We start from the raw sequence: 70,811 nt of genomic DNA on the forward strand, positions 1-70,811 counted from the left end.
AGAGATTTTGTAAAAATGTTAACAATTTGGTTGGTGGAAGGAATATGAAGAAGCTTGATGAGACCTTCAATAATATTCTAGTGATAATTAATTTCTATATATTTTGTTTTATAAATTTTTATATATTTTGTTCTCTTATAAAATGAAGGATTTCTTTGCAAAAGTGAATGGCAGTTATTCTCACAAAAAGATAAAATAAGGGGTAGAAACATGAACATGCAGATGCTTGAACAAATATTGAAGTCTTGTATCTCACAAGAAGCTAGAGATTTATTCAGCTTCAGATGATAATCTGGACATAATAGTTTGCTTCTTTGACTTCTAGGCAACAAGGATTTTCCCAATAGAAACACAAAACTCAGACACTGAATGTCTTGTGGTGGCTTAAGTTGCCCAATTTGAATCAAAGTAAATATAAACTCTAAGGGAATTGTTAGCAACATATAAAAGGTTGGAGCACTTTTCAAGTATTTTATAATTCTCATAGCTTGTCACATACGAGGTTGTCGAGGAGATGAAACAAATAAGCTAAGTTGTTGCACGACAAAAGTAATATTTGACCTTGTGTTGGTAAGGCATACTAATCTCTCAATTAAATGACGATCAAGGATTTAGGAAAATATATTTTGTATCAATATGTATTTTATTTTTAGTTAGTTTATTATTATTCGTTATTTATATTTTGGGTTTAATTCATATTTTTTTATTATAAACATAGTAGTATCCTATATGTATATTCAACAAAATCGTATATTAGTGTCATACATAGTTTTTTTACGATATTGAACACGATATCAAATTCATTTATATTAACGGCAAATTGTTCCATCCAGACATATTGTTTCACCCTCTATCGAACCATCCATTAATGTCTAATCACACGCTCGTGATGATTATACCTCGGCATGAGGGAGGTGTGTTGGAAATCACACATCGACTAGTAATAAGACCAATTTATAGTATATAAGTGGATACAAATATCATTTTTAAGTTAATTTTGTAGGGTTGAGTTAGCCTTAAAGCCCACTTATTAACATGATTGCAAACTTAGATATTTCTTGAGTACTGAAGTGACACAATTCAACAATATAGAAAACTAGTTGAAAAATTTAATTATCTTAAGTGTGATAAGCCAATTTCTTAAGTTCTCCTTTCTATTCAATTTGGTTCTTATATTTGTTATTTTGTTCAATTCAGACCCATTTTTTTAATGGAACAATTTTATCTCTTTCCAACTTGAAACCAAATTTAATTTTTATATAAATGTTATATTGATTTTTAGGTTAAACTATTTAATTGATTTTTAACCTAAAAATCACATAAACTATTTAATACTTTATGTGATTTTTAACCTCTTAAAATTTTAAACTAAGGTGTGTTAGTTTCCTATTTCTAAAATTTTCATTCTAATTTTAAACCAACTTTAATCATAAATTAGAAATATTTAATAAAAATGTGAATTTTAATAAAAATATCAATATAACATTTATATATAAAAAAATTTAGTCTCAATTTAAAAATGAAGAAAATTATTCTAATTTAAAAAAAAAATGAGACTGAATTAAATAAAATAACAAATATAAAGATAAAATTGAATACAAAACACTAACACTTAACATTGATACTGACATGTGTTATTGACCATGACATATGTCACTATTATCATCACGTTGACACGATATTGATTTGTTTAGTAGAAATTTATTTTTTAAATTAATTTTTTTTTAAAAAAAGTTAAAAAGTAAAAAAATTACAAACTAACACATGACATACAAAATTCCTTTGATTATTTAAATTGTGATACCATAAAAGATTAAATTAAACCATATTGATGAAAATTAAGGTCTTATTAAATAAAAAAATTAAGATTGAATTCACAAAATCAAATGAAAATAAAGAGTAAATTATTATTTTAAAGAAAGCAAAGCAACCAAAATGTGAAAAATGTGTTTATATGTACTAAAAAAATAATGATATCCTCTCCATTGAATAGTTCACCGTCATAAAATTATGAACAATATTATTCTTAATATAAAATTTAAAATTAATTTTTTAAAATTTAGGAAACAATGAATAGTGGAATAGTTCAATTATTTGGAGTTAGAGTAAAAAATTGTCTGAGACTTCCTAAACAACTTAATAGCTTAAAAAAAATTATTTTCTTAGCCTTTTCTCTCTTAAGGGCTGGATTAGGAAATGAATTTGAGGAGAGAGTACAAAAAAATAAGAAAAAATAATAAAAAGTTAAGATTGTTTTGATTAAGAAAAAGTAAATTTACGTAATTTAGATTGATGTGATAAAATAAATTTTATTGTATATTAACATATTTAGAAATAATTTATAAAATATTTTTAAAAAAAAGTTAATGTAAAAATGAATTTTAAAAAATTTAAAGTTAAAATCAAATTTAAGTTAAAATAAAAAATTATTACAAAATTTTAATTAATAAAATAACCATGTTTTATAATAAAAGTATATTGAAATAAATTATCAAAATTTAAATTATTTTATTTATTATGTTAATATATTTATTTTAATTATTTACTTGTTTTAATATATATGTATATTAGTTATAATTTTTTTTTTATTTCTGAAAACTGTCTTTCCATAATTGATTATTGAATTTGATTATGGGTGGTTTTAATAAATTTCTTCACACGATATTATAGAAAGTTACAGAAAAGAAAAACTTTTACCTTGTTTTTCTTGTATTTGACCTTAGATAAATAAAGCAGTTCTATAATCATAAATTAATGAATTAAATTAAGATTAATCATTTCATATTCATTCATTATAAATTTATTGAAGTCCTAATTTTCAATAAAAATAAAATCACTAACACAAGCAAAAGCGGAACAATTTACCTTCATCTCTAATATTAGCAAATAGAGTGTGTTCTCCAAGGAATAGTTTATGAATATAGTTTTAATAGGAAAGAGTTTTCTTTAATTTTGTGCATTTTATGATCACTTTCATCTTTATATAACTCAGTGATTGTTGATTGGAGACTTGCCTTTTCAAGTATGTCTGTTGACTTAATTTGGAAAGGAACATGAATTTTGAGTTGCTACAATGTCTAAGAATTTTGTATAGTCAATCCTATTTTTGGGAGTAGTTTAGTAAAGTCAATGTTTATATTGCTTACATATATTCTCTTACATGCTTTAAATAAAAAACTTTATTTTAACAAAAAAAAATAACATATAATTATATTAAAAAATGGTATGTATTAATTTTATCTTACTGGAACAGTGATAATAACGTGTTTTTCCTCTCTCTTCCGATAGAAAAGGGTAAGAAATGATAGATTCCGTTAAGATTGGGAATCGGAAGGGTTTATGATCGGGCCGTATAATGACCCATTTTGTGTAAGAGAATGGGCCCTAAATAAAAGGTCAAAATCCAACATGACTTAATGTTGGAAAAGTTGACAAGAGAAGAGACAAAGGAAAATGGCGTTGCGATGACTCGTGATGTGAGAAGATCGAGAACGTGAACATCTGAGGTTTGTTGTGTAGCAGATCAGAGTGCAGAGTGATCATCATTCTGTTTGAAGAAATGACAATGGGTGAGAGTCCCCCACCTGCACCTCCAACTGGGTTGCTTATGAAGCGCTGCAAGTTCATTTGGCGCCTTTTGCTGCTCTCTAACCTTGCTCTTGGAGGTCTCTTTGTGTCCCTTTCTGCATCCATTATTATGCTTCATTCCTTCATTTACTTATTACCGATAGTCGGTTCTTGCTTCTTATTCTTATCGTCGGTTAGATTGTCCTCTTCAGTGTTTGCCTTTCAGGTGTTCGACACATTGCTTAACAAGATTGACTTGCTTTCTTTTTTTTTTATTTCGAACAAGATTCCTTCATGTCTTGTGCACTTGAACTTCCACGTGCACGTGCTTCACTTCATTGAATTCTATGCTTTTTTTATACTCGAAAGGGAAAGTTTTTTTCACCCGTAATAATCTTACCTGATCAAGCAGAACTATCTGATTGAGGATTAGGGTAATAACTAACATTGAAACAGTAAGAAAGACATATTTGATTGAGGTGTTTTTGTTGACTGGCTTGATTACTGTAGATATCAATTTAAGTATGTTGTTCATGTGGAGATGACGACATTCACGATAAACTGCTTTACTATGCTGAAAATTTTATGTATTTTTACTTTGGTTTATCATAATTTTGTTCTTATTGGTTATGATGGATGTCCGTACTGGGAAATGCTACTGATTGTCTTTGGTTTTATCACTGATATCAAGGTGTGAATGTAATGCGGGGATTTTTTTCTTTTTGTATTTGAATGGCATTTAAGAAAGGAGCTCCTTAAATCCAAAATTAGAGTCTATTTGGGTGTTTTGGGGGGGCATTGGAGGGAGGGTTTAAGTGCAATAATTGGCGCATCTTAATGGTTATCATTGCTGGTGGGTTTTGGATTTTAATCACTTTTATTGGTAAATGAACGCTTTTATTACGTAACTGCATGTTGTGACGGGAGAACTGGTACTTTTTGGATTTGTGTAACATGATTTTTCTGTTAGTACAGTACAACTTGCTCAAAAAGCATGTAAAATTAGGATCACGGTGGTTCAGGTTGTAAGACGTATGTCTAAAAATGAGTGGTACTGATCTCTTTTTCTCTTTTCGTTTCTTGGTTATATTGATGGAAATGTGAGAAAATGACAGTTTAGTGATTGATACCTTTTATTTTTTAAATAGCACCTTTGTATTTTGCAGTTTGATGAAATTTCTATGGTCAATAGTTCTACCATACTAAGCTATTGGCCACTTGAGTTATGTCAATTACAAACTTAAGGCATACATGTCATTACTAATTATTTATTCCCTTGATGAAATATTTAATGTATTTAGGACATTCTTTTCAATAAGATCGTGTTTTATAATTTAAAAATTATGATACGTAAATAATCAGTTTGACATATAGTATTCATGGCTATTCTTATATTTGTCACTTGATGTTGCATATAGGTAAAAAATCGCTTGTGTTTGATATTAAGAAGAAAAAAAATTAGATGTATGCCTTAGCTTTGGAATTTAACTCCTTTTAAAGGATAAAGTGTTATAATTTAATTATAGATTTTATTAAATATATTTTTATTTTACCAAAATTTTAAACTGTTGGATTTCTAATCAACAATTGTAATTGAGCTTTATCCTCTAAGGTGCATTCTCCCAATTTAGTAGAGTCGAATCCTAGCATGCGCCTGTTGGCTTTCAGTTAGAGGATCATTTAAAATATACTGATCGGTATTTGTTTCTTTTCTTTTCTATGACATTTGATTGCAGCTTTTCTATTTGCAAGTGCAAAACGAAGAGATTCAGGGGAGATTACTAGAAGAACAGCACAAAAATCTCACAAGGGAAAAGCTAGTGTTGAAGTTCCTCCTGAACCCGTCACAAGTTCAATTGATTTAAATTACGATGATTGCATTTTGCCTGTCACGACACCTGAGCAAATGCAGGCTCCTATCCCTGAAGAACTACAACGTGAAATTTTCCAGTGGATGCTGGAAGAGAAAAGAAAACAGAAACCTAAGAACCCTGTAGAGAAAAAACAAATTGATGAAGAAAAGGCCATTCTTAAGCAGTTCCTGCGAGCAAAGTCAATACCAAAGTTTTAACTTTAACTCTCGTGCTCTAACATCACATCACTGACTGATTAAATAGTTTCAATGCAACGGATAGGCGTGTGAATTTGACAGACTCTTCTCTTCCCAATTCCATTTTTTTTGGTGGATAATGAGTTAATAGCATTACATTAGTTTTAGAAAAATTGGTATCCTGTCAGCTGTGCATGGCAGCTGGGCAGTTGGTATGGGATAGCTGTATCCTTCGTCTCGTTTACATCAAACAAAGGATATTATGCAAGAATATTATTGAGTTGGTACATCAACAAATATCATTGAAAAAGGGGAACTGTTATACCCTACTACCGGATCTCTACTTGTCAATTGTATTCGTTCTCTTAAATGTGATATCTCTAATGGTTATGATATTGACCTGTATGAAAGGGCTACATGCCAGTTATTACTCTAATGAATAAATTCTTCGAAATGTGGGGGACGAAAAGAGTATATGGAAAAGAGGACAGAAGAGATGATAGTGATTTTAGCAGCAGATTGTGACTATACATATGGCCTTGTTCTCCATTTAAGTTGCTTGTGCGACAAACTTGTCACATAAAAATGGTAAATCACCGATGTCCTTCAAGTGGGACTGTGTGCATAATCAATTGAGTGTGTGTCGTTTTGGGATCTACTTGCTTCAGGTGGCCATAATGGTCTCCAATGTATTGCTGCCACTTCGGTTTATAGCCAGCCGTTGATGATGCATGTTCTGAGTGATCAATTTTTCATATTACTATTAATTTTATGGTTGACACTTGCAGTTGTTAACTGACCATGAAATGCTTTTAGATATATCGTATTGAAAATAAATACGCATGCTTATGGCAGCATGACACCTTCATGGTAGCGGACGATGGTAGAATTAATTGGTGCCTCTTGACCTGGCCATTGGCTTCATGAATGTTGGATTTGGCCAAAAGTAAGTGAAGGACTTTTTCCTTCTTTATTTAGCAACTCATGTAGTAACGTAAAAGCCACCCATGGTTCTTTATCCTTCTCTATTTAGCAATTTGGTTGAAAATCCGAACTGTTAAGCCACTGTTTAACCAATAGTATACAGGACTTTGCATTATGCTAGTTTTTGCTTGAGCCCTCATCCAAAACGGAAATCTAGAGAAGAGGGTTTGTCTCATTTGGCTCAGTTTTGGCCACCATATGCAGTTCTTGTCTCATTGAATTTTCTCTTTACAGTGCCTGGACCATATTGATCTTACGTACTAATTGTCATGTAGCAGTAATTCAAATATCAAAGCCTGTCAGTCACCACATGGTTTTTCTTCTGTTCACACATTATTCCAATAATACATGGATCGTTTGAATTTACCCTTACTTTCCCCACTGCATGACCATAAAATGTTAATTGTAAAACAATCAATGTGCTACATTCGTGCGAGATTTCCGAAGGAAAAAGAAATTAAAATCAATGACAAAAGAAGCATTCTTTGTAGGTTTAACTTGGGACCAGAATTCATTAGGATTGGTCTAGTGATGGAAGATTAGAATGGTATGTATCAAGTAATAGGTTCTAACTTTGGGCGATTAAATTGCACACAAAAAAATGGATTATTCCTTGTTTTTGTGATGTCTGATTATCACAATCTGAATAGAATGAAGAAAAATGTGAATGACAAGTAGCTTAAAATTAAAATGATGTAATTTATATTATAAAAGCAAAATCGCTACAGTTTTATACTAATGACATCCTCTATAATCAAATTCTAATTAAAAAACCATATATTTCAACAGCTAGTTAAATCTTGTAGTAAAAACCGGAAAAAATGTTACGAAAATTTCTAAAATTGTTTTTGTTCTTTTTACTTTTTATGATAATAGTATCTAGGGATGGTTTGATAAAGAGATGTTGATTTACTTTTTTTTACTCATGTTCAAACTGTGTTGTGAGGTCTTTTAAGATGTGTCGAAAAAAGTTCTTATGTTAAAAAATTTAATTATGATGCATAAAAAAAAGTGTTGGGAACGTATTTAAGAGGTATCAAAAAATGATCTGTTTGTTCATATATTCATGAATTAAATTTAAAATTCATTACGTGCTTTCCTCACCTCCATTAAGAAATTATATTATCTGTTCAATGGTGGCACTGATAAGTTCGTGCGTGTAAAATTGCCTCATTCACACAACCAACTTCGAATATATCACTCTAAGAAATGTTATAGTGTTGGAACCGTCTAATGTAAAACTATCTGAATGACCTTCTTTTCACCTAAAGTCTGTACCTTCTCTACATTTCAGGATTTATTAATAATTAAGGGATTAAATTTCTAATGCAAATTTTCCTAAAAATAATCTCACCCTTTTTTTAGTTAAAATTTAAGAGGAAGACATCATTTTATTATCAGTTTCGGTAGAACATAGTCATCAAAAAGTTATTTGTAAAAATAATTTTGAAGGAAATTGTATAAAAATAATTAAATTCGATTAAATTTTACAAAGTTTTTACTTTAAAAACAATTTAATAATATAACTTAACTTTATTTAACAATATATTAATTTATTTCAATTAAAAAACCACTTTTGCACACGAAATAAATATTAGACCTGTAAAAATGTATATAATGATTTATATTTGAAGTTCACTAATTATCTTAAAATGTAAAACTAATCCAATATTATTGGTAAATAATTTATTCAATATAAAGTTCAAAAAAATATTATTAAAATGAATATTTTTTTTCCACTGTTCTAGAATTTTTATAGATGCATTTTGGAATGAACATTCCGAAAGATAAATCCGGATCTGGATATACTCTCTGAAATATATCTTAAAAAACTTAATTTTGAAGCGGTGTACTTAGGAAAAAAAACATCCATTTCGGATTGAATATTTCAAAACATACTTTTTAAATCTGAAAATATTTTCCAAAACATATTTTTATATTTCTAGAGATATTTTAAAATTTAAAAATAATTTTCAAAACATTTAATCTAGAATATAGATCGAGTATTCCAAAAGATAATTTTCAGATTTAAAAATATTTTTCAAACACTTAATCCGAAAAATATTAGAAAAGAGATTAAAAAAATTTATTATAATTTTAATGACAGAAAGTTTGAGAATGGCAGGTTTATACGGTGCAGGAAAAAAGAAAGTGGGTGGTTGTATGTGGTGCACCAAGAAATGCCCTATAACCTGATAGTCTGGACGGCTCAAATTCTTTTAAATATTTGGTTAGATAAAATTTTTTTATGTATTGAATATAATTATTTTGTTAATATAATATATTTAATATATACTTTATTACTTGATTTACTTTTTGTTTTCAGTATGTTTCTTCATTAACTTATAATAAATAATAAGTTATTAATATTTATTTTTTTAATTATTTTACTTGTAGAATTTCTTTAATTTTATAAGATATTTAAATTTAAAATTAAACAATTAAAAAAGAGAGGCTTTGTTGACTCTTTTCTTTTTTAACTTTTTCAAAATTTATGGGTGCCAGTTTGCTAGCCCAAAGGTAAATACAGGTTATTCTATCCCAACCAAATATGAAATAAGCCAAATCGGAACGGATGAGCTCACATTGCTAGCCCTAATACAAAAACTGCCAGAAAAAATATTATCGTAATATCTTCGATCAATTGCAACAAGATCATGGTATGCTTTTATCAGTGGATCACACGAATCACGACTTCAATGTCTGATAATATATCTCTGGGATCTTCGACACAAAACTAGTTTTTTGTTACAGTAGGAAAAAGAATTCGAGTATCATCCAACACATACAGCTGCAACACTTCGAAAATATCTCGACGTTTTCAGAAAACAGAGAAGATATTGGGACATTAAGACAAAAAATAACCAGCAGCAGCTTTAACGAAGAATTTATCAGTGATGATTAGGCAGAGTAGAAAGCAAACACACATGATAGATCACAATTTTGTATGTCCAGCATCGACAGATCCATAACCCCAGGACAAAAGGTTAGGTTATTGCAACTAGGTCAGCATCTTCAACAGTTTATTTCCACCGATAGCATCTTTGCAGCAAACAAGTGGAAGCTAAACTACAATACAATGTGTGGTAGTTATCATCGTCTAAACAAAATAATGATGAATTTGCTTTGAAAGCGAAGCAGCGCTGTGATATTTTGATGACCAAATGTTTGGGATAATTCTCAAGCATTCAATACAATAGCTTACGGTTGAAAAAACTGTCACAAAGTCACCCAGTCATTAGCATGCTTCTCACCCCCTCTGAATTTTAGTCATGAATGAATGACATTGTCCCTAAGAATTGACAGGTTTTCCATTTAATTTAGGGAAAGGATCTTGCTTGCTCAATACAACCACTTTGCTTTTGTGGGCAAAGTAACCTTTCATAAGATTCTTAAATATCAGTATGGCCATTATACACTCTACCTGCAAAAGCATCACATACCATAAAACAAAATATTACTAAAAACATATCTTCCCTCATTTATATTTGAAAGAACAATTTGTAAGTATTATAAAGCACGGAGGAACTTTTAAAAAGTTACCTCATCCACGTCCATATCAATTTCAAGCCATTTCAACGCTTTAACAATAACATCTAACTTCACCTGGTGAGCTCTGTTTGGGTCCTTCTGCTTTTGAATGATGTAACTGCCATATAACAACCCAGTAATAATAAAATGAAAATAGTGATTTCAGTAAATAGCCAAATCATTTATCAATCCTGATATACTTTGGAATAAGAGGGTGAAAAGGTGATACTGGATTCTTACATCTTCTTTACTAATCTCTGGTAAACTTGAAGTTCTAACTTCTCCAGGACAAGATAAACGCCTGATCTCAAGAACCTACAAGAAGTGAATTCTATTATGCCCTCTTGATTAAACATAGAAACAACGAATCACAGTAATGAAAGAATGATGGGCAATTATACCGATCTTCATGATCTTGGAGTGCACGTCGAAGAAGCCGAAGGTCACCCCTTCTTAGAGCTTGTACAATATTAATATACTGTCCAAAGTAAAAACGAATACTAAAATTAACATTTCAAGGCACATAAAGATGTAAATACTGTAAATGTCAACTACCAAATGCAATAACGCCGATGCATTTCTTCTCAGGAAAATTATTCTGCAACATAAACAGGCACTACACATTTTTCCCAGAGCTTGATGATAACGAAATGTTTTTCAAAAATTTTCCTTTGAATAAAATGACCAAATTTCCTAGAAAAGTAACCATTCTGAAAATAGGTATCATGATTCATGAAATTCTAACAAACGGGTATATACCATATCACATTACTAATTGTAGCAGAAGCGTAAACATAATAACCATCATCAGTACCAGGATGATCATATTTTGAACATCAATTATTCTATTACAAAGTATCTTTATTAAAAAAATCTTGTAAAAAGATGAGTTCCAATCAGGAACTTCAAGGGGTATATGGCCAGCTAACTTACACTTGAATCATAATCAGTTTCATTTATTTCATTCTGACTTGTCTAAGGTAGTTCAGTCACTAATTCATAAATTTATTGAGAAGCAAAAATAAAAGAAGAAAATATGGAAAATGAAAAAAAAAAAAATCTGTGAGCTCAAATTTGGTTGTGGATAAGTTAAAAATCAGCTTTTGGGAAAGTTAATATAAGAAATTTTTTGCAAAGTAATTTATGTAGAAACTAATTTTAACTTATTTTTCTTTCTTATTTTCTTCTACTACAAGTGTTAATGAAAGAGTTATATTCAAACAAGCCCTAAGGGTTATGGCTTGTAAGGAAAATAACAGATTTGACACCTATCGCATCTAAAAGGTTTACAATTAATAAAAATAAGACAAAAGTATTTATAGTAACACAGAGAAAGATGAAAAGTAAAAATTCTCAAGAAAGAACCTAACATACCTCAAGTAAATTGTACTTCTCCAAGAGACTGCTTTTAGGTAATATACCTATCGAAAGCTTCACTGGAATTAGATGTTTAAGTATCATCCTATGCCCAAAAACACATTAAGTCATACACCTTATACTCGAAAAGATAGTTTATATGGCTTTCTTTTATTACATTCCTTTAACTATGAGATGAAAAATCTTATCGACCAAAGCTATTCAACCCCTAACAGGTACCCATTCATTTAACTTACTCAGATATTTCTTTTATTGGCTTAGTAAAAATAACAGTATTTAACAGATAAATATATGAAAAAGATTGAGTTAAAGCTTGGTCATAGATGTGTCCGCAAAAATAGACATATTTATAGTGTATGTATAAGTATAATTGCAAGTAAAATATATACATACAACCAACTCATTAATCATTTCATGCAAATGCAATGTACACAGTTGGCACACCTGAACCAAACCTTATATTGGCTGTACTTTGAGGATTGCAATACTTCAGGGCATACGATAATTTATAATCAGCCTGTCAAATTAGAAATATAAACTGTATAAATAATTTAATAAAATTCCAAAGGTTATATTTTCAATGTTATTTGCTGTTGCTGGATAAATACAATTCAGGTAAAATTGGAGATGAAACACCCATGAGAGAATAACAACAACAATCAGCATACAAGAAAGTCGCATTCACTTTTAACTTTTTTTATGAAAGAAAATGTGTTCATTATAGTGCTTAGTTCTTCAACTCTTTTATTAAATTGCCTAAAGAGTTATTTTCAATCATCCAAAGGTTAATAACTTAAAAATAGTGACAATGTGGTTATTTTACTATTTTGTCCCCTTTTTTCTTTAAAAGGCTGATACAAGACTGGGGTAATATCCTTCAAAAAATTAGTAATGATAATATACTTAAAACAAGAAGTAATATTTCAATTCAGTTTTGCTTGCAACCATATAGGAAACAGTTCTCTATTGAAAGTAGATCAACTAAAAAGGAATTTGAACAAGGTACTGTTACCCAAAATTACAGAATGTGTCCAAACATAGTACAGAAGCAGGTCATAAGTTCAATTATGAGAAATAATGATTACTTACAGCAGAAAAATTTTCATTGAATACTTCGAGACGACCTGTATAGTACATGTAAGTAACCTGAAATACATCACAAAGATAGATAATCCAGAAAATATGTGTATAATAAATTGAATTTAATAAAAATACACTAAGTGTATAAAATTTTACAAGTTCATCCAATCATAGGTTGTCAGTGCATGGTAGAGTTATTGACTTGAGTTTTACCCAACTATTTTGAATTACGTACCTAAAATAATTTTTTAATTGGTTGGTAGTACAAAAATCTTCAAATTAACACAGCATAAAAATTAAACTCATACAAATTAATTCATTTCTAACCTTGTCTCTTTTGGGAAATTCCTCAAAATCAAATATACGTGCAGTTTCAATGCTTCTTATCACGCTACGACAAAGGTGAACTGTGCCAAGCTGAAAGACATTCATAGAATAAAAATCAAACTCTAATTTCAATTTTCAACCACAAATGCCATGCCATCCCTGTCCGAGCCAACCTTCCCTGATCCCAATGGACATGTCACACATACGATTACTCCAATATACAAGTTCATATTAGTGCCATTGCATATCAACAAATGAGATCATAAAGTATGAACCGTTAAAAAGGGAAGAAAAAACAGCAACAAATACCTTAAAGTAAATCTTAAATAATTGACAAGTTACATATAACGCTCCAACACGCTTAGAGCCTTTTCCCTGGAACGGAATTGAGTTATGATTTAGTATAATACCTCTGAAAGAAAAATTCTACACTGTCACTTGAAGCAGTTAGCAATCAATCAGCATAGAAGTATAAGTTGCGCAAAGAAAACACAAAGCATGGACAATTTGTTTTCCTTCGAAGAATTCGTTTTGTGAGTGCTACACGAACAATTAGGTTCTAAGATGGCCAAATATAATACTATAATAAAGTGGAAATATATAACAAACATTTTTTATGTTTAATTTAAATGTTATCAACGGCTAAATTTCACGTGTTTGATGAGTGTTAATCCCATTATCTCCTCTTCCACCTAGTTCTAATAGACAAGAAATTGAATTATGACAAATTATCAGCAACAAGCATACTAATGTTTTACGAAAACATGTATATTGGTAATGGCTAGTGTTTATCTTCTATATCTAAGTTTCCCGGAAGATATAAAATCAACAGCACTATTTATGGGCTTCGCAGCCAGAAAAATAAATAAATTAAGAGAGAGAGAGAGAGAGCAAAATACTAAACCTAGCTACAATAATCGTCTGCGAGAGTTTAATAAAGGCTTCAATGACACAAACTTGGATTTCAAATTATCGGTACCAAACTAAATTTGAAAATATAACTTGATTTTAAATGAAAACGAGTTGACGAAAACAATCACATACCGCAAGGGTGCCAAAAACTTTCATAAGGACGGAACCAGCGCCTTTCAGCTTCTCAGGAGACTTCCCATTGGAAGCCAATTCTTTATCAGCCTAAAATTAAAAAAAAAAAATCACACAACCCAACCAAAGTTCCAGAAAAAGAGAAAATATCATAGCGAAGTACAAAAATTACCTTCTCCGCAAGAACCCTAATATCGTAAACAATGACGTACAAAGCTTCCAGAGCCCACGCGGATTCCCAATTGCGAAACTCCTGGATAAACGCACTGAACTCCGAGGTTCCAATTTAAATACAGGAAAGAATTAAACTCAATTGAAACAATTCAAATAACAATAAGAAGAAGAAGTAGAAAAAAAAAGGGGGGGGGGGGGGGGGGGGGGGGGGGGGGGGGGGGGGGGCGGAAGTAAAGTTACTTGGCGGTTTTTTCGAAAGCGTTATAGGCCTCGAGCAAGTTGTTCTGGCGGTAGTTTTGGAGGGATCGGAAGAGGGGAACGAGGATGTCGGCGAACTGAGAATAGTTTTCCGATTGTTTGATGAGTCTGTTGGCGTCTTGGAAGAGGTTGAGAGCGTCGGCGAGAGAGAGAAGGTAAGGGGAATTGGAGGAGAGAGCAAAGAGAGACTTGAACGAACTTCCATCTTGCGACGAAACGGCGTCGGAAAAGCGATTCAGATATTCTGTCATCCTTCTGTGAGCTTCTCCCATGCTCATGTACGCCATCGCTAATTGCTACTACTTCCTTCCACTCTTCCTCCACCTCCGAATGACAACACTCGTTCCCAGGTGGTACTGAAAAAAATGCTTTCGTGGGAGACCAATTTTGGGCTTTTTCCTCACTCCTTAGGCCCATTTCCGGATCGGCCCACTATCCCAAGAACTAAGGGTGTTGCTCCCTCCACCTCCATAGCCTTCTCCCTCCACCTCCCCAATTATCTTTAATTCCAATTATATCCTTAAAGTTAAAACTTTTTATTTTTATTATTTTATTATTTTAATATTTTAATATTTAAATATAAACTAATATAAATATACATTATTAAAATACATTAAAAAGATATTCAAAAATAATAAATCAAAATATTAAAATATCTAATAAAATAATAACAGAAACATAAAATTAAAACAAAGCGTAAACGGATGACATCCTTCAACGGATGTCAACATCCGTTTAAGGCGAAACGGATGTCGACATCCGTTTTGCCTTAAACGGATATTGACATCCGTTGAAGGATGTCATCAGTTTAGGCTTCGTTTTCATTTTACGTTTTAGGGTTAAAGGATTATTGGAAAGATTATTGGAAGGATTATTGGAAGGGTTTAGGGTTTAGGATTATTGGAAGGATTATGACTACGTACCTGGAGAGGAACCACGACAAGCACACTACACCACAAACGCACTGCACCACGTACTGCACCGAAAGCAAGAGGAAGATTGCTTGATAATTCTTTTCACAATCACTGAGCTTTGCAGAAAAATATTTTACTCATACAAGGAACTACGTAGGTTATCAGTGAAATATGTTATAAATGAGTAAAATTAAAAAACAATAATTCTAAAAATAAAATTTTACTGAGGGGCAAAATAGTAAAGGGGAGGTGGAGGGAGAAGGCTGTGGTGGTGGAGGGAGCTAACACCAAGAACTAAACTTAGACGTAGTTTGAATAATGATTTTAAGAAACTCTTGGTTTGCTTATGATTGTTTATGATCTTAACTTGACTTCTGTAATAAATAAATAGATCAAACCAGACCAAAGACTCCTTACATGCCACACAACCTATAGGTAGTTTATTACATGGGGGTTACTCCCTACACCACCACACATTGTTCCCTACACCACCACATTTTTTTTAAATTCCAAAACTATCCTTTATATTTTAAAATATCCTACACCTCCTCCTTTTCTCTTGCACGGATGTCGACATCCGTTGAAGAAAAAAATTCTTCAACGGATGTGCCACATCCGTTTAGTTTTTTTTTTTTTTCTTTAAGTTTTTTTTTTAAGTTTTTAAATTAATATATAAATTTTATTTAATTTTTTTAAAACTATTACTTAATTATTTATAAATTAATTTTATTTTATTTTATTAAAATTATTACTTAATTATTTATAAATTAATTTTATTTTATTTAATAAAATAATTATTATTAATTTAATTTATATATTATTATTTTAAATAATAATTAAAATACTTTTTAAAAATTTATTAAATCCATGAAGTTTTTTTTTTAAAGTTTTTAGTTTTTTATTTTATTATATTTTAAATTAATATATAAATATTATTTAATTTTGTTAAAATTATTATTTAATTAATTATAAATTAATTTTATTTTATTTAATAAAATAATTATTATTAATTTAATTTATGTATTATTATTTAAATAATAAAATAGTTTTTAAAAATTTATTAAAACAGTCGTAACATGAAGTTTTTTCTTTTTAAATTTTTAGTTTTTAATTTATTATATTTTAAATTAATATATAAATATTATTTAATTAATTTAAAATTATTATTTAATTATTTATGAATTAATTTTATTTTATTTAATAAAATAATAATTATTAATTTATTTTATATATTAGTATTTAAATAATAATCAAATAGTTTTAAATAATAATTATTAATTTATTTAATAAAATAATAATTATTAATTTATTTTATATATTAGTATTTAAATAATAATCAAATAGTTTTAAAAACATTATTAAAACGGATGTGGTAATCCGTTAACGGATGTCGTCACATCCGTTGAAGATTTTTTTTTCTTTTTAAATAAAATAAATAAATTAAAATATAAAATATATGAACGGACGGATGTCAACATCCGTTGAAGGTGAAACGGATGTTGACATCCGTTTTAGAGAAGGGCAAAATTGGTATGGGGTGCAGGAAGCATTCGGTGGCGGTGGAGGGAGCAACTGCCTTATTACATTGATTTATTCAAATATGTTTAAGAAGAATCTCTAAAATTACAAATTTTTCCCATTATCAGTTCAACTTAATTAAATAAAAGTAATTAATAATTACAATCTAATTTAAATAAAAGATATTAAATATGAATAATTTGTTTTTGGTATTGAATATGCTACAAAAATTGCTATAATCTTGATGAGTGCTTGAAAATTTTAAATGACATAAATATTTTCATTAGTTTACCTTTTATAATTAACTTTATCTATTTTATTATTGGCTTTTTGTTGTTACAAATAATTATATAATTGATTTTTTTAATAGGCATATTATATGTTTTTGCTCATGTAGAAGGTGATAACGATGAAAATGGACACGCCAGTAGCCTGCCACACGTAAATACTAGTGCTCTTGAATTTTGACTAATTGATGATATTTGTATTTGTTTTCATTTTCATCTATAAGTTCGAAATGATCAGAAAGTTGTGTTGGATATATTAGTGTAAATATTTTACTTTACCAACTCATTAAAAATAATAGTAGATATCACTTTTAAAACTATACTATTCGATAATTGCATTTTATACCCTAAGATTTAATCATTCTCTGTGGCCCTACAGATTTGCAACCACACTAACAATAATTTCTTCCGTACATGTAGACAAAAGGAAACCGAATGCTTTTAGCTAGATCCGCAATGCGTGCAACTATGCTAAGATGTGATTGAAGAATTATTATGCCAAGTCCTAAAGAAAAAGCCGCAAAATAGATCTTCAAAATTCAACTCTTCAATCTCTATATATTCGCTCTGTTCGGCTAATAACTACTACTCAAAACACTTCAACCAATACACGTCACAAAAATCAGCGAAAACAACCATCAAACACTTCAAATGCATGTATTGTGACACCGATTGATCATCAATTGATGCAACCTCACCACTCGTTCCATTCAAACCTGTCACTATACTCAATGCAGAACTTCAGTTACAAATTTTAAGCCGTGTTTATCTTTGTTACCTGTGAAGAAAAGTTGAAACAAAACACTACATCTTCCATATAGCGGTTCCTAATTGGCAACAAACACACAGATTTTCCTTGCCTTTCCCCTTATCTGAGCAGAGAGGGACAAATTGAAGGGTTTACATGCATAATATATAACATACCAGAACAGAAACTTCTTCTATTATTCACATAATCATGAAATAAGGTTTCATTCATTGGCATGTACAATACGTTCACATTAATTCTTTTCCAAAACCTGATCATTCGTTCAATTTACTGAATGGCTAGTCCAGAACAAAACCCTGGAAATAGATCTTTGCTTGTACCCACGCTTGCGAAATTCTGAGTTGTTGGAGCTTCTCGCCGCTTCCATTTGGTCATGCTGAAGACTTATGTTCAACATGTTCCACATCACCTCAACATCTCTGTACCCACACATTTGCACATCATCACGAAGCTTCAACAACCCCCCACTGATTCCCCCACAATCACTGGTGTATTCACCGGTTCCAGCAACTCGGCCACCGGAAATCCCTGGTATAAGGTAAAACCGATTATAAAGAATGAATATTTAAAAGAGAAATTTAGAAGGGTAGAAAGGACCCACTTGATTTTCGAAGCTTGATACGAGCAGAGAGTGCAGTCCAAGTTTTTGTGATCTTATGCCACCAACCCATGTGTGAAGTGAACAGAGAAATGAGGCATAGAATAAGATTAATGGTAGTTTATTTGAAAGAATACGAAGAAGAAGAGAAGGATATATATGAAGAAAAGGGGTTTATTTAATTGGAAAAGAGAGAGGCACCGAAATCCATAACACGTTGGTTTATGCAAGTGCCAAGCGTCTCGTGTTGCTACATTCCACAAGGCCCCCCTGCTATCGTATCGCTGCTAATACTTCAAGTACTCTGTTCGTATGTATGATATGTTTTGTTTCCTTCTGTGTGTTTTCTTTTGGATTTGCCTCTCTTTCTTTTCCTTCTTTTCTTTCCACTTAGGCTCCTCTTGTCACTTTCACCACTCACCACCCTCTTCTCTATTTACTCTTCCCCTTAATAATAATGTTCGTATTTAATGGCTTATAAATTATTCAACCAGTTACTCATTTTAAATAAATTCAAATACACATTCTTTGCTGTCTAATTGGAGTTACTCTATTTATTTAATTCTTTTCTAATTTTATTTAAACTTAATAAGACTATAATAAATTGCATTAATAAATTTTTCGCCTATTCAATTCAAATCAGACAGTTAAATTCGAATAATCTCTTAGTCAACATTCTTTACGATTCTTTAATTACTTTCATATCGCTCGAAAATCAATGCATGCATGTTTTTAACAAATATATTAATTAGGCCACCTTAAAAAAATAAATGAATTGCACGAACGTTACGTAATAAAATTAAAGTAACTTTTCGAAATTAACATACGACCATGAATAAACTTAATACTATTAAAAATGATTTAAGCATACTGAGTGTTCAGCTAAAAACAATGACCATAAAAATTTTCCATCAAACTTTAACAATTTTACCTACTTTTCTCACACCAAGGTATATTCATTTGATACGTTTTTGACAAAGTTAAGTGGTTATTCTTTTTTACGTTATGGAGAAATTACTTTCATCCCAGAATAAAAAAGTTGATATCAGATCTGCTGTGATGTGGATAATAGTTTATTCACTCATTTCAAATATGAGGCTAGGCTCGACGGAGCTGATCCCAACCCCGTTCTTTTCATGTCGCCGCCGCCACTTCCCAATACTTCAACTTCACATACCCGCCGGACCAGTGCCGCCGAGCCGCCGCCGCAATTGGGTCGTCAGTTCAAGCCGTCAGAAATCTCCGATTGCAATTTATGGCAGCGTCAACGAGAGGTGTGTGTGTCTGTGTTTACGTTTTATGGTGTCGGGTAATGATCCGTATTGTCATGGTTGTGATATGTGAAGCTAAGAACTATTTCCTTTTCTTCAGGACATGTTTTGATATGTTGTGCAAATGGCTCTCTAGACTTGTTTCCTTTTACTTGCTATCTCTGAATCTGGCTGCTGCAGCCTCTGATTATCCAACTCCCTCTACTTATCCCTGTGAGGACATTAGCAATTACTATACTCCCGTAAAGAATTTAGGATTAACTGGTGAAGCACTAAAGAGACAATTGAATAGCATCATTGCCCCACACCATTCCTTGTCCTACCGAGAGGTCACTGGGGGTTTAAATATACACGCTTTGTCCATTTGTATTTATATCTTCAAGCTGAATTGAAATGTTTGTGTAGAAACAGGTGTGGGATGCCCTTAAGGTTCTTGATGCTGCGGATGTTAATAACCCAGAAGCTTCGTCTGAAATGTATAGACTTGCCATGGCTTTTAATTGCCTTAGCTTGATTTTAGGTAACTAATGATCACGATGTGCAGAGTTGAAATTTACTCCTTGAGAGTTGTCCCAAAACGGTTATCAGGAAAACCAGAGGGATGGAACAGTGAGTAAACTAATCAATTTGTTAGACTTACCGTGATTTAGATGTTAGTTTCTCCTTTACTATCATAAACTTTTTTTACATTTGCTTTCTTGCTAGTTTTCTAACATGGTCATTCTGTGCTCATAAATTTGTATATAAAGGGTGAATATACAAAATGTTTGAAGATACATAGTGTAGAAATATAAGAAACTTAGTTAAGTAATTTTGTTTCACAGGGGAACATCTATGGCCTCGTTCTTATGGGCTGACCAAAGGTCCATCTTTGACTGACTTACATAACATTCGGCCTGCTGATGCAAATGGTAAGGAAAGCCACTGCTCCCTCATTTCCAAGTCAAGATTGCAATTTCAGTTGCTGATGCACCAAGTATCTCTCAGTCAATTCATCAAGGGGGAACAAGTACTATGGTGAATGCGTTACTAGCTCAACCAAATGTTTGAGGCCAGCTAACAAAGAAGCTGCTTTCGACACTGAAACAGACAAGCAGAGCTGGGCACCACCTGTGCAGGTCATACTTTCTGTCCTCTTTTCAAAATTATCAGTTTCAGACCTTCATATTTGATATTTGGTCTTGCTTGAAATTTAAATTCTTACTTCTTTTAATTATACATAACTTTCAAACAATTCAAATATTTTCCTAAAATAAAAAAAAAAAAAATATATATATATATATATATATATATATATATATATATATAAACAATATATATTTTCATGAAACATTTTAAATTCTAAATTAAAAAACAATTGTCCAAATACATCTGATTTTCACAACTAACTTGTAGTTGCAAACTAATAACAATAATTAAAGGAATGAGATAGATGATGAAAGTATTGATATTGTACTTCATCTATTTGTGATTAGATTTTATGTTTCTTCATTTGGACAATTGTGAGTATAAAATTTATTGAAGTTAAACTAATCTCAGGTTAGAGGAGATATAGCAAGGGCATTAATGTACATGGCAGTTTGTTATGGTTTCCGGCAACCAGGGGAAAGTCCAGGTCTTCAACTCTCGGATACCCCTAACATTGGTATGTTGAACTTCAACACTTTAGCTATGGAAGTTCTCATTCACAGTATATTTGGAATTTTGGCAGAAACCCTTAGGGGGAACATGCCTTGCTTAATAATCCTCAAATTATTATGAGCTATCTTACTTTAATTTCAATTGTTTATTGGACAATTCATTTTATCTCCTGATTATATATTTTTTAGTAGTAATTTTATCATCCCAAATTGACATGAATCTCAACCACAATTTGATGACAACTTAATGAAAAAAATATTGAATGCAGAAAACAGAGAGATGGGTCTCCTTACCACTTTATTAAAATGGAATGAGGTTGATCCACCTTCAAGGGAAGAAAAATTGAGAAATGAGAGGATCTGCAAATTTTATCAGCATAATCGGAATCCTTTTGTTGATCATCCGGAGTATGCCAATCTTATATGGAAGAAAGCTTATTGATGACATGCAAAGCAGGGTAAATGAGACAACTAGAGATGGACAGAAAGGAGAAAAAAAAACTCAATACACAAAATAATCACTTCACTTGACCGATATTAAAGAGTTGCTTAAGAGAATGTGGAAAAGAAAGATGAAGAATGTTATTTAGTTTGAAAGGTTAGAGTCAACCTTCAATGGATCTTTAGAGCAGAACAATTCTTCTGTTATTATGTCGGATGATCATCGTTTAACTATTGTTGTCATTCGTATATAGTCAAAGAGGTGGGTCGGTTGTTCTTACTTGCACCAATCTCCTTCATTCGTGGGTTGCTTCTATACGTGTTCTTGAAATGGAATTTCGATCTCCACCTATGAATGTCCCATAACACAATTGTCTAAACTGACACAAACCACTAATGTTCATAATGTCTAGCTTACAACTCTTGCTAATGAAGTTCAAGGAACTAGCATAAGTAACGTTGGACTGCTGTGGTCTTAAATCGAGGGTTGCTTCTTCCTGCACCCCATTTATCTTCCTACACCCCATAAAATTTATAATTCCCAACGAAAATATAATAAAAATCTTACTCCTCTTTTCGTTTTAAATTTTCTGGATTGGAATGCAGAAATATTGATATATTTTTTGAAACACTCAATCCGAAAAATATAAAAAAAAAAGTATTTTAGATTGAATATTTCAAAAAATATTTCTAAATCTAAAAATATTTTTCGAAATATCTATTAACAAAAAATTCTATTTCTGATTGGGTGTTTTAGAAAATATTTCCAAATTAAAAAATTACTTTTTAAAATATTTAATTTGAAATGTACTATTTTATATTTTTCAAATTTAGTGTTTTGAAAGGTATTGATGGAAGCAGCTTCACTCTTCAAGAATGAGCAGCTTCTCGGACCAGAGGTGGCAGCGGAATTGGAAAACGCAGACGCAGTTGGAGGCGCACGGAAGGTGTTTGATGAATTGTCTGGTGCGGTTTTGGAGTGTGTAGGCAGAGGTTCTAGCTCAGACGGCCTTCCAAGAGGGAAGGAAGCTAGAGATAAGTGTGCTAAGAAGGCACAAGTCAGTGAACTTGAAGAAGAAGTGGTTGGAACCAATTCAACAGCATTTCTTTATACAATTCAAGTTACATTTACAAGCTGTCAACACTCAATTTCGTCCGGGTTGATTAATAAATTTACTTTCAAAAAAAAAAAAAAAAAAAAAGAGGAAGGGAGGACGTTCGGCATTTCTCGGTCCCAAACGCTCGTCCTGATCGTTCCAGCTTTGAAGAGTTCGTCCTCCACTGATTGCGATCGTCCTCTACGATGCGTCTCAAATGACGCTCGCCCACTGTGCTCAAACCGATCGCTCGTTTCCAATCGTTCAGCTTTCCAGCTATGAGCGTTCGTCCTGCTCTTCTGCCGCTCGTCCATAAGTGACTATTCAACCGTTCGGCTATTCATGCCTTTTGGACGATCGTGCGGCCAGCGTTCGTTTCCATCCTCTACATGAAACCGTTCGTTCTTGAGCAATAGCAGCCGTTCGGCAACTCAGCTCGACCGTTCGGCCATTCATGCCATTTGGACGTTCGACATTTCTAATGTTCAACCGTTCGGTCATCCTGGGCCTCAAGTGTTAAAGACGTTCGGTCATGCCAAGAGTCAACCGCTCGTCCTCAGACGTTCGGCCATTTAGTATCATTAACGTTCGGCAATTCTCATCCTCAAGCGTTCACTATTCGGCCGTTCGGCCATGTGTTAATTTAGGACGTTCGTCCTCAGTTTCAACCGTTCGACCTCAACTTAACCGTTCGGCCAGTATTCAAGCTTGCGAGCGTTCGTCCTCTTAGATCAAGCGTTCGTCCTCTGACGTTCGTCTCCTACCCTGCATGCAACCGTTCGTCCATTCTCAGTGACGATCACTACCTCATCTACCGCTCGTCCTGCTCTTCTGCCGCTCGTCCGCAGTTGACTATTCAACCGTTCGGCCTTTCATGTGTGACCCCCAGGTGTTTAAGCGTTTGTATTAATGAACGTTCGCTCTTTGTCTGGACGTCCGGTCTTGGTCATGTGTGTTTTTAACGCTCGCTCTTGGTTCTGTATTACTGATTGTGAGCGTTCGGTTTGATTCAGACTGTGAGCGCTCGTTTATTTTGTGAACGGTCGTTTGTTTGCGTTATTGACCGAGCGTCCATAAAGTTGGTGGCTACATTTTAAAATTGGTCTAAGCTTTCCACCAAGGGTTCCCATCTCCAGCATCACCATCCAGCATGCACAGAAGAGGAAGCAACCCCACGCACAGGGTGTCCACAGTATGAAGAAGAAGACAAGATTGAGGGGCCCTCACCCTATTTTCTCACGGCCAAAAAACTGTAGCTCAGCATGCAAAGAAAAGAGGATCACGGGAGGAATTCTGAACAGATTGGGAGGCTCACGGGTTCTGAGATTTGGCTATAAAAGAAAGCAAGCAGCAGAGGGAAAAAAGGGCGGGGGAAAACATCTTTTTTGGGCTTTTGATCACTCCACAGATTCAGAGAATCCTTCTATTTTCCAGTGCTTCCTTTTCACTCATCAAAATCCAGCTCAAACTTCCAGTTCGACCTCACCCTGCTCCTAAAAGAACCATCCCATAAAACCCCTCACCATCGTCCTTTCCCTCATCATTCCGCAACAACATCTTCATCCCTTCAAAAGGACCTCACAGCCAACGTCCATCATCTTAACACCTGCGATCACAAAAAGTAAAGGAAAGGGGGAGGTCAATCCAAAAGAGGAGGAGGCACATCACTTGAAGAACTGGGGAAGGAACTCGTTGAAAAAAAAAGAAAGCCAGAGAGAGAGGAGGAGACCATCGGAAAGGAGCTCCGAGAGGTAAGTAATGCCTTCCACTCCATGTTTTTCTGATTTTGTTTAATTGACCTTGAATATGCCTCTGTTACGTTGTCTTTGAATATGTCTCTTTGGTTGCTGAGTTTTGCATGTTGCTGTTAAATAGATGCTTAGTGTTGTGAATATTTGTACATGTCTGTTCTTACTGCACGATCATCTTGACGCCCACGGCTATGAAGGCCAACATCCATCTTCATCGTTGCCATACGGCCAATATCATCATTTCCGTTTCCAATACTACATCATCACTTCCGTTTCCAATACTGTTCCAACACTGAACCTTTAACCCTTATACACAACCAACTTCATCACTCTCACATCTAGCACCTCACGGCCATCATTTTTATCTTCATCCTTCTTCATCTTCATTTTTATCTCTAAACACTTATTCCCACACCCAAACTTCTATAATTTGTGTCCACCCGCTGCCACAGCCACCTTACAGATTACCAACTTCATCATCTTCTTTATTACCTCACCCAACATCTATCTCCTCATCCCTACGCCCACTGCTATTAGTAACCGCCCATCCTCCGTATTTACTCACTATCACAGCCATCTTGACACGGCCAAACACCTATCACCCTTATACTTCTCACTCTCATCATCCGTTCATTCACCTTTCAACAACCTTCATCTTCCCAGCCATCACTGATCTTAACCCCTCTGCTCCCATCGCCCAAGTGCCAATATCACTTCTATTCACCTGCTCACTCTCCGGATAGCATCCGCCCAATCCCCTTTCCATTCTCTACCACTGAAAATAACCTTTTGATCATCATCCACCCATCACTTGATCTCCAGGACCGGACACCCCAAACTTCATTCTTAATCTTCTGCATTTTTATCTCCAACACATCACCTCCGCCACCCAATCTTCAATCATCATTCGTTCTCCTCTATTCCTTGTCTCGTACGCCCCTTTCACCGGAAACCTCCACGCACCACCCTTGGAAACACCCTTCAAACCCGTTGTCCAACTCAACCCCATCGTGAAAACCGGCAACCATCACGCCCACATCAGAAACCCAAACCGCCACTCACAAGCCACCGTAAACAAAATACACCCCTATTTTCAGATTTTTGCACCGTAACATATAAAAAAAAAAGAGAATAAAAGAAGTTGGACCAAGTCATAAACAACAAAATATCTTCCCCTTGGCACCCCCATTTTTCACCTGCACACCCCGTATTTCACTCATGCACCCCCTTTGCTTCCCTTTTCACACTCCTCTCTGTTTGATCTCTACCCCCCTATTCATGTTGGGCTTTGTTTTCTTGCTTTATTTTTATGTTTTTTTTATTCTTCTCACTAAATGTAACCCCTTGTACAGTAACCTTCACCCCTTGGTTTTATTTATATTTGGTAAACTTGTTTGTGTTGTTTTGTATAAAAATTATAAAAAAGTTGTAAATAATAAAAAATATATAAAACTTAAAAAACTTTAAAAACATGTAATAATAAAAAGTCGTGTGAGTGCTCGTGCGATCGTACGCATCAGCCTAGTACTCATTACGCAAACAAATAAAAAAAAGCCGTGTGAGTGCTCGTGCGATCGTACGCATCAGCCTAGTGCTCATTACGCAAACAATAAGAAAAATACAAAATAAAAAATTATTAAATTACAAAAACATGTTTTAAAGGTTTAGGCACATGTGTGATCGCACGCATCGTCCTTGTGCCAAAAACCTTTTCTCTTTATTCAAAAAATACCAAAAATATGTTTCAAAGGTTTAGGCACATGTGTGATCGCACGCATCGTCCTTGTGCTAAAAACCTTTTCTGCTTGTTTCAAAAAAAAATATATATACAAAAAATATAAAATCTTCAAAAACTAAAAAAACATTCACATTTTCAAACTACAAACAATATCGCCTGGCAGAACTACGTGATCCTTGATTCTCCATCAAAAGTGGAGATACGTAGGAGCAAGGCCAATCCTTGTCAGGCTCATTCTCCCAAAAATCCAAATTATCCATAACAAATTTTCAAACAGTTTTCAAACAATTTTTCAAACAATTTTCTCAAGCAGTTTTCAAATGAACTACGGAACCCTGATTTCTCATTCTGAATGAGAATACGTAGGAGCAAGGTCAATCCTTGTCGGGCCCAAAAAACTAAAAAAATATTGTTTGTTTCTTTAGAGTTTTATTTTAAGGGGAAGTTAAATACTTTGAAAACCACATCCACATTCGCACATTTAGTTAAAGGTACTGCCTTAGGGCAGGCGTTGTAGGGTGCTAATACCTTCCCTACACGTAACCGACTCCCGAACCAAGAATCTGGTTCAATTTGACCATGCCTTATCATTTTATGGTTTTTCCGTAGTTTTCCAGAATAAACTATGGTGGCGACTCCAAAATCTCTTTTCAATATTTATTCTTCTTTTATTGGATCGTCGTCCCATCGCGATTCCGGTTGCGACACAAGTGATTTGGCATCTCTTTTAGAGATGAAGAGAAACGTGCCTAGCAAGCTACTGGACATATTAGCAATGTACATGAAGCTCTATAAGAAGTGTGCAGGAGAAGCTATACAGCTGGCCACATGTTCCATACGGTAAACATTGAAAACATGCTTTAAAAGAAAGTGGAAACGCTGGTTTGCTTGGTTGGCCGTATGCTGTATATCAGCTTTGCTTTTCCAATCCAAAAAGCACTTCCTTTCTTCCTTTCTTTACCTCCTTTGCTTCCCTTAGCTCACCAAGCTTCTTTGGTTGATTGGCTATGGTTTTCCACTCTTATTAGTGACCTACAAAACAAGGTAAATGTATTTAGTTAAAGAGAACATTCTAAGACTTAGAAAGAAAAGATTAAGTCCTTTATTCAACTTCCCTTTCTTGGTCTTAGAGTAAAGTTGATACTTCTTTGGATGGGAAGTCCCTAAAGGGGTTTCCATCATTCCCTCCCTCTTTAAAAACGATTTGTCCTCAAATCGGGAAGAAAGAAAGAAGCACAACTTTGGTTTTTATGTTCCTCCGGGATCAAAAATATATCTACAAAAGATTGCAAAAATGAGTATGATGAAGAAGATGTAAACAAAGATAAGAAGACAAAAGAAAAGTCTTGTATTTTTGAAAAAGTTTTTCAGAAATTTAGGCTTGGAAAAATGGAAAATTCCATAGTCCCAAGTTATTGGATTTTTATCTTGAGTTACTTGTTTACACAAAGGTAACATTAACTCAAGGTTTGAATTGCCATATTTTGAAAAGGATTGCACAAAATATGGGATGACAATTGATTTAAAAGAAAAATGAATAATGGAAGAGTGCATAATAAATGGAAAAGAAGTAAAGAATGAGAACCCTTCCCTTTTAGGTTCCATGGTGATGGTAAGAGTAGGAGTTGCCAGCATTAGCAAGAGCTCATTCTCTTTACTTTCCTCTGCTTTCTTCTTTTCTTCTTTTCTTTTCTTTTCCTCTTTCCTTGTCTCTCTTTCCTTACTCTCTTCTTCTTCTCTCTCTCTTTCTTGTCTCTCAACATCTCTTTTTAGCTTTAATTCTATTTGCTTAGCTTGCAGCTCCTTAAGGTTAATCTTAAATTCTAGTTCTCTAATAAGGAAACCATTATCATTTAAGCTTTCAAGAAATATTTTTCCTTCTTCAATGTAATCTCTCAAGAATTGGAGGTTTCTCTTAATAGTTGAAGGTACAAACTCTTTTCTCATGCAAGATTTTAATTCAAACCAATTATGAATGGGAGATTTTCTACCTATCCTAACATGATATTGTCTCTCATCCCACCACTCTCTTACTTGCATTTCAAATCTAGATGTGTAGAGACTAAGGACATAAGATTCACTATTGCTAGAATGAAAATAGGATTCAGGTTTACTTTTTCTAGCAATAAATGGATGCATGTCATTAATGTCCTTTTCCCAAGCTAGGTATGTCAATGCACCAATATCCGCACCAAAGTATGGAATATTTGCCCTAGCTTGTTTATACAATTCACCCTCAATCCGATCAAATTCATGAAAGGAACAAGTCCTTCTTCTAGCTTCATCAAGTTTTCTTTTAATTTCTTTGAAACTAATGGATTGATCAAAACTAGAAGACCAAGAGGACCTATATGAACAAGAAGACGGATAGGAAGTATAACAAGACATCAAAAACTTTTTTTTTTTTTTTGATTTTTGTGAAGGATTTCTAGAAAGATTCTAGAGGTAAAATCAACCAAATAGCTCCCAGGAAGGAGAGGTGAGTCACAAATGGACAAGCTTAAGAACCTTGTCCTTCCTAGCCAGAGTGTCTTTGGTTGTTTCTTACCTTAGTGTCTAGGTAGAAATCTTTCAAAACTTTTAAATGCAAGAATGATATGCACCTAGAAACCAAATGAAGGTTTATCTAAATGAAACGCGCTCCTAAGTACCACGGAGACTTAAAACATAAAAGTCAACAAGCAATGTAAAGTAAAGCAAATGGAAATGAATGAGACACGGCCCTAAGTGAAAGTGCAAGTGACACTTGGAGCCACTTGACACACTTTCACACTAAGAAGTGGAAACTAACCTATTACAATGTTTGATGGTGCACTTGGAATTGCTTGAAAAGCATTTTTCCAAGTCACTTTAAGTTGAAAATGAACACAAAATTGAAAGATTTACAAAGGTTCCGTGATACTAAGCCAAAATTACAAGTAAAATTTTTACAAAAGTAGCAAAGCCAAGTGTGGATGCTATTTCACAAAGTGCTGGTCCAAAATCATGAGCAAAAAGGTGGTATGGTTGCTGAAACTACTGCTGAAATTGGAGCTGGAACAGCAAGAAAAAACTGCACTTGGAGTCCAAGCTTGTGGCCCTTTTAACACCTCATCCACTTCCTAAGATGCTACCCCCTTGGATCAAGGAATCTGAGGTAAAACAGCTGCACCAATTCGTCACAGCACCCAAAACCAACACCAAACTGTCAACAAAAACCAGCTGCTGTACCAGAAATTTAATTTTCGCAGTACAGATTTTGGGCACAAAGTAGAAGGCAAACAAGTTGAATTCAAGTGAATTTAAGCTTGGAATAACAGAAGGGACACAAAAGGAACCTAGGAGAGGCACTAGAATAGATTAAACAAGCAAGAAAAGACTCAAAACAGTGATGAAATTGTGTGCTTCGAAACTGTTTGATAAAACTCAAAACTGTTTGATGAAATGCCACAAAGAGATGATGTTTTGGTGTTTTCTGGTTTTTGACCTTTCAAATCTGGATTGCAGGGTTTAAATTAAATTGCTTTTTATGATTACTATACACTTGGATAAGCATATAAATGTATTTGGAAACTTAAACCCAGCTTTTGCCAATCCAAAAATGAAAATTAGAATATGACTAATGCCAAACAACAAAGAAATTGTGACTGCACCAGAAACAAATGCTGGAAAAATGGAAACAGCAGTGATCAACTTGAATGCTACTGTGGTTAATGCTTAATTGATAGTTCCAGCAAGTTTATATTATGAAATTGAATGTGTGCAATCACTTAAGCAGCAAAGAAAGTAACCACAACAAAATATCACTAGTTCACTTCCCAAAATTGAACAAATTTGATGGATTAATGAGTGATTCTGCATAAACACTTTTGGAAACAAAATTTGATGTTTGGGGCAACTTTGTATCATCAAATTAAAGATGTTTAAACACTGAAACAGCAAAGAATCATACTGCAGCAGAAAATCACTAGTGCACTTCCAAATTTAGGTAAAATTGATGGTTTAGGAAGTGATTTTGCACAATGGTTCAAAAGTGACCAAATGAACAGTTCACACAGGTTTCAAATGGTAAAATACACTTGCACATATGTTTAAACTGCACAGAAACAACCAGAGTCACCAAATCACCTCTGTTGTAGCAAAATTTGCAGCAAAATAGGGTGGTTTAAAGAAGAAATCTGCATATAGGCTTCTTAATGACCATTTGAAAACTGCACACAAGTTTCAAATGACAACATACACTTGCTCAATTGTTCATAATGCATAGAAACAGCCAGATGCTCCAAATCACAGGTTGAGTTGCTAATTATGCAGAAATTTGAAGCAAATCTGAACCAGAATTAAAAAATCAGTGGAAGCAAAGCTGGATGGTTCAAGAAACATGTAGGAAAAGTCCTAAGCAACTAAATCTAGCTTGGAAATGTGAACTAGCAGATTTAAAATGGCCTAAAACACGACAAGGATTACAGCACGGTGCAAAGCTGGACAAATACTGTGACAACACTGTTTTATTGAAATTTGAATAAACTCATATATGATTTTCACAAAACAGTGGTTAATCTGAGTTGATACAACTTTAAACATGTGTAGAAACTTCAAATAAACATGCACCAAGGTTCAGAGACAAAAATCTGGACAGAAACAGCTTGCACAGATTAAAACATATTTGAATATTTGATGCTGAAGTTGCCAACAGTTTTGGATGAACTCAACCACTCATTTTTTGGAATTATGCACTTTACAGGAATTATGAGGATTTGAGAAATGGTTAAACACATCAAACAACTTATGCAAAGCTTCAGAATCAGAAAAACTTAGCCAACACAGATTATAGAAGATTAAACCAGAAAATGAGTTGTTGTGCAGAGTTGGCTACTGGAAAACAAAGCTTGCATTGCTTTTAGCTCCAATGATCAAAACTGGACATGATGCCATTGCTTATATGATCAACATATAGCTAGCAAAGGCACTGGACTCAATCAACAACGAAGAAATAAAGTTGGAACAGATTTAAACACTTGACAGCATGAAAACGGCAAAAACATTTGCACAAGACTTGATAGAAACTGAAATTGATTTATAAAGCTTGATTTGAACTCAAACAAACAAAGTGCACCGATTAAAATGAAGAACAAACACTAAGGAACAGTGAATGAACACAAACATCCACAACAAACACGAAATGAAACCACAAAAGTGAGGAAAAAAAAATCAAACAGTGACAAAACTGGAACAGCACATGACGGAAGTGAAAGATGAATGAAAACGTGACTTATCTCTTGGAGACTTGCGCGGAAGACCTGGCTCTTGATGCCAAATGATGGAAGCAGCTTCACTCTTCAAGAATGAGCAACTTCTCGGACCAGAGGTGGCAACAGAATTGGAAAACGCAGACGCAGTTGGAGGCGCACGGAAGGTGTTTGATGAATTATCTGGTGCGGTTTTGGAGTGTGTAGGCAGAGGTTCTAGCTCAGACGGCCTTCCAAGAGGGAAGGAAGCTAGAGATAAGTGTGCTAAGAAGGCACAAGTCAGTGAACTTGAAGAAGAAGTGGCTGGAACCAATTCAACAGCATTTCTTTATACAATTCAAGTTACATTTACAAGTGATTTGACATCTCTTTTATAGATGAAAAGAAACGTGCCTAGCAAGCTACTGGACATATTAGCAATGTACATGAAGCTCTATAAGAAGTGTGCAGGAGAAGCTATACAGCTGGCCACATGTTCCATACGGTAAACATTGAAAACATGCTTTAAAAGAAAGTGGAAACGCTGGTTTGCTTGGTTGGCCGTATGCTGTATATCAGCTTTGCTTTTCCAATCCAAAAAGCACTTCTTTACCTCCTTTGCTTCCCTTTGCTCACCAAGCTTCTTTGGTTGATTGGCTATGGTTTTCCACTCTTATTAGTGACCTACAAAACAAGGTAAATGTATTTAGTTAAAGAGAACATTCTAAGACTTAGAAAGAAAAGATTAAGTCCTTTATTCAACTTCCCTTTCTTGGTCTTAGAGTAAAGTTGATACTTCTTTGGATGGGAAGTCCCTAAAGGGGTTTCCATCAGGTATATTTTGATTAAAAAATAAAAGTTTTGGAGTTGGTGTTCTGGAACTCAAAAATCCACACCTAGCCACAACCATCTTCTTCCATCTATGTTCACAGTTGTGCTAGTTCGTGAGCTTCTTGATGCGAACATTTTCATGTCTTCTTGGATAACAATAACACTATAGATGGGGACGTATTGCACCACCACCTGCATCCAACCTCTGGAGCAGCACAAGAGTGTCATCAACCAAGAGAGGTGCTTCTGTTTGGGGAAAATCTTCTTCGACAAGACCAAATCGGGGAGGCAAAAACAAGGCATTTACAAACTTGGTCATTGGTGATGGTGAATCTTTTACAACATGGGGATTTAGTGGCAAAGAAAGAAGAATGGAACTAGGGGTTTAAGGATTGCAATTTTGAGAAAAGGAAACAGATATTGATTTGCTGGGAAACACTATTATGAGGAAACAAATATTAGACTCCTAATTTTCAATCCAGCTTACTTATAATTGATTAATTTAGATTGAATATGTGGTGATGAATCGGGTTGGTTCATCAATCCATATTGTTTAATTAAATTATTTATTATTTTATGTTTTAATATTATTAATTAATTTTTTTTATTGTAGGGTAAATGAGAATATAAGAAAAGATGTTTCAATAAACTTAAATATTATAAATATATCCATTCAAAACTTTAATCTTATAAATGCATAAGTGAACACAAAATTATCAATATTATAAACTTATTTATTTTCTTTTTGATTTGCCTTTGAATTATACTTGAGTTGTATGTTAATTTTTTATTTTGAATTGTTTCTCGAGTTTAACATCATTTTAGAGTGAAATTATTTAAATTTGAATTACAAACAAATTATAATTTTTTTGAACTAAAAAAAACTTATAATTAAGAGAGCTAGTAAGTCAATCCATTTAACCTCAAACCCGTTGTGGACTGAGCCGGGTTAAAAAAATTTTGACTCGATAAAAAATTACCCGGATTGGGCCGACTCACTAAGTGGTCAATCCGTGTTGGACTGGATGACTCGTTTTGACAGCACTATCTATTATCCAAATCATAAAATCAACCCATTTAGCGTTTTTTTAGCTTTTCTTCATGCTTACATGTTTCATTTCAATTATATTTAAGGTATTTCAATGTCACTTGTTTATCCTTATACACCTTTAACTTATAAAAAATCATAAACCCTAAACCATGAATCATAAACCATAAACCCAATATCCTAAACCCTACACCATAACCCTAAACCCAAAACTCAAAACCCTAAATCCTAAACCCAAAACTCAAAACTCTAAACCCAAAACCATAAACCATAAACCCTAAATCATAAACCCTAATCCCTAAACCCTAGACCATAAACCTTGAACCCAATACCTTAAACCCGAAACCCTAAACCATAAACACAATACCCTAAACCCTAACCTTAAACCCTAAACCTTAAATCCAAAACCATAAACCTTAAACAATAAACCCTAAACCAAATACCTTAAACCTTAAACCCTAAACCATAAACGCTAAACACAAATCCCTAAACCCAAAACCCTAAACCTATACCCAAACCCTATACCCAAAACACTAAACACAATATCATAAACCATAAACCATAAACCCTACACCATAAACCCTACACCATAAACCCTAAACCCTAAACCACAAACCCTAAACCCTAAACACAAAACCCTAAACCTTAAACCTCAATCCCTAAACCATAAACCATAAACTATAAACCATAAACCCTAAATCCCAAATCGTAAACCCTAAACCATAATCCTTAAACCCTAAACCATAACCCCTAAACCATAAACTCTAAATCCTAAACCCTAAACCATAAACCTTAAACCCAAAACCATAAACCATAAACCCTAACCCGTAAACCCTAAACCATAAACCCTAAACGCTAACTCATAAACTCTAAACCTTAAACCCTAAACCTTAAACACTAAACCCTAAACTCTAAACTATAAACCCTAAACCCTACCCTAAACCTCAAACCCAATACCCTAAGCCCTAAACTCTAAACCCTAAGCACTACAACTTAAACCATAAACCCTAAATCACAAACCCTAAACCCTAAACCTTAAACCCTAAAGCATAAACCATAAACTCTAAACCCTAAACCCAATATCCTAAACCCAATACCCTAAACCTTAAACCTTATACCCTAAAACCTAAACCATATACCCTAAACCATAAACCATAAATCGTAAACCATAAACCCTAAACCATAAACCCTAAACTCTAAACCCAATACCCTAAACCTAATACCCTAAACCCAATACCATAAACCTTAAACCCTAAAACCTAAACCATATACCCTAAACCATAAACCCTAAACCATAAACTATAAATCATAAACCCTAAACTCTAAAACCAGTACCCTAAACCTAATACCCTAAACCCAATACCATAAATCATAGACCCTAGACCATATACCCTAGACCCTAACCCCAATACCCTAAACCCTAGACCCTAAATCCTAACCCCCAAACCTCAAACCTCATACCTGAAACCCCATACCCTAAACCATAAACCTTAATCCTTAAACCGTAAACCATAAACCCTACGCATTAACCCGTAAGCCCTAAACCCTAAGCCCCAAACCCTAAGCTCTAAACCATGAGCCCTAAACCTATACCCTAATTGTATACCTCAAACCTTAAACCCCAAACCCTAAACACTAAACCCTAAATTCTAAATATACATTTTTATTTTTTATTATATTTAAATGTTTCATCATTAAATATTATTTAACATGTTTTAAAATTAATCTTTGAAATAATGAGTTGAATCTATTATACTTTTATAAATATAAATATATAATTATCTAATTCAAACAACTCTTTTATCTCAATTAAATTTATATTAATTATAAATTTATACTTTTTAATATTTAAAGCAAAAATTTTCCAACTAATTTTTTAATTTATACAACTAATAATAAATTTTAAATTTTTATTAACATACCTTATATTTTAATATTGTTATAAATAATTAAATTATAATTAATACAATTTGAAACTCTTTCTTTAATTTTTTTAAATGTGCTTTTTAGTTATTTTTTAAATATTTATTTTTTATGAAGAATAATTAAAATATAATGTAATTACTTTCCTTTTTTATATAAATCATTATTAACAATAATAATTTATATTACAAAATAAATTAAATAATGTCAATGAATATTTGTAGCATCCCAATTTAGTAATATAAGACCACTAAAATGAACATTACATGGATAATGATATAACAAGCACTACAAATATACTATAAATAAAATTCTTCACTTGAAGAATAAAAATACAACCTAAACTGCAAGCTTCACTCCCAACCTCCCGCTGAGTCAACTGAAAGATTGTATTCCTAAGCTCACACCATTAAGGTGATCATCGCAAAAGAGAAACAACACACAACAGACAACACAAAAACAAAAACAAGGGTAAAACTGACAATACTCCCAGACCTCAACAATTCGCTCAGCGCACACCATTCGCTAAGCAAAATTCCTCTGACAACAAACCAAACTTTTGACCTTTCGCTGAGCAAATCCATTCATTCAGCGAGTCTGCATAATTCTGCAGCACGAAAACTGCAGAATTATCACCCCAAACTGCCCTAAACCAATTTGATATAATTTTCCCAACTTCTAACCTTCTTAAATTGTGTTATACATTCAAATATACTCAACCAAGGGTGTTTAAACTCTTCTAACATCAATCTAAACAAGTAACCTCAAGATCTTTCCCAAAAACTTACAAAAATTCAACTTAGAGACTCAAATTGAATTTGGCTATTTGTGGCATAATTCCAAACAACTTAGGGACTCTAACAAGTCCCAAATGACTTACCAAGACTTTCCAAACTGACCCTTTGCACACAAAACTTCAAACTCAAGTTTTCACTACCCCACTTCCTCCAAATTGAGTTCTAACACAAGTAGAACTCTACCTCATTACCAATACACTCTACTCCCAATTCTCTAACATTCCAAATGTTAAACAAAATCCAAATCAGTTCATAAACAACCTCAATTCCACTAATTCAGTTCAACAACCCTTTCTCACCTTTTTTACTATCTTAAACCTTTATTTTATACCAAACCACCAACAACCAAGATTACTCTTCTATATAAGATTCCCATTTTGGTACAATTCAGCTCAAGAACATCAACTATGACATCATAACACATATAACAAATTCCACACATTATCAACATCAATCAACATACAAAGCATGCATTCATCCAATTTCTACCTACAAAATCACACTTTTCAACTTAAACAACTTATTTATAATAACTCTCAAATTCACACAACATATTACAAATTTCAAAAGAGCTAACTAGTTTCCCTTACCTCTCAAAGAAACTGCCCAACTCTAAAAACCCTCCGCCGATTACTTAAACCGTAAGGAATACCTAGACGAACCTAGGAAACACCAAATTGAAAACGGATAGAGTCCTTAGAACTCTAGATAAATCAAGAACGTATAGGAGATGCATGATTTCACATGCAACGGTATTAAATTTCTCTAAAACAGATTTGGAAACAGAAGGGGAAAAAGGGAGTCGAAATTTACTTGCTCTATTGAAGAAACAGTTAGATTTGTAGACCTTGTTGTCATGGTCGATTAGATACCTCCTGATCCTCAAAGAAATGACTCAAAAGTTAGAACTCTTATAGAGAAGGTAGAGAACCTAGAAAAGTGGTTTCTAGAGACATGATACGTTTTAAAATAGTCAAACTCGTTTATAACAAACTTATTTATAATAAAACCGTATAATATTATTTAAGTTTTTAAAATTTTATTCATTATTTTAAAATATTTTATTATATATTTTTCTTCACTAAATTCTTATTTTGCAGATTTGAAAAAAAGAAAAATCAAATCGAAAATCCGTTTTGAGATAACTGAATTTCGACCCATGAAATGGAATTCTAAACCCGTCAACTTTGATAAATAAAATAGAATTGAGTTTAATTAGGTCAGTTATTTTTAAAAAATATTATTACAGGAATTTTTTTTTCTAAAAATCAGATTGTTAAAACCCGCAGCGGGCTGCTACCGCCGTACCTGTTAGGGTTTTGTTAAAAGAACTCCAAAGGCGTTGCGACGGTGAACGCAGCAGCAACTAGGGTTTGTGTTTGGGAATGGAGGAGGAGCAGGCGTCCCAGGTGGGTCGGTCTCTGATCAAGCAGCTGGCGTGCTGTAACAAAACCACCAGAGAGAAAACTCTTCGCCTCCTCCTCAAATCGTGGCTTCCTTCGCAGTCACAACCCCTCTCAAACGACGACGCCAAGAAGCTCTGGAAGGGACTTTTCTACTGCATGTGGCACTCCGACAAGCCCCTCGTCCAAGCCGACCTTGTCGATCGCTTATCATCTCTTCTCCTGTCCCTCCACCTCCCTCTCGCCGTCCAGTACTTTTCCATCTTCCTTCTCACCATGCGCCGCGAGTGGTCCGGAATCGATGCCCTTCGACTCGACAAGTTCTACCTTCTCATCCGCAGGTTCGTCTCCAAGTTCTTCTCTCTACTGAAAACCAATTCCTGGGATCTCCAACTTGTGGAGAGCTTAATGGGTGTTTTCGACGAGGGGACTTTCTCCGCTCAGGAGAGTAAGGCCCACGGCAACGGTGTTAATTACCACATTGCCACTGTTTTTCTTGAGGAGCTTCGCTCTTTTCTACCACTTAAGCAGCAGGTTCTGGAAGTGTTGTTGAAGCCGTTTATTTCCGCTTTGGGGAGGGTCCACGATAAGGTGTTGGTGGGCAAGATTAGGTCTGGCGTGTTTGGTTTGTTGCTTAAGAATGGGAAAGCGTTGTTGGGGGTTAAGAAGAGTGGGGACGAGATTGCTGATTCTAGTGACGAGGTTGTCGTTCTTGGAACTGTTGCCTTGACTATGGGGTTTTCCGGGAGGTTATATGAAATGGGTTCTTCTGCTGAGTGCTGGCAGGGAAATAGGAAGGTGCTGTTTGCGCTGCATTCTGAGTTTTTGAAGTTGGAGAAGGAGGCTGTGAATTCGGGGGTTCAGATCCTGATTCCTGATGTTGTTGATGAAGAGGAAGTGCCGGAATTGGTTCCATTAGGGCCCGCAGAGGTTGTTGGTAATGGTGAAGTGTTGAAGAAGTGTGAGAAGGTTAAGGAGGTGAATGTTAATGGGGGCGAGAGTACGGAGAGGAGGAGGAAGAAGAAGAAGAAGAAGGGTGATTCGTCTGATCTCGCTGGTGCTGCGCAGAGTGGCAAGGAGAATGTGGCTAGTGAGAATGGTGATAATGCTAATGATGGAAACGCGATGATGTTCAGTGACACTGTGATTGCTAACCTGCAAAAGCAGTTTGAGAAAGTGGCTGAGGAGACGGGTTTGGATGAAGAAGCTGCAAGTGTGTCTGAATCGCCTGAGGTTGTGTCTGCTACCTCCAAAACTGTGTCTAAGAAGAGGAAGAGGACAAAGAGTTTGAAAGGGAAGGCCTCCCAGGATTCAGCTGATTTGAATGGCGTTGTTGGTAAAGAGAGTGCCGTGGCAAAGAGTGGAGAAAAGAGTGCAAAGAAGGTAAGATTTTCAATGAAAAATAACTTGGTGTGGAAACCACACAGTCCTTTACCTCCTCAGAGTTTGAGGTTGCCTCCCTCTGCGACACCCAGAGGAAGTGCACTCAAAAAGGGTGTGCCTCCGGGTCCCATCAGGGAGATGCCACCTCCTATGAAAAAGCAAAAAATGAAGAAGGCCAGGAAGGCAATTAAAGGTGTTTCTCCATCTGTCAAACGCCTGAAGAAATTAAAACTGCGTGCTGCATGAATGATTTGATTTCCTGAACCTTGTTAGGGTGTTGTGTTTCCATGTCTTGTTTTTGTCATACAGTTTTAGTTATTTTTATGAAATTTTTGGAAGTTTATTGTGATAATTCATTTCTGCTGCACCAATTGAAAAGCAATTTGTCTTGTAGTTCTGTATTTATCCACAGCTCCTTGCTATGATGTGATGAAAAAACTTTTAAATGCTTGATGATTGCCTTTTGTGTGGCTGAAAATGATAACACTGAGGATATGATTTCTTAAACATTTCCTCTAATTCCTCGCCCTTGAACTGTGGGACTGTCTTCATAGTAGTTTCAACTAATGCTTAGACATCAGTGTGCTATATTTGAGAAGTGTGATAGGATTATTCATTTCAAACCATCACAAAGAATCTCTATAGCTTTTTTGGTGCCAATTTGTAAGATATGGGTAGCAAGTAGAGGATTTGCCTTTCTTTTGATAATGAAAAGAAGGCTTGTGAGTTTTGTATCAGCAGTAGGTGTACCTGCTGATATTTTAAGGCGGATAAGAAGTTGAGAACGATGGTTCATTGTTTTGCACTGTGTTGGAGTCATTAGAGTGATACCTCACTTCTGGTTATTAACAGGCAAGTCTATAGGTTCTTTGACATTGGCGGTGCACTGGTAACATGATGACAATCAACCCGTTCACACCTCGCGTGATGTGTTAAGAAAACAAGGGAGGAATACTAGGCGTTATGGATCTGCGGTACTCAAGCCTCCTGGTGAATTTTTGAGACATTTTGTGAGTTAATTTTGCTATTTTTTTATATGCTTTTCTAATTCTGTTTGTGTACATAATACAGATAGGCCATCGTAGGAAAAAAAAAATATATACTTTTTGGGTTTTCGGTGCAGTAGAACATGAAGTTTTTGACGCAATAAAAGCTTATATCAATTACTTTCGATTCTCTATCGTTGTTCTAGGGCTATTGTTTTATATAAAATTCTCAATGTTGAACTCAATGACCCCCTGTTTAGTTCGTTGCGTTGGTTTTATGGTGGGTGAAGATAGGATCACGTTTGTATGAAACTTGTAATTTTTCTTTTCCTTATAAAACTAGTAAATTTTGTCATGTATGGCCTTTGAAGAGTTGCATTTTGTTAAAGCATGATATTGATTTCATAGTCAAAGTTTGAGTATGGATATGTTCTCTGGGAAAGTCATTCTTTTACATTCCCGTGAAAATTGTTGATTTTCTTTGGGAACGTTGTAACGAATGTAGAGTTCACCTTCGAATCATATGATTTGATAAGGTTTCGATTTCGTTTTCAAGGGCTATTGAGTGGGTTGATTAACTTCCTAAGGTTTTTAGGTTGACTTGTGATTGTAATGACAGCTCATTACCCCAAAGTGGTTTCATGGTACTTTATTTTGTTACGGTGCTGAAAATTAATGGTCTTGACGCAAGCAAATTGACATCAAAGTGCAGTCACTTTTCAAGCATTTAATATAATTCAATTACAGTACCTAATATAAGGTTGTCAATACCGTATATTTTTATTGTCCTTCGATAATAAGTTAGTATATATTTTTAATAATTATTTATTAATTTATAATTTTTCTCTTAATAATTGACACTATAAACATTTACATTAATAATTTTACTTACAAAGCTAACTTGTCATATCTCTTTTTTCTCTTCAGTAGAATATGGTTGATGCATTTTAGGGAATTGATTTAAATTAGTATACGATGTATTTTGATGAAATTAAATTAAATTCTATTTTAACTCGGGCTATTGAGACTGTCAGAAAAATTAGTTAAATTTGAATTCATCTTTTCCTAAAATTTGCGTAATATATATATATATATATATATATATATATATATATATATATATATATATATATATATATATTTAAACCATTTAATTGTTCGTGGGTTTTTTCTATTTTGATCCCCTTCTTATTAGAATCTCTAATTGAGTCCTTAAGGGCCTGTTCTTTTGAGTGGATTTGAGGGGATTTGAGAGAATTTGAAGATAATTTTTTTTGTCGTTTTTTTGAACGAATTTGGAGGTAAATGAGAATGAATTTGAAAATAAAATTTGTGAGAATTAATATAGAATTGTATTGGCGTGACAAATTAAAAAAAATTATTTTCAAATTCATTTTTATTTACTTTCAAATTCGCTCAAAAAAACGACAAAAAAAATTATCTTCAAATCCTCTCAAATCCCCTCAAATCCACTCAAAAGAACAGGCCCTAAAAGTGCTAATTTGAATCAATGGAGTCTCTGCCGTTAAATTTATTTAACGGGGTTAAGTTTGTGCACAGGTTAGAACATTGATGTGGTCATTTTTTGCCACATCACTCATAATATGTCAAAGTCATCTTTTTCAACAGTACAAACCTAATTACCCTAATAATTGTCATCGTAAAGTCGCTGCAAAGCCTTCAGTCTCGCCGTTACCACCTTGCTATGCTGCAACATTGAAGCCATCGTGAGAACGCCAGTATCGCCTTCGTTGCACTGCCACCTTCTTCACGCATCCACCATCTCGTGCCTCAATGTTGAAGGAGTTTAGTGGTCTACGGTGGTAACCCACGACGCCACATTCGTCACTGTGAGGGCACCTGGACCGCCATTGCCAGCTGAGAAGGAACAAAAACGCCAGCCAAGGTGGCGCCGAAGGCGCCAATCGCAATCTCGTCGAGGTGGTACGACACCACCACTCCTCCGACCCTAAGCGACACCATGTCGACATCGTCGGCCACGGCAGCGTCGAACGCGGCGAGAATGAACCCAAGATACTGTGCAGGGGAGAAACAATAGTAGGCTTAGAGTTCCCATTCGAATCAGAAAAGTTTTGTTGTTGGCACAAGGAAGAGATAGCTTGCTGAAGATGAGCCTGAGTTTGCAGCTGAGATTGTGGTGAATGTTGATTCTCTTGATTATTTCCAGAAATCTGCTGATGTTGTGGCTGCTGCGACATCTGGACCTGCACAAAAGCAGTTGTCCTGTTTGGGAAATTCTGCGGTTGTTGAAATTGAAGTATGGAAGCAGAATGCTGTTTGGAAGGATCCAAACCCCTCATCTCCCCAACAACAACAACTGCTTGATACATATCTGTTTGGAAGGATCCAAACCCATCATCTCCTTAAATTGAGTTTCCATCCACACATAAACGAAAGTCTTTGAAATTAATTAGCTAGGATTTTATTTTTAAAAAAAGGTGGACGGTCTCGTTCAACTTCCCGTTGGTGGCCTCGTACCCTTCGGAGAAGTACCTGGCTCTAATGATTTTTCGGTTGCATGAGGTAGCCGGGAAGCTCTTCCCGGCGACGCACTCGCCCTTCCACTTGGCAGGAACAGGCCCCAGGTCACGACCGCTGAAACTCTGGCGCTTCGGCCAGATTCCGGTATCGAATACGCCTATAACGAGATCCGAGCCGAAATCAGTCTCGTGCAGCAACCCGACGCGCCTCAATGAATATTCTTATGGTGGTTCTCATCATCAACAATCCAACAACAAAATCAATATCCATTCTTATAATTTCTCAGTCACTGCAACACTGAAACTGACATCTTTACCTTCTACTTTAATGCCCTTCAACTCCAAGGTATCATTTTTCGTTTACCTTTGGTTCCAATTTTTCAATCGATTCATGTTAAAGAGGGTATCTTTTTTTAAAATTAGCATTAGTTAGAGAAAATTAAAACAAAGAAGGACAATAGGCATGGTAGGAGATTTGGAACCAATGTGAGTGGATTAAAATACAAATTAGAAGAAAAAAGTTAACTGTTTTTGTTGAGAATGTCTTGAAGAAGAACAATTTTGTGGTTTTTGATTTGAATGTTAAATGGGGTTGTTGGGTTTGTTTAGGATAGAGAATTTATGGGCGGATCAGTTTGATCTGAATGTTAAATGGTTCTTCCAGTGTTTCTGACAATGCTTTTGGTGACTCTTTTGATGTGGTGAACTCCATGGCTTATGAGAATCCTCTTCAATCTAAAATGGGTGCCAAGAATTGCTCCAATCTCTTCCGGCAAAAGAGCTCTCCTGTTGGATTTTTCTGCATTGAAAATGGTTTCTGCTCTTGGGAAAGATAATTTTTCTTCATTCACCCACATAAATATTAAATTATTACATTTTACCAAATTCCAGGTCTCACCATGCCACGTTTCAACTTTCACTATGCCACGTCTTAAAAAATAGACACATCAACCTGCCACTTGTGCACAAACTTAACCCCGTTAAGTAAATTTAACGGCAGTGGCTCAATTGATTCAAATTAACACTTTTAAGAACTCAATTGGGAATTCTAATAAGAAGGAGATCAAAATGGAAAAACCCCACCTAAATAGGGACAACTAAAGGATTTAAATATATATATATATATATATATATATATATATATATATATATATATATATATATATATATATATATATATATTATGTGGGTCTTTTTATGCAAGATCTTATTTGAATTTCGTATTACATTATATATGTATAATAAGACTCGTATCTTAAATTTATATCTTTGACTCAGTAGAATAAATGATATACTAGTTTTAAATGTTAATTTAGCTAATTATAATTTAATTTATAGATATTCATGTTTTGGGTGCAATCTTATTATAGCAGAACGGAACAAGAGAGATTAAAGTTTGAAGGCGTAGCAGCGGCTTTACCATACTTATTCCTTCTCGATATTGTTGAGTTCACGCTACTACCTTTCAACCTCTCATTCAACCATACTAGTAGTGTACCACAATAATTTTAAGAAAAAACAATAACTTTCACCATACATAAAAAAAAAAATAGAAAATCAAATATTCGATTAATATAGACAATTATTTTGGAATAAATAATTAATTCAGTCCTATATGTATTTATATATTGTCTTAATTATAATAAAAAACAAATTATAGATCTATGACATTTTTTTTTAATTTTGTTAAGGAAAGAAATTAATCAAGAAGATTAAATAAAACTAATATAATTATTAACTTTTTATACTGAATATGTAAATATTGTTCTTATATGAAATATTTTTGTAATTGTTGTATTAACTTATTTATCCCTTATTTTATTAACGTTTTTCAATATATTTGCACAGTTAGATTATGTAGCACCTTTATTATTTATCTCATATTATTTTACATATTTTATGGTATAAAACTATTTCTATTATAATTGCGTAATTTCAAAAGCATTTTCATTCAATATAATTTTATGAAATAAAAATCTTCAATGGTCGATGTTTACAACCTTTACTGAATTGGTAATATGTATAGATAAAAAATTAAACAAAGACGACAGAAAATAAATCCCACCAGCTAAGCCTTTTACTTAATCAACCTCAATCTAGATTTTTATTGACCCAGCAAAAACATAAAACTTATTCTCATTTTTTAAAGTATGACCGAGTGAAGATAACTTTTATATTTGAATTCATCAAAAATTTATTATTCTTTTATATTATGCTGGAACATTCTGGTTTTTCTTAGATTTTTATTTGACCTCTGACCATTGGAAGAAGAAGATAATGAAAATCAACCTTAATTTATTCTTTTAATCTATAACTCTCCAACAAATTTATTATAACCAAAATTACAACGAATCTCATTTGCACACTATTTCACAGACAATAGGATGCAGATTGAAGTATAAACCAGAGGACCCAACAGTGTTTTTACTAATTTACACAAACATGAAAAAAAAATTGAACTCGCGAGGTGTGAGAGGGTTAGCTTCGTTCTCATGCGATTGTGCATTCAGGAGGAAGACCTTGTGGGAATCGCTTGGTATCTGTGCAGTAGTTGTATATCATGTAGTTCTTTTGCACCCACTGAATTCTGGCTTGCCCTGTTGCATCCATTGATTGCTTCATCCATGATTGGTTTGATGATGGATTGTTAGATGAACAAGATGAGCCTGAAGAAGAAGTCCAAACACATGCTTGAGCATTGAAGTTCCTGTAAGAGGCTGTGAATGGGGCTTGACTCCAATCAGTTTTCACTAAACCTCCTCTTGTGGCCCAGTCATCAGCATTCCAAAGGCTTGAATATATCCTCATGGCTTGGTTTTTGGGAAAAGAAACCCCTTTTGATTCAAGATTCTTGAATTCCCTTATGGGTGTCCCATCCACAGAGAATCTAACATGAGAATAACAAGAAAAGGTTAATCATAAATTATTACAGCAGCTTCTGGTTTTTGTTTATTTAGCTTCTCAAACAGATATATAGTGTAAGAAAGATATCTGTCATTCAAGGATGAATATCTTTGTTAAGTACTTTTTTTTTTTTAATTTTATAGTACTTATTTTAAAATCTGTATCTAACAACAGTTTTATCTTTGATTCTTAAATTAAAAACTAGGATATAGTTTGCATGTTTTTTGTAAGTAGGACATAAAGAGAGAAAAGAGATATGCATGTATTTTTACATGATGCTCTGAGGATTCCAAAGAATGGAATATGTGTGGAAGTCTTTGGTGGGGTCGAACCACAGATAGAACTGTTGTTCCCTGTTACCTTTCCCTTGTGTGAATACATTTGTATGAAGAATATAAGGATCACCACTCAAGTTGCCCAGAAATTCAAAATCTATTTCATCATGAACATTTCCAAGAGAAGATAGCTGCAGCAAGCAAGTATATAGTTAATATCTTTCTTTATATGTATAATACCAAGTTTGCACTGATCTCATGCAAAATATTCAACACATGTAGCTGATGATGTGGTAAAACCAATAAAGAGTTATATTAATTAATGAAGAACAGCATGAAAGTTAGGACACTTACATAATAAGCTGTGACTGTGCCTGCAGAGTTACCAGGAACGAGCTTTAGCTGCATGTCAATTTTTCCAAACAAGTATTCATTCCTGGAACGAAATCCAGAGCCAGAGGCCTTGTCTAGGGACAGAGTGAGAAGTTCTCCATTGTTGAGGATTTTGGCACGACCATCACCCCAAGTTATCTCAAAGTCTTGGTTGAAGTTACCAGCAGAGACCGCAACCACATAGCCTAGGAAAAGAAGGGCAAGAAATATCTTATTTGTCATTCCAAGAAGTGGTGCCTAAGTTTGGTTTTAATTAATTTGGTTGGAAAATGTTGAGCAAGAGAAAGAGGGGCAGAAAAGGCCAAGAGAAAAAGTATCTGGTGAGGGTGGTAGTGCATGCAAAGTTATCAAACTATATATAGGGAGTGCTTTTAAGAGGAGGCAATTATGGTCATTGGGTTTTTGGAGGTGGTGGAAGTGGTTGGGAAAAAATTACAAACGTGTAGAGTGCAATAGGGTTGACTTGTCTTTGATGAGGGCTAGCTTCGTGTGGGACCATGACAGCTAATGAGGGCTGATATGTATATCCAAATGTTCTCCAATTATATGGGTCCTAAACCCAAAGCAGTTTTTATTACTACTATAAATTGAATGTACACATAATTGCACTTGAAAACTTTGGTTTTCAAACCTCAAATCAAATGGCAGCTGTCTAGGTTATGGTGCTGGTATTGTTTTAGTTAATAGTTCCACAGAATCTACTAATTACTAGGTACTAATATTAAATAATGGTTCCTTTTCTGCCAGTTGGAAGAAGTAGTACTGCCTCAATTAACACCTTTTTATCTAAATCAAATTTGTTTGGATTTGGTGAGACTAATAACTTTATCCCAAAATCAGAACATACATGATTTGAGATACACAAAGCTTTTGGGAGATGATCCCTGTTATTGTCAATTGATAAAGTGAAATTTAGATAACAGTTAGGCCACTAGCTAAGATTTCAGAGCAAATTAACTAAGAAAAATAATGAGTTTTGAAAAGTGGTATTGGTATTATGTCATAAAGTTTTAGAATAAGTGATGGTATGGGTAAATTTGAAATAATGGTAAGTGTGAAGAGGGTTATTTTTTGGACTGAAACAGTTGTTGAATGGTGGATATTGATTGGAGTATAAAAGGAATCACTGGAGCATTATGGACTTTGGAGTTAATATATTTAAGAGGCTGGAGAAGGTAGAGAAATGAGTTGTTACTTGTTTAATCATGCAAGCTTTCTGCCAAAAATGGGTCTTTCGTGGGTCAAATGTTGCTTTCGTGCATAGCTGGTTATGAAGGTAGTAAAATGTATTTATGAGAAGTGGAATATGGCATCCGCTTCCTTAGCCTTAGACCAATTGCTTCTTCTCTAATGTTCTTGTCAAATTCTGATTTAATCAACTTGTCTTTTTTCATTTTATTTTACCTTCTCAATCAAGGCACTCATTTCAAATGCTTATTTTTAAAATAGATATATTAGACACACAAATAGAAAACAGAAGTTTACTTAGTTTATTAAAAAAATACAGCACAAACAAACCTTCTAAAAGAGTTATCTTGTAATTTAAATATTGTCTTGTGATATACCTTGAGATTTATCAAATATACTCTTTTATACTAGAAAGGCTTGTTTTTTTTTTTTTTAATAATTATGAATTATTATACAATTAAGATTTTTAATTTTAATGTCATCTGTTGAATCTATCAAGAAGAAGATTCACTGAGGAGACACAATCATCAATAAAATCTGAGTTCATATAAAAGATTGACACCACTCTTTATCTAAAACCTTAAAGACAATGAGTTAATAAGTCTTTCATATATTCCTACCCAATGTGAGACTTTGACTCACTTGAATTTCCAACAATAAGAAACAAAATTATATTATGACTTCACTCACTATAAATTAATGGATTAAATAAATTAACTCTCTGGATATTTTATTCTTATAATTTATTTTATAGATCAAAATAAATGTACTCGATTCATTTTTGTATAATCATACAATTAAAACATTTTTTTTAATTATTATTATAGATACACTTGTTAAAAATTGTAATATAACTTAAATAATTTAATAAATACATAAATTATCCGAATTGAATCTATTTAATTCTTAAATGAATTAACTTCAATTCAATCTATATTTAAAATGAAAAATCTTTTTCAAATCAATCCTATTCGAACTTTTAGTAAAAGAGATTGGTTCAAAAATTTAAACTTATTTTAATATTTTTAAATAATATTAAATTTCTAGATATTTAAATTTAAAATCACTTTTATGTTTTTTATTCTTTTAAATAAGATCACATATAAGTTACTTTATTATTTTTTATTATTTAATTTTAATAAAATTGGACATATATATTATGATAATATAAAACTATAATTCAACCATTCAATCAACCAACTTTACTTTTTATAAAAAAATAATAATTTCACACTGGTAAAAGTTAGACTTATATATATATATATATATATATATATATATATATATATATATTTCAGCCAATAAAAAAAATAGAAATATACTTGGATCTCTCCAAAATAAAATTAAAAATCCTAAAAGTAAATTCGAGTCACGTTTGAAATGGCAATAAAAGGATTGCTGGGTCATTTCAAATGCATCGAATATGTACAAAGAAAATGGGCAATATTAGGTTCTGTGACACTAATGGCATGGACTATAGAGAAGAGAGGACCACAAGGAAAAGGTGCTTCCATTTTAATTTTGTGCATCATATTCTTTATACTTCTCAAATAGTTTTTTAGTAAATTGTAATGATTTTTCCCTTTCTTAAGAGGAAATGATCATCTTTGCCGTGCCCAGATGTTATAATCTCTTCTAACTATCTTTCTAATAAATAATCATCTGATCAACTAATTAATAATTCCGCACCACCACAGTCAAATCATCTAAATTTAACATCACAATTTTCAAAATTAATATTTGAGATTACATGTTTAGAATTAATATGTCTGGAAAAAAGATCTAGTCAACGAAAATTAAGAAGAGATTGAGATAAAAAAATATATTTTATTCTTAATATTGTATGTGACTGAAGATTTCTCAACTTTATCAATTTTAGTTTTTAAGTAAGTTACTTAAAATATTAACAAGATCATCATTGGATATTTTGTGAAGGATAATTGAATACTAAAAATTAAACTATTCAAGAGATATATTCAATATTCATTAATGAGTGTTAAATACTAAGTACCAAATATTATATTTTTAAATTGAAGACTATAATCATTCTTTGATAAACACGTTCCTCATTAGGTCAAGATACTACTTACTAGTATCTACTTCCATTTGTTACCTATATTCTTGTGTTAGATAATTTCGAAAAAAATAGATACAATTTTTTATAAGTAAATTGATCATTGAGCTTCTGAACCAATGAATCCATATATATATATATATATATATATATATATATATATATATATATATATATATATATTATTTTATTTTTCTTTTTAAATATATAATAATGAATTCGTTTGGTATAAGAGACGACAATACATACTAGTTTATTTCGCTTTGGTTCACTCATATTTGACTTGCAAAAGATGTATCAGACAGGTTAGTTCTATATAAGATTTGTATGTTAGTTTTGTTAATTCATCCTACATAATGATTAACTCACAAATAAAATCTGAAAAAAATTATACAAATGTAATAATAATAATTTTATTTTAATGTTTCACATTTTTGTTGCATCCGATCTACCATAACAATAAAATTAAAATAAAATAAGTAAACATAATATTAAGATCAAGTTAAACCTTTCGTAAAAGATGAAACATAAAAATAAATAACTATCTAAACTATAAAAGAAAAAATATATATAACAATTAATTAATATTAAATGTAAGCAATAATAAAATAGAAGAATTTTGTATGACTTAGAGATTAAAATATGATAAACTTTTTTTTTGGATTATACGGGTCAACCTTTCCATCTGATTGTCGGTTTGTGTATAGGTTGTGAATGATGTCAGATGGGCTTAATCATATCAACAAACTATAATATTCAATTCGTGTCATACTTTTCTTACTTACTAGTGAGTAGGTTTACATGGTCTAGTATATCGCGTATAGTAGAAAAAAATTATTAAATAATAACTAATTTAGAAACAAAAGATAATTATTAATTATATTGACTAAATTAAATAGTATTTTATAAACAAAAAATTATTAACATCTTAGTTATCTATAAAAGATTATAATTGGTTTTTAAATAAGAGTTTAAATTGATCTTTAATATTAGCTACTTATTATTATTAACTTAACTATGTCTTGAGTTTTTGATAAATTTCAAAATTTTCAATTGAGTATCTATTAAATATTTGTGAGTGATTCATCGAGTCCTCAAAATTTTAGAGCATTTCAAATTAAGTTCCTGTAGTTAGAAATTTTTGTTGAATTTGTTATATACAATTAATTTACACGGTCATACTATATGTCATATAATATTTTGGTAAAATAAACCACAGTGACAAGATGTTCATAGATGATGTACTGTGTTTAACGAAAATTGTTTTTAAATTTAACTAAAACTAAAAAATTTTAAAAATAAAAAATTATAAAATTATAAAATTATATATACACAACTTCATATATTAATTTAAATTTTTTTGTTTTTGATTATATAATAAATAATTAGATCAAATGAAGAGCTACTTTTGTTTATTAATTAGGTCTTACTGGGATATTAACATTATCTGTAAAAGAATAGTTGGAGTTTGGAGTTTTGTTCTGATGATGAAGTTGGATAGTCTATTCCATCATAACCTTGTAAAAAGATAACTCTCCCACTCCAACTTTCTAAATAGAAAAACATTATGGATTCGATTCAGTCACATCGGCATTGGTTGCTATCACAAATATTGCTGTCTTCCATTTAAAACACACATGTTTTTATTCATTAATCTCCCCCAACAAAAACATGACAAATCTTCTAATTTTTCTATAAAAGTAAAACCAAAGAATAATTTATATATATATATATATAATTCTTTTATTAGTAAAATTGAATTAACTTTAAAATTTATTTCTTATCATAATATCATATCATAGTATCGGAACATAATATCATTATTTAACTATTTATTAATATTTAATTTTAAATACATATCTTAATAATATATATTAGAGATTTCATATTAATTAAAAATAAAATAACTTTATAAAATATAAAAGTGAGGGTAAATTATTTAATAGTTCTAATATGGATATTATTCAACAAATACGAAGTTAAAAAGAACAAATAATTTCACTTTTTACATTGTTTACTTGATAAAGCTAGGTAATATATTAGATTCACCTTTCATCATGTAAGTTGAATATTGAGACTTGAACTCATGATTTTACGTGTTTTAATATTTCTAGGATAAAATGTTCACTCTGTAACAAATCTCACAAGTTTTACTTTAAAAAATGTTTCCATAGTAAGAAAAGTTTATTTATGATTCTTAAGTTGTCGTGTGAAATTATTATAGCGTAAGGTACGATTACTGAATACAAAGTTGGGGTGGATTTTTCATATGAATCTGCTTCTTAAAAAGAATAGAAAATTATTTTCACTATTTGGCAAGAATCATTGGTTGGCTGAAGTGATAAGAGAGAAAGAAAACCAAAACAGTAAAAACATATACAATTGGGTTAGAAAGACAATGATTTCAACATTGTTTTAATTGAAGTATATTTAGAAGTTTTTTTATTGGGCCACGTGATTTTGTTATAACCACTATCTTTTTTCTATTTCTTTCTATTATTTATATTTAAGTTGGTTTATTTTCATGTTTATCGTTTACGAAGCTTTCTATTCTTTTATAGGTCTATGTGAATGGTTGAGATACTTTAATTTTAATACATGATGATGAGAAAATATGTTTTAAGGAGTTTAAAACACTTTTAAACACTCGAAACAAATTCGATAATATAATTAATGTTTTTGAAATATTAATCACTTTATTTATTTTAATTATAATAATAATTTTACTGATAAATAACCGGTACAAATGTTTGATTTTTAGTATAATGAAAGAAAAACTTACACATATAAATTTTAATTTTATTGCTTATGTTTAAACTTTTTAAATTTTTTTAAAAAATTACTAAAAAAATTTAAATTTATAAAACTAATTATATATTAATGTTAATTTTTTAATAATTAATTATGTTTAATCATCTTAATGGTTTAAATAAAAATATTTTGTATTTTAATTTTGTACTATATTAAAAATAAAATATAATAATAATTATTTTAAAAAATTGATTATTTATTTTATTTTCATATAATTTTTTTTATAAGAAAAGTGTTATATCACGTTATCACATACTTTAAATGAGGATGTTTCCTGAAATAAATATTGATTAAAAATAAATAAACACATCAAGTATGTGATCTTATCAAAAATTTTGAATGTGAATTTGTGAAGAGACGATAAGATCCTGGGAAGTGTTTATTGATTGAAATGAAATTCTTTATTGTTTAGAGGGAGGTAATTCATGTATAAAAAGATTTTGATGTTGAAGTTGGTATAAAAATTTATATTATGAATATAATGAGTATGAATGATTATAAAGTGAGTATCTCTTAATAAATACTAGTTGTATTTATAAGATCAACATGAATGTGGACCTATATTTTGATTGAAAGAATAATTATCTCAAGTATACAATAAAAGTGTAGTTAATAAAATTATAATATTAAACTATCAAAATTAATTATGATACGTGGATATTGTTTCAATAGACATAAATTTAGATTAATCTAAAACGAAGAGACTTAATGAACTTTATTGGACCGCGTTCTTGAATATGTTCATTAGACCGGATAAGAAAACTAAAATTTAACAAAAAAGAACTCATTTCTCCTTCTATAAACCGGTGTAGAAAAGAAATAATAACATAAAAAAAAGGCTTTAATTTATAATTTAAAGTTTGGAAGCATTAACGACGTTTTAGTAATAAATATCGTGGGAATCAAAATCAAACTTTAATTAATCACACTAGACGGAACGAAAGTAAATAAAAATAAAACAAAAGTTGTCACAATTGTGTGGATTGATTAATAAACTAATAGTAGTTTTTATGCTTTGTAACTCATATGCATAATATAATTTGAATGGAAGTGGTTGTTCTTAACTAAAAGATTGCTCGGTGAGGGGTCACTCGTAAACTAGAGTTTATGCTTATCTTTGGCAACAGTTGCATACGGTGAAAGTCAAAGCATATGACCCAATTATTATTGGAGTCAAAGCATGCATACTTGAAGGAGTTAGGCATGCATATTGCCAAAATTCTCTCTTCAATTATTCTCTTCATACAACTTGAAGCAATCCACTTCACTCTCGAGTTGGAATCCATTCATCTTCCACTATCAAAGGCTGTTCTTATTTTTTTTTACATCCATCTTTAACATAATTTAATGCTTTTAATCCTCACCTAGTAGATTAAGTTTTGTAGGTGTGTCCAATCATTGATATTCCATACTTTTTTATAACCTTTATGATGTTAATGTATCATCTTAATCAAAGTTAAGAAACTTAAAAAACACTTTTGAAAATCTCTAATGTAAACCCTAATCAAAGTTAGATTTAGAATGGTTAATTCATATTTGTGAAAAAAAAATATTTCCAATGTGAAAACATCATAACCATTCAAAACCACCGGTCAATAGAAGAAAATAAATTATGGATATATAGTATAAAATTACAGGAGACATTTACATGAACGGATTTTTATCAAACCGACACCAATGTACTTACTTTGTTCTTTCCATGTTAGGGAAGCTTCCTTTTTCACACTATATTTGTCAAAATTACGTTTACCCTTCTACTAGAATCAAACAAGCTCATGTCCATATACTATTTGAAGATAAATATAAAATGACGATGTTAGTTTGTAATGTTTAAGAAAAAATAGTGGCAGCATCATTTGAAACGAATCGTCATGAACTTTCCAACTTATTTTATTGGTCACGTTATCATGACGTGAGATAATTGGCAACCTAATGGATTAATTTGTAAAATACTTTTCATATCTTTCAACTTAAATGGTGTAATCAGTAAGTTCAAAATTCAGTGACAAAATTCCTGAAAGTATAAACTTTAGTGGTAACAAAACAATTAAACCAATATATAGCTTGTATGTGTTTCATATAAAAGAAATATCAATGTAATTTTTTATTCTATTTTAGTGTGTATGTTACAAATTTTTTTATTATGAGATATCAATCACTTTAAATAAATATTCATAAGATCACAATTAACTCACTTTAGAAAATGAAACAATTAAATCAATAACTCGTATGTTTCATATATATATATATATATATATATATATATATATATATATATATATATATATATATATATTAATGTGTATGTTAAAAAATTGTTATAAGATACCAATCATTTTAAATAAATATTCATATTAATAAAATGAGTTTTGAACATTATTTATATATTATAAATTAATTTTATTTTACTCGATATAAAATTTATAATATTATTTTATATCGAGACATGTATATTTTAAACGTGAAATTAAATATAAACGAGTGATATGATAAAGTTTTTGATAATTCAATTAATTTGTAAGATAAATATTTGGCAAATTCTTTCAGGTTTTTTTTTATAAAGTATTTTAGTATTGTTTTGTGGTTGTTGAATCAAAAGTTGACAAGACATATTGTGAGATCAAGAGTAGACAGAGTTAACATTCGTGTTCAAGAGTTAATGGTTGTAGTAAAGTTTTTAATTACATGATGTTTTGTACAAACTTGATTTTGTCAGTGAACTGATGATTCTAATTTTGAATAAATGAAATTAGATATATGATCAATTTTATTTGAATTAGTATAAACTCTTAGTAATCTTTGTCTTTGTTTATCTTCTTTAATTGTGTAGATATAAAATCTTGTATCAATCTTAATTTACAAATTTGATTGCGTTATGGTTTTCACATAAAATTGTTTTAAAAAGATTTTGATGAAAGAAAAATCATTTTGATTTTTTTTTCAAACAAATTGGTCCTATTGCTCTAGTTAAATCATTCATTCTTCTGTAACACCTATATCCAAACAAAACAGTTAAAAAATAAATTAAATTAAATTGAAAATAATTCAAATTCAATGTATTTGAATTTCTTGAAAATTATGAAATTATTTATCTAAACACAAGATTGTTTTCTGTTAACACACTAACTCTATATTGATAAAGATTTTCATAATTTTAACAAGTTTTTTTTTTTAAAAAGAAAAGTCAAGTTGACAGTACGTAGAAAAATTGTGATAAAATCTTAACAAAAACAACACAAATAATTTAAATTAAAAAATATCATGACAAAGTAAAAAATAATTCTAACCAATATGAACTAAAAATAATTTTTCTCGACATATTTAAAAAGAACTTAATCAATATTGAAAAAGAAAGTACGGCTAACAGATTGATAAATAACCCTAAATTGATAGAAACGTAATTCAAACATGGTGAATAACAGTTGATGTCGGTTGAAATTTGTTTAACTTCATCAATTACAAAATAGTCTCACAAAGATCAATAAAATCTGAATCAAAAAATAAGGCAATGATGCCCTGTCCTAGTAAGCCAAGTTGACAACATTTTAACCGAGTACGACCCAACAACACTGATCAAAGTCTAAATAATAAAATTCTTACTAGAGTTTGATTGACAAAACCTCAATTGAACTCGAGAAATGGGTTCAGAGAATTCAGACCATGAAGTAGATCCTGTTTGGTTATAATTTGAGATAAAAGAAAACAAATAATTTCAAATTTTTACTTCTTTATGGAATTTGAAATTTTTCATAATTTTAAGTAATTAAGTTATAATATAAATTTTTATAATTAATTTTTTTTTTAAAATTTTGTACCCAAATAAAATATTTAGTTATAGAACATTTTAACTTCCGTCCAATACAAATGAATTATTATGTAAAAAATTTGTAATGCAAAATATTATAAGAGTCTAAATCAAGAAAGAAGGCTAGAAGGGATTGAGCAATGAGCTAAAACCGAAAAGTAAATAAAAAGTAATTTTCTTTCAATTAAATAAAGACATGGTGGGAGGTTTGAGTCCAGAGGTGGTAACTGGGAAGAAGAAACCACGGACACAAAGTGACAAGTGGAAACGCAAGACGGCATTAGAAGTGAACAAAGAAGGAGTGAGAATGTTACACATAAAAATATAATTGAGAAGCTTTCAAAGTGAACTGTGAAATGAGTAGAGCTGCCACAAGCTGTCATTGTGATGGAGAAAATAAGAGAAAATCCCTCTCATTCTTATTATTTATTCATTACTTAACAATCACACAGTACACATATTTTTTCATTCAATCTCTGCATTCGACCGCATCTATTTGTATATGCCTCCAATTCAAATGTCTGACAAAATTTTACTCTTACTGTTGCATTGTTTCCATCAATTCTATGGGACGCCCTTGCAAACTATACAATGCTTCTCCAACCTTCTCTTTTGTTTTTTAACATAACAATTCGATACAATAACAACAACAAAAACAAAAAATTGCTATATACAAAACCAGATTGGAAAAGTTAAAAACCATCGGAAAATGGTTGCTGTTGCCAGTTGTTGAACTTAACCCTTCATATTTGGCCATGACATTATTGACCAAAACTGTTGAATCAGAATGCTTTCTTCTGCCCCAAGGAATGCCTCGGAGAGTACTTCAAGGTTTCACTTTATGATCTCAAATTGTATTTACCACCTTCGGAAAATTAGTTATTTCATTTTCCATACATTTTCAACTGCATGACATAATGTATATTCATGAATTATGTGCATATACATTTCAATATAAGCTTGAGAATAGGTATTACAAATGGAGTTTAATATTGCATAAAAGGTTGTTAATATTGCATTTGGAATAGGATGCATAAAAGGGTTGCTTTAGCTTTCTTAAATTTTTCAAGTTCTTTTTAACAACGATGAAATCCTTTGACACAGTGACTGCACAGGAACCTCCTTCATCCTCTGTGGCTTTGAAAGCCTCCGTTTCACGCTACGACCCTGGAATCTTCTTCTTTCTTGGGGGGACTGTGTTGCTCATCATATTGCTCATTCTTCTGTTTATATTTTGGAGGCGTACTAAAGGGCCAGCAAAGGTGAACACAACTCTAACATGTCAACAACATGGTAAGTTGAAGAAATCATAACATATACAAAGCAAAAGTTATCTACATACCTGCAACATATTTGGTTAATTTTTTTGACAGTGTGCTTATAATGATGATACTTCTGTTATTTGTTCTTGGCACTTACCAAAGGGAAATATATTGAACCGCGTGAGGTGATGAAGATGATGGTCCCAAATATTAAACCAGGTATTCAAAAGAAAACATAAAATGTGAAATATATTTATGTATAGAGTGCAGCACTGTAATGATTCTATTGAAGTTCGTTTGTGTACACAGGACAGATGGAGTTCATTAGTGGAAACCTTCGGACAATTAGCTACTTTGACTTCCGGACATTGAGTAGAGCCACTAAGAATTTCCACCCTCGAAATCTGCTTGGAAGTGGTGGATTTGGGCCTGTCTATCAGGTATAGGTACTAAATCTTGTGTCATTTGCTTTGATACACAATTTCATTTGTTAGTTTTCGGAACATGATCTCTTAATCATGATTCAACTGTTAATATGTGAGTGCTGAAGGCTTGAATAACTAATAATAAATAGAGAAGTTTTAATAGAGATTGTGTAAGTAACACTCTCCTCGAGAGCTTTTCAGTTCTGAGTCATTTATGAAGGGCACTAAAAGCACTCGTTAATATTTTTCTCTCTGTTATGGATTCAAATTTTAATAAGGCAGTGGACAACTTGTTGGAATTCATAATAATGGGGGTGTTAGAGAAATCGTGTTTGGTGGTTGAGGCTTGCATAAATGAGTGTACCGCTGCTCTTGTGTGATTAGTATTCTGAAATTCAATTGTTTTGACAGGGCAAGTTGGCAGATGGAAGGCTTGTTGCAGTAAAGACATTGTCTCTTGACAAGTCTCAACAAGGAGAAAAAGAATTTCTGGCAGAAGTGAGAATGATCACAAGCATCCAACACAAAAATCTGGTTCGCCTTCTCGGATGCTGCACAGATGGGCCTCAAAAGATACTCGTGTACGAATATATGAAGAACAGAAGTTTGGACCTCATAATTTATGGTATCTCTGCTTTATTACTGTCAGCATGGTGTGTTTATTATATAGAAAATGAAGTCCGTCACAGTTATTGGTGAAAGTACTTTCCTTGAACCCGTGCATGTAGTGTGTGTATACCATATCCAATGGGTCATGAGCATTTGAAACAACTGAATAGTCTGAAGTTTTTAAAAAATAACTCGGACTTTGGATGTCTGTTTGATCAGGAGGGAGTGATCAATTTCTGAATTGGAACACTAGATTCCAAATTATTCTTGGTGTAGCACGGGGATTGCAATACCTCCATGAGGATTCGCATTTAAGAATTGTTCACCGAGACATCAAAGCTAGCAACATTCTTCTTGACGAGAAGTTTCAGCCTAGGATTGGAGACTTTGGGCTAGCTAGGTTCTTCCCTGAAGACCAAGCTTATCTTAGCACTCAGTTCGCAGGAACATTGTAAGTCCTCTATGTTTGAAGGTACCACATTAATTGTCGGCCTAAATTCTTGGAACACAACTTACGTATGTGCGTTAGGTAACTTCACCTAACATCAACTAGAAGATAAAAACCAGCTTACTATAAAGTCGTGACATTTTTATTCAAATGAAACTCCTCTAGAGCATTGATCATCACTTTAACGTATCATTTGGCAGCATACTTTTGTATTGAACATCTAAAACTCTTTGAGGTTTTTAATGAACATCATTCTTGACTTTCTTGTCATTTTTTGTCAGAGGTTATACAGCTCCTGAGTATGCCATTAGAGGAGAGTTGTCCGAAAAGGCAGACATCTATAGTTTCGGAGTTCTTGTGCTTGAAATCATCTGTTGCAGGAAAAACACAGACCTCACTTTACCATCAGAAATGCAGTACCTCCCTGAATATGTAATCTCTCAGCTTGTTATAACTACCGTATTATTCTCCGAGACCGAGATGCTTGTATAAATTAATGTTAATTACTTTCAGGCATGGAAAGTTTACGAGAAGTCAATGTTGATGGAAATAGTGGATCCAAGGCTGCGAGAACATGGCATGGAGGAAAAGGATGTTATGCAAGCATTTCACGTGGCCTTATCGTGCCTTCAGCCACATGCGGATTTGAGACCTGCGATGTCAGAAATCGTAGCATTGCTGACATTCAAAGTTGAAATGGTTGCCAAGCCGATCAGGCCAACCTTCGTTCACAGGAGGCGCGTAATGGATGATGAGAACCACTCTTGGGGAGCCATATCCTCCTCCGAACCTTCCACAACTGCAGTGGCATCATTGTAGAACACACTTAAAAAGTCAAATAAGATACCATTTCCTTAGAAGAAGGAAAAACAACTCCCAGAAACTATGTATGGATTTCCTTCACTTTAGTTGTATATATATTAGTTATCATTCTAAAATCAATCTACTCGTGTTAATTGCAAATTTTGTAGCTATCTCTTCCTATGCAGACAGAAGTATTTACTTATAGTATGGACTGAAATATAGTTCTGATATATTTATTAGAAGAAGTTGCTTTTGAATATATAACTTGTCTTTAAAAATGATATTTATTTTCTTACACATACCAAAGAAGCTTTATTTGTTTTCCTCTCCACTACTAGGAAATGTAATAAACAAATATTTTTGTATTGAATTGGAGGATGAAAAGTAAGTAAAAATGAAAAATAAAAATAAAAAAGTGAAAATGTTTTTTTTTCCTTTTTAATAAAAGCTTCATGTAATAGAAGTTATGGCTAACTTATTTAGAAATTATTTAAAATAGATAAAAAAAAGTGAAACGCGAATATATCTAATTATTATTATTATTATTAATTTTATTTTTTCTTATTTATTATTTTTTAGTGATCTATTATTATAATAGATAGATTAATAAATATTAAGAATACATGTTGGACAAAAATTAATTATATAAGAATGTAATGTTTCATTCTTCACTTATCTATTAAATTAAATTTCTTATATTACTAGCTTTATGTCTTTATAATTAATAATTTAAAATATTAAAATATTGTGTGTCATGAGATTTTGTTAAGTTAACAGGAATGTTACATAAGATTGTCGAGAATTCAAAGAAAGAAATTTAATGAAATCTCAAATTCATATTTTAAATTTTTTATTTTATTTTTAGATGTTTAACACTTTATTACTTGATAGTTGATATACTGAGTTGCTTACTTTTTATTTATTTATTTTCGTTTGTTGTTTTCTCTGTTCATTAAAAAAAATTAGGTTTAGTTATATTTAAATTTTTAACAACATTAAAATGAAAGAGAAACGGTTAAAAAGAAAAAAAATTGGTACAATAGTATTAAAGTTATTTTATTATTTAATTTTTTTAAAACTTTTTTTTTTGTGTATATCAAATAAATTATCAACTATAACTGTATAATACTTATAAATATTTTTATCCTTTACATAAAGTAAAAATACATTAATCATTATTGAGGCCAAAATTTATTTAATGTAATGAACTTTTATAAAATTTAATGTTTATAAATTATTTTTAACCATATCATAGCAGGATAAAAGAAAAAAAAACTGACTTTTAATAATTGTGTGTTTTCCTATAAAGGTTAGACTTTATCCATGAGTTAAAACTTAATTAGTCATTATCATTTCTTTTATCTAATATTTTTGGATTAACTTTCATGAAAATTAAAAAAACAGAATAACCTTTTTAACCTTAATTTATACAAATTAAAAAAATAAAAAATATAGAAAAATTACTTGAAGAATTGTTATAAATTAATTTATATAAAATAATTTTAATTTCAGAAAATTTATCCAAAACCTTGAATTCATACGTTTAAACTTAATGTCAGTGGAAGTCTCACATAGCTTAATTTAAATACAGGTTTTTCCACATTTTAATATATATATATAGGAAGGCTTGTTAAACTTTTTAAAATTATATTTTTCTATTATTTTTTCTTTGTTTAATAATTAAGCAGATAATTTAAGAAAAAAATTGTTTGTCTTTTAAAATTTTCAAATAATTGTATAATTTTAATAAAAAATGTTATTATTTTCTTTGTATTTAGAGAAACTATTAATTATTTCTTGGATTAGTGAATTTTTTTTAATATTATACCTATAATTTATTATTTCAGTTTGAAAAAACCCACTTTACTGAGAATATCCATACTACAATTTTTGAAACATATAACTCTTTTAGTTTTAATTAACTAAAATAGACTAGTCTTATTTTTTCCTAAAACAATATAATAAATTAAATAATATTTTTATTAGATAATGAAATTAAAGATGAAAACAAATTTTTGTAAACAATGAACTAATTGAATCAAAATTTTCATACTATACTATGTTTAAAATCACAATTAGACTATGTTACAACACAATAATAAAATGTACAAAATCATAGTTCAACATCATATTTTTTCTATATAGATATTATTTTTCTTTAAATTAATGTAATGTATACTTTAAGTGTACGTTTATTTTAAAAAGCACATATTGGTTGAATAAAGACAATAACCAAATCATTCTCTAGTATTCCAAATGACATCTTTTTAAGTCTAGTCCTGTCTCTTCCTCTTCTAAAACTTTGCAAAACAACAATCACGACATGTTGTGTCTCTGTGTGGCAAGAAATTCCGAGTGAGAGAGACAAAAAGAAAGAAAGAATACATAGAAGCACTTTTTCCATTCTCTTTGACCAGCTATTCTTTCTCCACACTCATGGTTCAGTGTTTTGACTCTTTTGAATTGCCAAAAGGGATGAGATGATACATACATGCAACTCTATGAACAAATATAAAATAACATATACTTAACCTCGAGATATACAACGAGAGAAAGAGACTATAAACAAGAGTGGAAAGACACCATGGTTTGTGTCAAAAAGTAGCTTTTGGTGTGAAAGAAACAGGGAGACAAAGACAAAAGAAAAACGACTTTTATATATGTATGTGTGTTATGTTTGCTATTCCAATTAATAGTGCATGGCAGATAAGATAACCACAGTGTCACAGGCACCACATTCAATTCTTTCCCGACACCCATTCAATGTAGCCTCGGTACGCACCCTACGACATATCACTATTAAACGGATTCATTGATCTCTTTACCTGCAAAATCAACGGATCTGTCAAATTATATGTCTTTTTCTATCCATTTTGACTCATCTCTAATCAATTAAATATATCTCCTTAATCATCATTATGACTTTGTGTATGTTAACCCATTAATCTATATAGACCCAACATATTTAAGGTTACAAAAGTTGTCTTAAAAGACAACCTATTTGCACGATTTGGCTTTAACTTAAAGCCTATTATTGATTAGTAATGCAGGTCATGGGTCATATCACATGCCCTTGTCTCTGTTTAAAAAATATGAATCATACCAGGGTCCCATCCAAATTGTACTGGCTATCTGTTCTAAGTTCTGCTATGTCATTTTCTCATAATTCTATTTCCCTTCACACCAATTTTGCATTTCATAAATTGAAAGAAAATAGAAAATGTTGTACTCCCTCATTAAAGAAAATGGATAAAGAAATATATATCAACATTTTTGGACAATATTGAACTTTGAACACTCAAAACAAACACGAAAAATGTTGTATCATTAACATGCAAGGGATCTTTTTTCCATGGGACCAATGATAAAAAAACAATAATTTAAGATAGCCATTGGAGATGCTGGAACAATATAAATCTTTTAATAATAATTCATTTACAAAACAAAATAGAAAAGGAAACCAAAAGCAAAAAGGGAAATGAAATTCAACTGGGAATTGGGATAGAAAGTAAAATTTCATAAGAAATATAACAATATTAGAAATAATATGACTTGATGGGAAAGAGATCATGATTGATTGATGATGTCTTGGTGTTGATAGCAGACTGTTCTGGTTCTACTTCTACCCAGCTCTATCTGTTGTGCAAAGGATTGGGACCAGTGGGAACGAGTCTTTTGTCTTCTACAGTGATGTTGTTGCCATAGCAAGACAAATGTCTGTTGCCGTTGCATTTGTGAGCACTATCTGCATATGATACAGTGTTAGTCTTCTTCTTTGCTCCGTCAAAAAAGTTGCTAACAAAAACTGTCTTCCTTGCGACTGTGTTGGAGCCTATACAAGCCCACAACAAAACAAAACACACAAGTATGAGCTCCCCTATTCTCATCTTACCAAAGTAATTGAGCTTAATTGAAAAAGGGGTGTTTGAGTGAGAAGAGGAGGCAAAAGAGAAAGAAAAAGTGAGGAGAGGAAATGAGGGAATGAAGAGGAGGAAAAGGAGGAGGTGTTGGTGATATTATTACTAGGGAATAAGGTAGGGAAAGAGGGGAAGGGAGGTGAGTATAATAGGAGAGGGTTTGTAGCAAGGAATGGGATATTAAGTATGGTACCTAGGATATGCAGTAAAAGACTTTGAATTTGATACATCACATCTATGTGGTCAGAAACTTCACCAAACCTCATTAATTGACTTCAATTCTGCTTGACAATGTGTAGCTTATTCAAACCAAATGGAATTTGAACATAAATGATGGTTAAAATATGGTGGCAAAAGCACAACATTCTGTTTTTTAGACAGTGGTAACCTAGACCCTAAGAATAACAAAAGACACACACCTCTAATCTAAACACACACTTGGGATTAGAGAAATTCTTCTCGGGGTGGCGCTTCACCACGTGCCGATAGGTTTGAGGACCATACTTGAAAAGCTGACACTCATTGATAAAAAGGAAGTTGCAGGGAAATTAAATGGTTGGTGGTTTAATTTTGACTGTAGCATGCATTGAATTGATCAATGCCATTTTCTTTGCTTTTGAAGCACGTCTTCTTCTATACATCTCGGTTGAGCGTTTTGATTGAATGAATGATGGAACTGATGTTGAGTTGCAAGTTGCAAAAAAGTGTTTGTGCTGCTGCTGGTTGGTGTTGTGTTAGACTTTACATGGATGTGTATTAGTATAATATTTGAGGTTGTTGTGTGGTAACAGTAACAATATGAACAGAGACAGAGACAACCTGGGAATAGGTTAATGGAAACTCCGGAGTAATGAAAGGACAGTTGGGGATTCATTAAAGGCAGCCTTTTCTGTTAAAAGATAAAGGTTGGTTAGTTAGCTATATACTGTGTTATGTTGTCCAATGCTTATGGTTGATACATGCATGCATGCATGGGACATGCCTTATGCAATGCATGTTCTCATATCACATTGAAAGGGTACATACACAGAAAAAGGTGCAGAGGTCAGCTGGAAACAATGTGATGTGACCCATAATGGGTGAAGGTGATATCATAAGATAAGATGGTGAGATAGTTTCTGTTCTGTTCCCTAACTTTCTACCGTTCCGTAGACAAATCTATACGGAAATCATGGACAATTAAAGAAAGAGGTACATTGCATGTCTACGAGTACTTACAGAATCGATACTTTATTGTGATCGAAAAATTAAACGTATAAAAAATATCATTATTAAATATTATTATTAAAATATAAATATTTATTTTAATTTCTTTTAACCATTTGTTATATATAAATAAATTAGAAGAAGTCAGTAGACCCAACCCACCCTAGAAAGCAATTCTGTCTTTGAATCTCAAAGAATTAGAAAATGTATACTATGTACTTCTGTGCACATACTTGCATGTTGTGCTGTTATATTAAAACAAAATCTTATCCTATGATATATCATTCTACACTTAATTGCATATACTTCTGCATGTATCCACTCATTAAATCAAAATTTTATCCAATGATATATCCACAAAACGTGTGAGATCTCGAAAAATTAAAATCTTAATTAATGTTAAATCTGTCATTATTGTACTGCTGAGTCACCTGGCTGCTTCCTTAAATGCACCGCGCCACACGTTCAGTGCATTAAAAACGCACTTTGCACCACATGCACGCACGCCACGTGTCACGAGAGAAGTTTCCAATTCATAGTTTGGCGTGTAGGTGTCAGCTTGGGACACGTTCGTCTGAACGAACGTGAGTTTAATAAAAATAGAATTTTTTTGAAAACTCTCTCTCACCTGCACCACTAATCTTCTTCCTCAGAACTCACCCTTTCATCTTCTCCAACTTCTCTCTAAAAACTCTTAACTTCTCTCTACTATAAAACTCACATCTCTTCTCCGATCACGTTTGCAGCACCGTAGGAGTGTTCGTCCTGCTGTGATCTTCATTTTGGACCGAACCAATCTCAGTTCTGAAAACGGTAAGTCTTCCAACTTAGGTATCGTTTCTGGATATTCCTACGAACCCAGATTCTGTTGCATGCAAGGGTAGGAGTTGATATTTTTTTCTACATTCCTTTGGCTAGATTTAGTGGAAGAAACTTAAGTGGCTGTTGAGTATAGAAAAGAGCTGTAGTCGAACGTGTGAAAGTCATACTTTTAGGGCGTACACTGCTATCCAGGTAAGGGAAGCTTATTAAATTTAATCCTTATGTTTGTCCTGTACTGTATGAATATTACGTATGTCGCATGAAGTATGAACTGTGTTATTTGATTGTTGGTATATGATTATAAGTATGAGGTGTATATTGGTTGATTATGCATGATCGAACGTGGTTGTACTACATGAACATGGTATATGTTGGTTGAAATGTATGATATGAGTGATACGTGTGAATATGAAATATATATGCTTAGAAGAAGTGAAACTTGAATATCAAATTTTCTAGGATAACGTATGTCCGACATTAAACGGTTCTCGACCGTTTGGTGTTCCAGTCAACTTCTTTGAATTGGAATACTTTCATTTGGGAAGGATTCTGGTCGAGCATGAGCTATGTAGGTCTTTTACGAATAGTTCATACTGAACAGTGTCGAGAGTCCTTGATAATACAGATCCTTCATCTGTGTCGACCAACAGTGTCAAGAGTCCTTGATAATACAGATCCTTCATCTGTGTCGACCAACAGTGTCGAGAGTCCTTGATAATACAGATCTTTCATCTGTGTCGACCAACAGTGTCGAGAGTCCTTGATAATACAGATCCTTCATATGTGTCGACCGACCATGTCGAGCAACCTTCTTAATACAGGTCGTCCATCTGGGTCGACCGACCGTGTCGAGTATCATTGTTAATACAGGTCGACCATCTGTGTCGACCGACCATGTTGATCACCATGATAATACAGATCATCCATCTGTGTCGACTGACCATGTCGAGCACCCTTGTTAATATAGGTCGTTCATTTGTGTCGACCGACCATGTTGATCACCCATGATAATATAGGTCGTCCATCTATCTTGTAGTCGGTCCTATTCTGTTTTGGAACGGGGGAAATTCTTAGGTCTCGTTCCTCACGTTTGTCCTCGTTATAAAGAGGGCTGAACTGTTGTGATTTTATGTACGTGTACTGGAAGACAAAAACAAAAAAATAAAGTGAGAGATTATAAATGATGAACAGTATATGTGATGAATAAACGGTTGTGGAAGTTGAACGAGCGTTCCAGGGAGGAACGACTCTAGAATGAAAGTTGTGATTTGTAATGTATGAATGTGGATAAAGCTTGGCCGACGTTTCATCCTGATGTTCCGTGAGTACTCGTCCTCACGTAGAGGGGGTACATCATGTGTGGGAACGGCAGGAGGTCCTAGTCCTTAGGGTTACTTTGGACGGAACAGACTAACCTCGGGTGGCAGCTGAGGAGAAATTCAGTTATCACATCACCCGGGTGCAAGAAACGTAGTAGCTACACAAGATTCATACAGTCCGGACAGTCAGTCTAGTATCAGGAATTGGTTGAGTAATTGAATGAGTTAAATTATATGTTGTGAAGTATCGACATGATTGTTATGTTTATGAAATGTGTATTTTACTTGAATTAAATTCGATAAACTTACCCTGCACTCGTTTTCCTTGTATTGTCGATCGTCATTGTACGTCCGTCTTGTCCTTGCGATGATCATCCATGTGGATGGGAGCAGATGGAAGTGATCTGATGGAAGAGACGCTGGAAGAGACGCTGGGAGAAGAGATTTTGGAAGATGCCAATCCTGTTGAAGTAGAGGTTAAGGTCGAGCACTAGAGTGCTCGACATGGGGTAGCCTTTATTATTTTGTTTAGCTTATGAAAGTTCAGTTGATGTTTGTATAAACATGAGTCTTAGAACCTTGGAATACCGCTGGACTATATTACATTCTGTACTTTAAGCCTTTCGACGTTTTGAACCTCGTAAATTTTTGTAAAGACTGCACTGTTTTACTGTTAAATGTAATTAATTCTGATTATGGTTATTACTGTATTTTGGGATGTTACATTAGTGGTATCAGAGCAGTTTTGTTCTCTTAAGGACGCTGTAGGTTATGAGTGCATTGCGTTTTTGCTGTGTGCTTATTGTGTGATTGATGAGTTATTGTTTTAACTCTTAGTTATGACTAACGTTCATTTTTCTCTGTGTACAGAGAACAAATGGCACCTAGACTTCCTCCTCCACCGCAACCTACTGACCCTGATGCGTCCAACAACGCTAGGTTGTTGGAAACGATAGTTGATAGACTGCAACAACAGAATAACACACTGATGGAGCAGAACGCCACTCTGATGCAGCAGAACCAGAGTGCGTTGCAGAGTTTGGAAGCTGCTCGCGCCAACTCTGAAGCGACACAGAGGCAGTTAATGGATATCCTTGCCGCTACCAGAAGTACACCGGGAGCGTCCTCTTCTAACGCTACCCAACATGCTGAATGGAGTTTGGAGAGCTTTCTCCAACATCATCCCGCCAAGTTTAATGGAAAATGCCTTCCTGATGAGGCAGATCAATGGCTGCGGGACATGGAGAAGATCTATAATGCAAAGAGGTGCCCGGACGACAACAGATTGGCGTTTACTGAATACCTGTTGACTGGTGAGGCCAGCCACTGGTGGGCGAGCGTGAAGACTATCCTAACAGACGCTCATGCTCCCATCACTTGGGAAGTTTTCAGGAACAAATTTTATGAAGAGTATTTCCCAGACAGCGTTCGTTACGCCAAGGAAGTTGAATTTCTTCAACTGGTACAAGGAGGGAAGTCTGTGTCGGAGTATACCAGTACGTTCAAGCATCTGTTGAGGTTCAATACCGTGGCCGCTAATGAAGAATGGCAGTGCCGGAAATTTGAGAATGGGTTGAGGAGTGATTTGAAGGTGCTGATATCCAGCCACTGTATTAAGTCTTTCCCTTCAATGGTCGAGAGGGCTAAGGTACTGGAGAAGAATATGGCAGAAGTAGAACGACAGAAGAAACAACAACAGGGGGTTAGGGGGCCGACCATGACCAGAAATAATGCTAATATGAGGAAGTCCCCTTACGATCGTCCAAATCAACCTCGCAGTGGGTCGCAATCTATGGTGGTTGCCGGACAGTCTGGGCAACAGGGGGCGGTCAAGTGTTTTAGGTGTGGGGGACCTCACTACAAGTCTTCATGCCCTCAGTTGGTGGGAGAGAAGTATTGCAATCGTTGCAGAAGAAACGGTCACTTGGAGAGTGAGTGCTATATGGGAGGTTGAGCAGTAATGAGGCCACCAAACGCTGGAAGGAATCAACCAAGAGGTGGCAGAGCCCAAGCAGTCGGACGTGTGTACGCTATAACAGGCGCGGAGGCAGCAGGCTCAGGTAATCTTATAACTGGTGAATGCTTGCTGTATGGAATGCCATGTCGTGTACTGTATGATTCGGGGGCGACTCACTCCTTCATCTCGAAGGCGTGTGTTGAAAAACTGGGGATAGCTGTGAGAGATATGCAGTTCGACTTGGTGGTATCAACCCCAACGACTGGAGAGCTTAAGACATCTACCGTATGCATTAGATGTCCTATTGTGGTTGAGGGGCGTAGTTATAAGGTGAACTTGATCTGTTTACCTTTGATGGAGTTAGAAATAATTCTGGGAATGGATTGGCTGACTACCAATCACATTCTCATAGACTGTGGTGCTAAGGAGTTAATCTTTCCTGAAGAAGATGAAGAAGAGTTGTCCGTGACGCTCGGGCAGCTGAAAGAAGACATCATGGAGGGCGCTAGTTGTTTTCTCATCATGACGCACGAAGACAGGGAGTTAGGAGGTGGAAATTTTGAGCGATCGTCCGACAATAAGCACAGTAAAGAACGATCGGTTGTGGACGAATTCCCGGATGTCTTTCCGGACGAAGTGCCCGGATTGCCTCCCGTACGTGAAGTGGAATTCACGATTGATTTGGTGACGACAGCCGCACCCATCTCTGTTCAACCGTATCGTATGGCGCCTGCAGAGTTGGCCGAACTTAAGAGGCAGATTGAGGAGCTAATGGATAAACAATTCATCAGGCCGAGCGTATCACCCTAGGGAGCGCCTGTGCTTTTAGTGAAGAAGAAGGATGACAGCTCGCGGTTATGTATAGACTACAGACAATTGAATAAGCTGACCATTAAGAACAAGTACCCGTTGCCAAGGATAGATGACTTACTGGATCAACTGCATGGGGCTGCAGTATTCTCGAAGATTGATTTAAGATCCGGTTATCATCAAATCAGAGTTAAGGAGGATGATATTCAGAAGACAGCATTCAGGTCTCGCTATGGGCATTATGAATACGTGGTGATGCCTTTTGGAGTAACGAACGCTCCAGCAGTGTTCATGGAGTATATGAATCGCGTATTCAGGCCTTATTTGGATAAGTTTGTGGTCGTCTTCATAGATGATATTCTCATCTATTCAAAGACCGAAGACGAGCATGAGAAGCATCTTAGACTTGTACTTGGAGTGTTACGGGAGAAGGAGTTATATGCCAATTTGTCTAAATGTGAATTCTGGATGAAGGAAATTCAGTTTTTGGGGCATGTGGTGTCGGCTGGAGGCATCTCTATGGATCCAGCTAAAATTCAAGCGGTACTGGAATGGGAGAGTCCGCGTTCAGTCACCGAGGTGCGTAGCTTTGTTGGCCTAGCGGGCTACTACAGGCGTTTCATTGAAGGTTTTTCTAAGATAGTCGCACCACTGACGCAGCTTACGCGCAAGGATCACCCGTTCGCTTGGACCGATCGGTGTGAAGAGAGTTTTCAAGAGCTTAAGCGGAAGTTGACGAGCACTCCGGTTTTAGTGATTCCAGACACTGCCAAACCATTTGAAGTCTACTGTGATGCCTCTCATCAAGGTTTAGGCTGTGTGCTGATGCAAGAGAAATGAGTAGTGGCGTACGCTTCTCGACAATTGAAGATTCACGAGAAGAACTATCCGACACACGACCTGGAGCTGGCGGCGGTCGTCTTTGCTTTGAAGATTTGGAGACATCATCTGTACGGAGCCACCTTTCAGGTTTTCAGCGATCACAAGAGTCTCAAGTACCTTTTCGATCAAAAGGAGTTAAACATGAGGCAGAGGAGGTGGCTTGAGTTCCTAAAGGATTATGAGTTTGAGTTACTCTACCATCCAGGGAAGGCTAATGTAGTGGCGGACGCCTTAAGCAGGAAATCTGTTCACATTTCAGTTATGATGGTGAGAGAACTCAATCTGGTGGAGAGCTTTAGAGATCTGAGATTGCAGTTTGAATTTGAGCCGAACAGTATCAAATGCTGCAACCTCAGAATAGCAAGTGACGTGTTCGACCGGATCAGGATCAAGCAAATGGAGGAT

General features: G+C 33.2%; 8 protein-coding genes across 14 annotated transcripts; 5 read left to right on the forward strand and 3 right to left on the reverse strand.

Annotated features, from left to right (window-relative positions):
- The first annotated feature begins 3,290 nt into the window (after window positions 1-3,290).
- On the forward strand, window positions 3,291-5,941 carry LOC108322701 (uncharacterized). The gene is made up of 2 exons (XM_017554880.2): window positions 3,291-3,665; window positions 5,304-5,941. The coding sequence occupies exons 1-2, from the start codon at window positions 3,560-3,562 to the stop codon at window positions 5,636-5,638; spliced, it is 441 nt and encodes a 146-aa protein (XP_017410369.1). The 5' UTR covers window positions 3,291-3,559; the 3' UTR covers window positions 5,639-5,941.
- A 3,573-nt stretch (window positions 5,942-9,514) lies between these two features.
- LOC108322681 (enhanced ethylene response protein 5) lies at window positions 9,515-14,752 on the reverse strand. 2 transcript variants are annotated; one of them, XM_052871489.1, is made up of 12 exons: window positions 14,375-14,751; window positions 14,133-14,226; window positions 13,961-14,050; window positions 13,226-13,291; window positions 12,917-13,006; window positions 12,599-12,655; window positions 11,965-12,026; window positions 11,507-11,594; window positions 10,534-10,610; window positions 10,373-10,447; window positions 10,145-10,250; window positions 9,515-10,025 (listed from the first exon to the last, which is right to left on the reverse strand). In XM_052871489.1, exons 1-12 carry the CDS (start codon window positions 14,677-14,679, stop codon window positions 9,894-9,896), a joined length of 1,242 nt encoding a protein of 413 aa, XP_052727449.1. In that variant the 5' UTR covers window positions 14,680-14,751; the 3' UTR covers window positions 9,515-9,893. The 2 variants fall into 2 exon arrangements, with proteins under 2 accessions (XP_052727449.1, XP_052727450.1); XM_052871490.1 differs by lacking the exon at window positions 13,226-13,291 and having other exon boundaries at window positions 14,375-14,752.
- Window positions 14,753-17,902: 3,150 nt separating this feature from the next.
- Window positions 17,903-18,791, reverse strand: LOC108322711 (uncharacterized). Its single transcript, XM_017554898.2, has 2 exons — window positions 18,482-18,791; window positions 17,903-18,408 (listed from the first exon to the last, which is right to left on the reverse strand). The coding sequence occupies exons 1-2, from the start codon at window positions 18,549-18,551 to the stop codon at window positions 18,143-18,145; spliced, it is 336 nt and encodes a 111-aa protein (XP_017410387.1). The 5' UTR covers window positions 18,552-18,791; the 3' UTR covers window positions 17,903-18,142.
- Window positions 18,792-19,477: 686 nt separating this feature from the next.
- LOC108322699 (uncharacterized) lies at window positions 19,478-22,180 on the forward strand. 4 transcript variants are annotated; one of them, XM_017554875.2, is made up of 8 exons: window positions 19,478-19,752; window positions 19,850-20,078; window positions 20,155-20,225; window positions 20,294-20,358; window positions 20,574-20,660; window positions 20,737-20,867; window positions 21,289-21,394; window positions 21,659-22,180. In XM_017554875.2, exons 1-8 carry the CDS (start codon window positions 19,484-19,486, stop codon window positions 21,829-21,831), a joined length of 1,131 nt encoding a protein of 376 aa, XP_017410364.2. In that variant the 5' UTR covers window positions 19,478-19,483; the 3' UTR covers window positions 21,832-22,180. The 4 variants fall into 4 exon arrangements, with proteins under 4 accessions (XP_017410364.2, XP_017410365.2, XP_017410366.2 ...); XM_017554876.2 differs by having other exon boundaries at window positions 20,161-20,225; XM_017554877.2 differs by lacking the exon at window positions 20,294-20,358 and having other exon boundaries at window positions 20,155-20,269.
- A 15,263-nt stretch (window positions 22,181-37,443) lies between these two features.
- LOC108322726 (uncharacterized) lies at window positions 37,444-40,239 on the forward strand. Of its 3 annotated transcripts, none has more exons than XM_017554941.2 (2): window positions 37,444-39,008; window positions 39,861-40,239. In XM_017554941.2, the coding sequence occupies exons 1-2, from the start codon at window positions 37,608-37,610 to the stop codon at window positions 39,870-39,872; spliced, it is 1,413 nt and encodes a 470-aa protein (XP_017410430.1). In that variant the 5' UTR covers window positions 37,444-37,607; the 3' UTR covers window positions 39,873-40,239. The 3 variants fall into 3 exon arrangements, with proteins under 3 accessions (XP_017410430.1, XP_017410429.1, XP_017410428.1); XM_017554940.2 differs by having other exon boundaries at window positions 37,450-39,201; XM_017554939.2 differs by lacking the exon at window positions 39,861-40,239 and having other exon boundaries at window positions 37,450-39,516.
- A 4,531-nt stretch (window positions 40,240-44,770) lies between these two features.
- LOC108322731 (probable xyloglucan endotransglucosylase/hydrolase protein 23) lies at window positions 44,771-46,408 on the reverse strand. Its single transcript, XM_017554945.2, has 3 exons — window positions 46,029-46,408; window positions 45,672-45,865; window positions 44,771-45,382 (listed from the first exon to the last, which is right to left on the reverse strand). The coding sequence occupies exons 1-3, from the start codon at window positions 46,287-46,289 to the stop codon at window positions 44,986-44,988; spliced, it is 852 nt and encodes a 283-aa protein (XP_017410434.1). The 5' UTR covers window positions 46,290-46,408; the 3' UTR covers window positions 44,771-44,985.
- A 10,014-nt stretch (window positions 46,409-56,422) lies between these two features.
- Window positions 56,423-59,631, forward strand: LOC108322686 (cold-responsive protein kinase 1). The gene is made up of 8 exons (XM_017554856.2): window positions 56,423-56,776; window positions 57,050-57,238; window positions 57,370-57,426; window positions 57,517-57,647; window positions 58,044-58,257; window positions 58,461-58,692; window positions 58,971-59,121; window positions 59,203-59,631. Exons 1-8 carry the CDS (start codon window positions 56,701-56,703, stop codon window positions 59,506-59,508), a joined length of 1,356 nt encoding a protein of 451 aa, XP_017410345.2. The 5' UTR covers window positions 56,423-56,700; the 3' UTR covers window positions 59,509-59,631.
- Window positions 59,632-67,634: 8,003 nt separating this feature from the next.
- LOC108322685 (uncharacterized) lies at window positions 67,635-68,711 on the forward strand. The gene has a single exon (XM_017554855.1). The coding sequence runs from the start codon at window positions 67,635-67,637 to the stop codon at window positions 68,709-68,711; it is 1,077 nt and encodes a 358-aa protein (XP_017410344.1).
- Window positions 68,712-70,811: the final 2,100 nt, after the last annotated feature.

Source organism: Vigna angularis, chromosome 1 (assembly GCF_016808095.1).
Source record: "Vigna angularis cultivar LongXiaoDou No.4 chromosome 1, ASM1680809v1, whole genome shotgun sequence".
NCBI lineage: Eukaryota > Viridiplantae > Streptophyta > Magnoliopsida > Fabales > Fabaceae > Vigna > Vigna angularis.

What these genes read in the sequence shown, in the direction of transcription:
- LOC108322701 (XM_017554880.2), top strand. Translation starts at nt 3,560, where the DNA reads ATGACAATGGGTGAGAGTCCCCCACCTGCACCTCCAACTGGGTTGCTT. An exon ending in CTCTAACCTTGCTCTTGGAG is followed by an intron (nt 3,666 to 5,303) that starts GTCTCTTTGTGT and finishes ATTTGATTGCAG; the next exon opens with CTTTTCTATTTGCAAGTGCA.
- LOC108322681 (XM_052871489.1), bottom strand. Translation starts at nt 14,679, where the DNA reads ATGGCGTACATGAGCATGGGAGAAGCTCACAGAAGGATGACAGAATAT. An exon ending in CAAAGTACAGCCAATATAAG is followed by an intron (nt 11,595 to 11,964) that starts GTTTGGTTCAGG and finishes TTTTGGGCATAG; the next exon opens with GATGATACTTAAACATCTAA. An exon ending in CAGAGATTAGTAAAGAAGAT is followed by an intron (nt 10,251 to 10,372) that starts GTAAGAATCCAG and finishes GTTATATGGCAG; the next exon opens with TTACATCATTCAAAAGCAGA.
- LOC108322711 (XM_017554898.2), bottom strand. Translation starts at nt 18,551, where the DNA reads ATGGGTTGGTGGCATAAGATCACAAAAACTTGGACTGCACTCTCTGCT. An exon ending in TATCAAGCTTCGAAAATCAA is followed by an intron (nt 18,409 to 18,481) that starts GTGGGTCCTTTC and finishes ACCTTATACCAG; the next exon opens with GGATTTCCGGTGGCCGAGTT.
- LOC108322699 (XM_017554875.2), top strand. Translation starts at nt 19,484, where the DNA reads ATGGAGAAATTACTTTCATCCCAGAATAAAAAAGTTGATATCAGATCT. An exon ending in AAAACCAGAGGGATGGAACA is followed by an intron (nt 20,359 to 20,573) that starts GTGAGTAAACTA and finishes TTTGTTTCACAG; the next exon opens with GGGAACATCTATGGCCTCGT. An exon ending in TCGGCCTGCTGATGCAAATG is followed by an intron (nt 20,661 to 20,736) that starts GTAAGGAAAGCC and finishes AGTATCTCTCAG; the next exon opens with TCAATTCATCAAGGGGGAAC.
- LOC108322726 (XM_017554939.2), top strand. Translation starts at nt 37,608, where the DNA reads ATGGAGGAGGAGCAGGCGTCCCAGGTGGGTCGGTCTCTGATCAAGCAG.
- LOC108322731 (XM_017554945.2), bottom strand. Translation starts at nt 46,289, where the DNA reads ATGACAAATAAGATATTTCTTGCCCTTCTTTTCCTAGGCTATGTGGTT. An exon ending in GCACAGTCACAGCTTATTAT is followed by an intron (nt 45,866 to 46,028) that starts GTAAGTGTCCTA and finishes TGCTTGCTGCAG; the next exon opens with CTATCTTCTCTTGGAAATGT. An exon ending in TGGAATCCTCAGAGCATCAT is followed by an intron (nt 45,383 to 45,671) that starts GTAAAAATACAT and finishes TTCTCATGTTAG; the next exon opens with ATTCTCTGTGGATGGGACAC.
- LOC108322686 (XM_017554856.2), top strand. Translation starts at nt 56,701, where the DNA reads ATGACATTATTGACCAAAACTGTTGAATCAGAATGCTTTCTTCTGCCC. An exon ending in ACTCAGTTCGCAGGAACATT is followed by an intron (nt 58,693 to 58,970) that starts GTAAGTCCTCTA and finishes ATTTTTTGTCAG; the next exon opens with AGGTTATACAGCTCCTGAGT. An exon ending in TGCAGTACCTCCCTGAATAT is followed by an intron (nt 59,122 to 59,202) that starts GTAATCTCTCAG and finishes AATTACTTTCAG; the next exon opens with GCATGGAAAGTTTACGAGAA.
- LOC108322685 (XM_017554855.1), top strand. Translation starts at nt 67,635, where the DNA reads ATGGCACCTAGACTTCCTCCTCCACCGCAACCTACTGACCCTGATGCG.